General features: G+C 38.7%; 1 protein-coding gene and 1 pseudogene across 2 annotated transcripts; both read left to right on the top strand.

Annotated features, from left to right (window-relative positions):
- The first annotated feature begins 11,681 nt into the window (after positions 1–11,681).
- On the top strand, positions 11,682–70,914 carry LOC149147807 (LIM domain-containing protein HDR3-like). 2 transcript variants are annotated; one of them, XM_089445867.1, is made up of 13 exons: positions 11,682–11,819; positions 12,068–12,150; positions 14,806–14,960; positions 15,649–15,730; positions 18,141–18,276; positions 20,204–20,324; positions 20,537–20,620; positions 41,357–41,476; positions 41,970–42,182; positions 42,289–42,351; positions 42,448–42,566; positions 57,971–58,029; positions 70,056–70,914. In XM_089445867.1, the coding sequence occupies exons 2-13, from the start codon at positions 12,105–12,107 to the stop codon at positions 70,370–70,372; spliced, it is 1,515 nt and encodes a 504-aa protein (XP_089301993.1). In that variant the 5' UTR covers positions 11,682–11,819; positions 12,068–12,104; the 3' UTR covers positions 70,373–70,914. The 2 variants fall into 2 exon arrangements, with proteins under 2 accessions (XP_089301993.1, XP_089301994.1); XM_089445868.1 differs by lacking the exon at positions 12,068–12,150 and having other exon boundaries at positions 11,687–11,819.
- On the top strand, positions 34,887–37,188 carry LOC149147808 (putative methyltransferase At1g29790; annotated as a pseudogene).
- Positions 70,915–72,089: the final 1,175 nt, after the last annotated feature.

Below are 72,089 nucleotides of genomic sequence, written 5' to 3'. Positions count from 1 at the left end.
AATGTTAATGAGGCCTTGAACGTTTCTTTTTGTAGCCAGAAAATGACATTGCAAAAGCGCATAAGCTCCTGCTTAGTTGTTTATGGCGATTTCTAAATCAAAAAAAAAAAGAAAAAAAAAAAAAAAAAAAATATATTCTCATTTGAAATGATAAATTACCCCTAACTCCCATCACCTTTTTAAATTTATAATTTATTAAAAAATAAAAATAAAATATATAAATATATAAAATTTACTATTAACTTAAATACTTAATACCAACGTTATATGGAAAAAATGTATAAATACCAAACCATTTAAAAAGAACATTCTCTTTCAAACTTAGGCTTTACGAGTATCCAACATTCAAAAAAATACATCTCTTTCAAACTTGAAAGCCTAAATAAAAAATATGTAACCAATTTTTATGATGAAGACCCCACATAATATGTTTGAGAAAACACTTAGAAAGATCTAAGTACATTTTATTCACACATTTAAATCTTCATAAATCGATCATCATAATGGAGTAGACTTATTGTGGGATTGATGGTCAAGTCTTATCATTCACATTAATACTTTTAAATAACTAACTTTAAATGTGAAACCTTTCACTTATTCACATCCATACTCTTATTTAAATAACTAACATTGGATAACAAATCTTTTATTAGTGTCAAAATTGATTAAGATTTTATTGTGAGATTATTATAAAACAAATATGTGTAATAAATAATTTATTTATTTATTCATTTATTATTATTATTATTATTATTAAAGTTGTTTTTGTATTTTAATGAAATTTTTTTACATTATTTTAATAAAAGCAGTATAGATTTGTTTCAGTTCTCGATTTATTAAGGACTCAGAGAGATTATTCTTTTTTTTTCACTCTAAAAGAGGTTTGCATATCAATAGATTCCATCCCTCTCAGTGCTTGGTAGATCCGAAGTTATGATGGATCTATATTAGATCTATACTGATTTAATTCCCCTTTTAAATAGGCTATATTCCACATGAATACCATAGACTATTTTTTTTTTAGCGTTATTTTTATTTTATTTGATTTTACTTTATTTTTTTACGGAGTTAAATTTTTTACATTACATTACATTAATATTTTTATTTAATTTTATATTTTAATTTTTATGTAATTTGGCTTAGTCAAAATGTTAAACATTACATTACAACATCTCTACCATACTTGGCTCGAGAGTGCCTCTCGACGCAATTAGTCTTTGGCTTGCCACTTTGGAAACCAGATCAGAGACAATAAAGTAGAGAGTCAATAACTTAAAAATTTGGAGGAGTGTCAATGAAAAACAAAGACCAAAACCATTTGTTGCCCCACTTAGTGGGAGACCAACAACAAGAGACAAAAATTGATCATTAAGTTGTTCAAAGGCTTTTTCTTCCTTTTTTTTTGCGAATGCCAATCCATCCTAAGAAATTGTTGGGAGCAGATGACATGGAGACAATGATTACATTTCCTTGAGGCATTTCCATTTCCCTGGGATTTGCAACGATGGTTGCTTCTTTATCACTATCTGAGTGATTTGATTCGTGAAGACATTTATGTTTGCTTGTTGGCGAAACTAGGATCGTGGTTGTATCTCTCTCTTCTCCATCTGAGGGATCCAGACAAGAGTGGGGAGGTGGTGAAGGAGGATGAGGGATCACAAAGGTTATGGGGTGAGATGACACTATGGGGACCTGAGTTGAGGCCAAAGGACAACATTTCGTTGTAGTTGCTTTTTGTTGTTGCATGTTATCTTGCTTGTGAGTTGAGGAATTCCAATATTCTTTTGGGTCTTGCCATCCTTGATTCCTTTTCCTGGTATCATAGGAATGAGAATGTCTTTAAGAATAAGGGAAAGCAGAAAATGACCTGGTGTTGATATGACCTACAATAGAAAGCGATGTTTTTGTAATCCACTAGCTACAAAAAGGTTATGCCATTCCAATTGAGAAGGATCCTTCCAGGAAGCCTTTTTCTAAGATCTATTTCAAAACAAACATGTGCAAAGGTTACACTACCCCTCTCAATTATGTTTGTATCTGTCTAAATAAAACAACCTAGAGAGTTTCCTACAAAAGCTAAGACATATGGAGTTAACGAATGAATGGGCATATTAGGAAGTCTTATCCAAATTGGAGTGGCTAGAATTGTCATGGATAAAGGGTTGAATTTTGGAAACCATTGTTGAAAGGAGAGCCCAAAGTGGCCCCAAAACTAGGGTCCTTGATAAAAATTCTTTAACAATCCTCTCAATTTTTGAATAAAAATCACAAAGAATCCCTTCAAACAGAAATACATAGCCACATTTGGGGATCAAGTTTGATGCACTCATTCCTGGTGTGCCGATGCAGATAGCTTGAGCCCATTAAAACGATAAATTATGGCATTTCACTCATAGGATGAATTGAAAAGATCGGATTGGGGTCTAGTTTGGGAATATCTTATGCTTGTTCTACAATGAAGCTTAACCTTGGGAGATCTTTGGGAGTCGATTGCGAGAGCCCTGACTTTAGAGCATCCTTAAAGGATTGTGGCTAAGAGGAAGAGGTCGCACCCTAGCCTTTGACTCCCCCGTTCAATCCAAAGACTAAGAGGATTAAGACGTCCTTAGCTATACCATATTAATCTTTGAGCAAAAGCCCTTCTTGAAGCTACCTATCCCCATGTAGGAGCCACATTGAGATGGAAGGGATTCTTCTTCGATCCTGAATTTTGGCTGCAAGCGTAGAGACAAAGTTAGTGGATCCCACACGTAGACAAAGGGTACCCCTTGAGAGTGGCCTCAAAAAGACCGAAAAGCTCAAGTGATCTGAAGCGATGGCATCACCTTGAAGGAGGGAAGAACCTTGCTGCCAACAAAATTCCTCACAATGTGGGAGCTCAGGACAAGGGGAATTATCCTGAAATTGAAAATCCCCCATAGATAGCGGAATCACCAAAGGATTTAGAGTTTCCATAACGATCCTTGAAATTCCTCACATTATTTTTAATAAATAATTATTTGAACTGATCAAAATCTTATTAAATTGACTCATGTAACGATGATCTTGCAATTAAAAATTTACGACCATTTAAATAAAAAAGAAATCATAGTTATGTAATAAAATAACTAGGTTTTCAACATAATTGTTGTCTTTTTCTTTGAACTAGGTTGAGCATAGGTCAAGGCAAGCTCCAATGTTGGATGGAAGAATGATCTGCCCATCGGTAGGATGCTATCACCAGGATTGTGTGAAACTCGGTTGAGCTTGGACACTCTTGGTGATAGTTTAATTCCCCCAAAGGTGGCTCCCATCCTCAACCCCTCCCCATGAAATTTGAACCTCTAACTTGGTGGGGAATAAATCCCCACACAAACCAATTAGTCTACACCTCATGGATTCAACATATTTATCTATTTATAATGAAAATTTTAATTATACAATAAAACAACCAAATTTTCAACATATTTACCCATCTATATTTTTTTTTTTTTGACAATATCGGTTGCTATATATTGATTGAAAAAAGTGATAAGGCATGAAGCCGTACATAGATTACTTCGATAGCACTGCAAATCCAAGGATAGAGCATGAGGTTCCTATCCTTGAATTGGTTTCTGTAACTTCTGACTAATAAACAACTAGTACTACTATAAATCCGGACGTATTGATGACACAAAAGTTTGCATTTACAATACATAGTTAATCAATGGAAATATGACTGATATTTCTCGCTGTGGAGTCCTCTGGGTGCTGTTCTGCTTCCATTGGCTTTGCGCTTGAAGATGTTGATTTTTCTTTCTGCTTTGTTTCCATGATTTCCCTTAGAATTGCCAGCGATTCCTCAGCATGAATGCATCTATTGTTGAGCCCGTTGAACTGCTCCTGAAGTGAATGAACCCTGTGGAGAAACAAATTCATTTCTGTGCGGTATTTGGAGTGGAGATTTCTGAACTGTTCATCGAATTTTGCTTCCAGGCTTCGTATCTGCTCAGCGTGCCTAGCTTCCATATTTCGCACTTGATCTTCCAGAATTCGTTGTTGAGCTCTGACCTCATCAAATTCGGCTTGGAGGTCGCGGCAATGGAAGCATTGCTCAGAACGAGCCATCACAAATTGAGATTGGATTCTAAGAGGGACAGTTTCACTGTGATGGTCAGTTGACTCCTTCTGGCTGCAGGAGAAGAAGGGGAGGGGCCGGGTTATGATGCACGGGTTATCGACAGAGCTGTAAGAGATTGAAGATAAACAGAAGAACTTCGAACCCACCGATCTCACTTCCAAGGAAAAGGAGAGGTAATAAAGAAGGTTCTGATTGATAGCGCACAGAACAAAGAGGTATAAACTTGAAAATAGAGGGGATGAGCCGGTTAGAGGCGAACTGAGGAGGCAGGATGGAAGGAAGGGGGACGGCCAGCAAGGGCGCAGAGAGAGAAGCAGAAAATGGTGAAGGAGGGGCACTAAAGCTCTTAGCTTCCCTCCGAAGCTATTCCTGTAAAAAACCACGAGATTGATTAGAGAAAAGATAGACAGAGCATAAAAAGCCGATACCAGAGCAGGGGATCTCCGTCGTGACTGATCCAGGGCGCCTTCTTCGTTCCCGCGGGGCTGCTCTTGATCATAGTGATGAATGACAATAATATGCCTTCCTGAGCCCGTATTTATGGATCGGGACCAACTGCAACGGCCTGAATGCATATCAAAGATCGGATCCTCTAAAATAATTAGATATTTTTCTATATCTCTAGGACGATTCACTGTGGCAGCAGGATCATTCTTCCGTCCTTCTCTGTGGTGATGATTTTTCCTCGGGATATCAATTGATCTGAGGATCGAATCCTGAGTGTGACTGCTTGAGCACTTCGAGCTATGCCCTGAGGCTGTTTTTGCCATACCCATCACACGCTTGCTGGGATTGCGCGCCTGAGCGTTGTCAGTATCAACCTGCTTCATGGCAGAGGCTGGAAAAATGCTCTTTGACTGTGCCTCAATGCACCTTCCGCTTGTCCGACTGCTTTATTTGCATGTTTATCCGCTTCCCTATTGTATGTGCGAAGGATGTGACAGAATCGGATTTTTTCAAAATGTTCGATGAGGAGGTTGATGCGTTGGATATGCTGTTGAAGACTACTGTTTGGGGATTTCCTGTAATGGTTCATGCAGCCAATGATTATAGAGGAGTCTCCTAGAACAAGTGCATTTCTGATTCCCCTGCTTTTTAATTGCAACAATCCTTGATACAGAGCAAGAGCCTCGGCGTTATTGTTTGTTTTTTCCCCTAGACTCCATTCGTAGTTGCCTATTTCTTCTCCTGATTCGTCTATGATAATGCCTCCTGCGCCTGCTGGTCCTGGATTGGACTTGGAGGCTCCGTCAAAGAATAGGATTGGGCAGTTGTTGCTCAGTATCCATCTTTTGAATTCCTGAGATGGTAGCCTTATTTCCCAGTCTTTGGTCTTATGTTGAAGCTGCATGACATTTCTCTGAATGCTCTGGTGTTGGCCTGAGCTACCTAGGATATGCCTGATCATAAGCCTCTCTTCAATTGTATAATCAGTTGCTTTAATTGTTCTTGAACATTTGACAGCCATTGTCTCCTGCGCCAATAGATGAGCACTGCTACACGTTTTCCAGACATTGCCTTCTTTGTTTTGAAATATTTTCTTGTTTCTAGTGAGCCAGATTTTCCAAAGGAGGTTGTGGGGAATGATGTCCCAGGTTCTTGTAACTATCTTGCTCCGTTTATCTTTCCAGGGGCAATTCCTTCTCCAATCTTGGATTGTCTCAGCAATGTTTTGCTGAGGCTGCCATGTTATGTTGCCCAGATTGGCCATGATGGTCCAGCATTTCTTCGCAAAGGCGCAATCAAGAAATAGATGGTGGATGGTTTCCTCCTCGGAGCAGCAGTTAGGACAGATTGAAGGTCCATATATCCCTCTCTTTCTCAGATTTTCCGAAGTGAGGATTCTGCCCTTAAGCAGCAGCCAAATGAAGAATTTGACCTTGGGGATGGCCTCAGACTTCCATATTATTCTCCATTGGTTCCAGACCGGAGCCTGATAAGTATTGTTGCAAATGAATTGGTAGCCAGATTTAATGGTGTAACATGAGCCCGTGGGGTCCCATCTAAACCCATCTAAAGCTCCTTTTTTAATAGGGGCTCTGTTTTGAAGATTTTTAAGGAGGGCTTGGTAGCTAGAATCCAAGTATGGGGGAATAACTGGGAATTCCCAGCTAATCCAAGCACCGCTCTCAGCATCCCATTTTGAAATTTGGTCCAGCCTCTGTATGCCTTTGCTATGAAGATAAAGGATGAAGGGAATGGCTTCTTCAACAGTGTTTAAGGGTTGAAAGCCCATGATTTTGTCAGTGGCATAATTAATACTGCTCCCATCCCCCGGAATCTTTGAGGTGTTTTGAATAAGAGTGGGGATTGCTTTCTTGCAAAGATGCCAGATTTTGGTGGAGTCTCTTATAGGAATATCAGATTCAAGAAGTCTTTGTCTGTTGTCCGAAAGATATTTGCATTCAATGACCTGTTTCCACCAGGCTTTTGGTTCACTAATTAGTCTCCAAGCCATTTTAATCCCAAAGGCGAGGTTTAGAATTTTGGGGGATCTGATTCCCAATCCACCTCTGTCTGGAGATTGAATTACACTTTTCCAATTGACCAAATTGTATCTATTTTTTTCTTTTTTCCCTCCTTGCCATAAAAAATTGCGGAGAGCTATTTCAAGCTTATTGTGGAACGAAGCAGGAGCTTGGTAAAGAGTGAAACGATATAAAGGTAAGGAGGAAATGCCTGATTTGAGCAGGATTAGTCTGCCCGCTGGGTTAAGCCATTGAGTCCCCCATTGCTGTACCTTTCTTTTGACTTTGTCGATTATTTCATTCCAGGTGGAGGCTTTAAGAGAGCCCAAGGTGACCGGCATCCCAAGATAGGTGAAGTGGTCCCAGGTTTCTTTGTAGGCTACTCCAAAGATATTGGCAATATTGTGGGCTGTTTGGTTGGAGATGTTCCATCCATAGATGCAGCTTTTCTGAAAGTTGACTTCTCCTCCAGAGCACTCCATAAATTGATCGAGAAGATTTTTGAAGCGCCTTGCTATTGTGGTGGAAGCCCCACCAATAAGCAGGGTGTCATCAGCAAATTGTGAATGATTGATATTTTTTACTCCATTCCCAAACTTTATACCAGAGATGAGGCCAACTCTTCGGTTGTGATCGAGGTTGCTGCTGAAGGATTCAGCCATCAAGATGAATAGGTAGGGAGAAAGAGGACATCCTTGCCTTAGTCCTCTTGAAGATTGAAAAGCTTCACAAGGGCGGCCATTAATGAGGGGCGAGATCCAGGGTCCAGAGATGCATGCGGCAATGGTGCTAATGAAGTCAGAATTGAAGCCCATTTTTCTCATGACAGCGTACAAGAATGAATGTCTGACTCGATCGAAGGCGTTGGCTAAGTCAAGCTTGAGGACGAAGCCTTTCTCTTGCCTAGAGGTGCTAGAATGGATAGCTTCTTGAACCAAGGTGATGGAATCATGTATTTGCCTGTTGGTCATGAAGCCCCCCTGGTTTTCAGATATAAGGGAAGGAAGCAAAGGCTGAAGCCTGGCTGCTATAATTTTTGCAAAAATCTTGTAAGAAGTATTGCACAAGGAGATAGGTCTAAATCTGGAGAAGGAAGTGGGCCTGGTTTCCTTGGGAATGAGGGCGAGAAAAGTTGAGTTTGTGAAACCCCCCATTTTCTTTTTTCTTTGTATTCCTTTCATCATTTTTACAAGATCTTTTTTTATCAAATGCCAATGGTCCCTGTAAAAATTTATGGAGAAACCGTCTGGACCTGGGGACTTGTCTGGTTGAAGAGTCCAGATAGCTTTTCTTATCTCTTCCTCTGTTATTTCACTGTTTATTCTCTCATTCTCCTGAGCAGAGATTTTTTCTGGTAGGTACTTAAGGAAAGCCGTATAGTCCGTGGCTCCTTGATTTTCAGTGAGGAGGCAATTGTAATGATGGAAGGCTGCTCTTTTAATAGATTCCTGGTCATCATGCTGGCTGCCTTGACTATCTGTAATAGTGGTAACAATGTTCCTTGATTTTTTTACAGCGGCCTGCTTATGGAAATATGCCGTATTTTTATCACCTTCCTTTAGCCATATTTCTCGCGACTTGAGCCTCCATTTGATCTCTTCCGCTCTCTTAATTTGAGTTAGCTGTCCCTGTACCTCCCATTCCTTACTTTTCAGCTGATTAGTGAATCCATGATCTTCTATTTGTTTATGAATCTCTTCCAAACTCTGCTGCATTTTTTTCTTTATTTTTTCTGGCTCTTGGTAGCTGACTTTTGCCCAATCCTTGAGCGCTTTCCTTGTGTTTCGAAGTTTTGTTTCCCAAATGAAAGTTGGGGAACCTTCCACGTGATTCTTCCATGTATCTTCTATGATTGACTCGGCCTCAACGCTGTCTCTCCACAAGGGATTATACCTGAATGGGATTGGTCCCAAGTTGGCGTGGGAGTCCAACGTTAATAGAATGGGGAAGTGATCTGAGGCTGTGGCGCTAAGAATTTTGGTGTGGCCTGCTGCAAAGGAGGAAAGAAGGGAAACATTGATCAGAATTCTGTCCAACCTTTCCATAATGTTACCTGGCCCCAATCGTCTATTGTTCCAAGTGAATTTTCTATTTTTTGGAATGATGTCCATCAATTCGTGCTCAGCCATTATAATTTCCAGCTGCCTTCTGAAGGGATCGGGGGTGAAGACGCCCCCCCTTTTCTCATTCGCATGGAGAATTAAATTGAGGTCTCCAGCAAGGATAACATTTGAATTCTGCTCCTTGTCGATTTCCTCCTTCAATTCCTTCCAGCATTGTTCCTTATCCCGGAAATGGTTGGGGATATAGACATTGTAAATAATTAAGTCACAGCTCTCTTCCTTGTTGACAAGGTTGGTCCTGATCCAGTTTTGCTTGAGGACAGAGGATTTACAATTCCACTGCTGCTTATTCCACATAGTTGTGATTCCTCCAGAGGCTCCTCTGGAATTACTACTGGCCCCTGTGAAAGACTTTTGGGCTTCTATGATTAACTGCATTTCACTCTGATTTTGTTTGGTTTCCTGAATTAGAACAATTTCGGGTCTTTCTGATTGAAGGAGATCTCGAAGGGCCGCTGATTTAGAGGGGTGCCCCATACCCCTGCTGTTCCAAGATAAAAGCTTCATCATGAGACATTCGAGCGAGGAGGTGCTCGCCTCTCAAGTTCTTTAGCTGCTGTATCTTTCTCTTGTGAACCTGTAATAAAAGAGTCCATAGGAGTTTGGATCCCTAGAGCTATGTCTTTTTGCGTGCTTTCTTCCCGATGCTGCTTGGCTGATTTTCTGCCTGGTCCAGGTTTCTTGTGGATATCCCCGGATGCACCAAGGTCCTTGGAGGAACTTCTGGTAGTTCTGATGAGGGGAGGGCCAAGGACAGGCTGAGATGGGGTCGAAGAGATCAAGGGGGGCTCAGTTCGAGTCAGTAATGATTGATCAGGTTGAGGATCATCATAGGTTACCTTCGATTTGTTTTTTGATAAGGTCCTTTCCACTGAGGGAGGAGGGGAGGCTTGGAGGGGGGAAGAGGGGGAGGTTCCGGGGCCTTTGGGGGAAGGAGGGGGAGATGGGAGATCCTCTGAAGCCAGGGATCCAAAGGGGTTGGAGGACGAGGGGAAGACAGAGGGGAAGGGAGGGGTTCCGGAGTGAGGCTTCTCAGACTCAGGGGGAGGATGTGATTTCTTCTTTTTCCTTACTATTTCCCATGATTCCTCAGGGGTTTCAGCATTATTATTGATTTCTGTTTTAGATTTAGAGCACCTATTGGCAAAATGACCATACTCATGACATACCTTACACTTGAAGGGGAGTTGCTCGTAGTCGACCTGTTGAATATGCGTCCACTGATCCACTCTGAGCTTAACTGCCTCTGGAAGACCTTTGCCCAAATCTACCTCCACACAGATCCTCGCGCATGCATGCATATTTTCTTTTGGTTCAGATCTATCCACATATTTGCCTATTGCATTTCCAATCGCTCGAACAGATTCATCAGCCCAACAGTGGAGCGGTAGATGCGGAAGGCGAACCCAAACAGGGACTGCGTTGGGGACATCCATTTCAGGGTCGAAGTCCGGGGTCCAACGGTTGAGATAAAGACCTATAGTGTCCATGAAGTATGGCCCATTCCTGAAAATAAGGTTGCGATCCTCGACTGTTTCGAAAAGGAAGGTAAAGAAGCCTCTTCCACAAAACCTTATCGCAATTTTCCCCTGGACCATGGCATTCCAATTTCTTTCCACCCAACGCTGAACAGAGCGAGGGGAGGGCCATAGCCCCGTGAACTGGCCAACCAATCCTCGTTCAGCTAATGCAACAGCAGATCTCCTTGGAAGAGAAGGAGGGAGAGGGATTTCCGGAATTTCATCAAGTTTTTTGATAAATTTGGAGGCAGTAGGTCGGATCCTTTCAGAGTTATTCTCAGGAATAAGTGAAGCAAAGGCTTTCTCGAGGTCGGACTGATCTGAAGAAGGAGGATCCATCGAGCCTGGGGCGCTCGACGAAGGGCAAGGGGGGAAAGGGGGGGCAGGAGGCCCAGGAAAGCAGAGAAGCAGCAGAAGGCTGCCCTCAAAGGCAGCACGAAAAGCCAGAGACGGGCAGAAGGCCCAGGAAGTAAGCAGAAGGAAGGGCGCAGCGAGGGGAGCCCGTAGAAGGCCTGCAAGCCCGGCAGCAGGGCTGCCAAGCTCGATCGAGGGCGGTCAGGGCGTCCAGGGGCGGGAGAGCTCCATCTCCAGCGCGCGCGATAATAATCATCTTACCCATCTATATTTTAATATTAAATATAGTAATAAAACTAAATAGATTTCTAATATAAATAAATAATATCCACTAAAAAATCCTTATGCTTCGATTGAGATGTTCTATAATAAAACTAAATAGATCTATAATATAAGTAGATAATATCCACCGAGCAATCCTTATGCCTTGATTGAGATATTCTATTCTTCATAGAAAATTATAAGTGAACTTTTCTGGTTTACACTCCCTAGTGTGGTTACCCTAAAAGGTACCATGTAAAGTCTTTCAATTTTGTTTACACATTATTTTTGCTTTTTCACATCTCCATTGGTCTGGTTCTATTTACTTTACCATTCTTGACTCTTCATACGGGTTGAGGGCCAAGTCTTATCATTTATATTTATACTCTTACTTTTCCTTGAAGTTAAGGGTGAAATCTTATCTTTAAATTAAAAGCAAAACCTTATAATTTACATTATTTATTTTGAAATTTGAAAACAAAATCTTATCATTGACATTCCTTATTCTTCCTTCCGGAGAAAATTAAGACATTTTCTTGTCATCCACAGTTACTATTCTCCCCTCCCCTATGAAATTAAAGAAAGCCTTCACGTGTACAGTCATCAGTCTCAAAAGGGCACCGAAGTGTCCAATCTTGTCATTTACATAAAGAAGATGACAACCAGTCCTCTCCGAAGGGAGAGGTACCGACAAAGTCACCCTTTAGCCTTTGCTGTTTCTTTATACTTTGATCTTAAACTTTCGTTAAAAAAAAACTCATACTAAAAATTTCCAAACCCCGTTCAGACAAGCTCCCTCCAACTTGACAAAAATATTCTTTGTAATCATGCTCACGTTGACATGGTATATATACATTTGGTATATCTTCACCCAATGGCCTGTGCGCACAATATTTGCATGTATTGGCGTGCTAAAGTTGATTTGGCATCCGGTTTTCTCATCTTTTGCTTGGACGGCCTTCGTCGGTCCTACAGCATTATACCATTACAGGTAGATGCCATTCACCTTTATCTTTTGTATACACATTGTATATATCTCTCTGTAATGAATGGCATCAATGTCGATAGCTCTATGTTCTTTGCTTCTTAAAACAACTGGATTTATTCAATTTAGCCTACAAACCCTGAAGCAGATGAGTTATTGCTGGAAGGATATATTCATTGTGTACATTAATATTTGAGACAGAGGACCGTTAGGATCACCAATAATCTCTGAGTGCCACAAATTTCAAATCTTAGGGTATTGGAAGTTTCATCATCAGCTCTTGAATTTGCAATGAGGTCAACGAAGATGAAGCACATCGTGCAGCCCTGCATATTTGGTAGGCGTTTTGCAGCAAAAAAAGAAAAATCCCTTTTATGAAATAAGTTTTTGAACATTAGTTAGAATTTTGATTTCACATGGATAAACACAGCTTTTTGTTTGTTTTCGGCGAATTTGCATGCTAGGCAAACATATTTAAGATGTGTACTCCGATTCCCGAAGTCAATCCACGTTGAGCTGCATGGTCAAATCTATCTTGATCAAGCAGGAAGCCACTTCAAACTTTTGCCAAGTGCTTGCCTGAAGTCCTGAATCCCCTTCCTCCTACCAGGGAAACGCTATAATGGTGGTTTCAGCACTTTGGATGCCTTTGATGTATTCTTTGCGTAGTTTTTATCTTGTAGGTCTGATGCTATATTACCAGAAGCCTAACCAGGTGACTCGCTTCTCTTTCTTTTCCTGTTGCTATTCTTGTTTCTGTTCCCGTCTTGAAACTACATTAATATATTACTAATCACTGAATCAGTTTTATGTGCATAATATACATTGGTAGTGGGGTGGTTTCAAGCTTCTTATCCGAAAAACCCTCTAGCCTTGTTTCTTGTTTAGTTCCCCCCGTTCCCCATTCTGTCCTATTTCCTGCTTTTGGAAACACGGGTCCAGTGTGTGTTGCCATATGGTGTTATTTTCAGTCTTTGGCTGCTGCAACGAGTGTCGAGAAAGAAACTCTCTTGTAGCAAGCCATTTCAGTAATTCTAAGTAGGAACTACAAACTAATGGACATGGCTGAAGAGTGAGCAGATCCTTGCAAGTCCAACATGTTTTGCCTGTCCATGTTTAAACTTGGTATGATGTGCATCCTATTCCAGTGCTTTATTTGGTACACCGTTCTATGCATGGATTGCATGATTTCAGGCCTGACAAATATACTTTGCAATATGCGCCAAATTTGAACCTTCTTTGTATGTTATTATCCCTGCTTTTATTCATTTATTCCCTGACATATTCATCCCCTTTTGTTCTGGTTAGTAAATAAGCCAGTGTTAACAAAGTGGGCCTACCTTTGGCTAAAATGGCATGACCAAGGTGTATCTATTTCATCAAAATTATGCAGGACATTGCCTAGGACCAACCGCCTAGGCTTAGTTATCCATGAGATATCAGACGAAAACACAAATTGACAGCATTAATTCACGACATCATGTTCTTCAGGGGAGATTTCACTCGAGTCTCCGTAATGATAGCACACTTGATTTACCACTTGACCACAATCCGTTTGACAAACAAATTTTGGCAGGCCTCAAGGAGAACCCGGGGTGGCCCTGAGTCCATAACATGTACATGAGTGCAGTCACTTCCTGATGCCGTAAGTTCAATGACTACCTCCAGGTGCTAGGTAAAAGGCGTGTGAATGGAACTTGGTCAGCAGTGTTTGCCTTAAGGAGAATGAGGGTAGGCTCAGGTTTGTAATATATGCACATGGGTCATCACCCCCCAATGCCATAAGTTCAATCCCTACCTATCCCCATGTCTATCTTGAAGTGCTGGGTGAAGCCTGTGAGAATGAAATCTTGACCAAAGGTGTGAAACTCCTCGCTACTAACTGTTAGTCTGGAGCCCTTTTTGGGAAATGGTGTATTCTTCCCATATCTGGATGCTGATTTTGCAGTTTTGTGCAAACTTATTTAATTATTTGGCCTTTTTTACCAAGGGAGTCACTGTGTTGGGGGGTGCTCAAGCTGATATGACATGGTAGGATTTCAGGGCGGTTAATGAATTGTATTCATCTAGCTTCAAAACATGTTTCTCTTAGAATATTTTGATAAGAATGACTCTCCTTTGTTCATGAGGTGTCACATTTGGAATTTCATTGCAAGGGAGCATTTGTCCCAGCTTTGTTCTTGCTAGTTACGTCCTCCCCGTTCTGGACTTCAAGGATAATTGTGTTTACAGGTTGTGTGGCTACCATGATACATGTCTGGTGCACTCATCACATGCAAGGACTTATGGTCAGTTGTGGGAAAAAGCTGTTCAATTCACCACAACAGACTATTCAGCTACATCTTCTGTGGCTTAGGATATGTGGACAATTCAACCTAAAAGGGTAGTGTGATGGGTGCAGTTGCAGTGGTTGTAAAGCCTCAGGAGTTGTCTGTGGGTTGCCATGACTCACGAGGGATGAATTCACATTTTGTACCCATTTATTTCCAGAAGTCCCTCATTAAGTACTAGTTTAAGACTCAAGACTATGTTCTCTAGTGATAAACCTCAACTCAGAAAGTTGTATATGATATCTCCTTGTCATTGACACAAATATTTTAACTGTGAACTTTGTACTTGTTCCCTGACTCAAAATTTGTCTATTATGATCTAAAATGTTAAGTCATGTTGAAGATGGATTTTATTACTATAATTTTTAAAATTTAGAATAATATCTTCATAGTTGCAATCTGATTTTTCTGCAAGATTTTTTGTTGAAATATGACCTTGGTAATTTTAATGTCTTTTCATATGCTTGAGAGAATAAGTAAAATGATTTAACTTCTGGAACATCCAATCAACAATTCTGCCATGTCTGTAAATATAATAGCTTGTTAAGGAGAACCTTATCGTTTTCTTTCTTGGATTCATGTATTTCGTCTTTTCAAGGATTAAATTAGTAAGGCATTAATTATCGTTTTCTTTGTCTACTCATGTTATTTGCGACATGCAGGTCACATTGTACCATCATACTCTCACAAAAAATCTCGAATGATGAAGTGGCTGAGCAAGCTTTTTAAAGGTTCAAGTCACAAAGTGTCAGATGGACACTACCCAGGTGCATTTGGAGATGATAATGTAATTTGGCATGTACCCTCTAATGCCATGGTAATCCCTAATTCATCAGAGTGTATTGTCGTTTACACTTCAATCTTCTATCTGTTAGCTCTAATAAAGTTAGGGTCATGCTAGTGATTAATTTGGAACTGTATTTTAGTGGAAAAATGCAATGATTTTTGGTGGAATAGTTTACAATTTGTTCTGATCATTTTTTGCAAGTGTACTAGTCACGATGATATATGTGTGGTTTACTTTAGAGGGTTCTCAGTCCTTTCTAGATACGCTTTGTATCATTTGATTTGAACACATGTCTAGTGCTTTACCTTCATATTTTATCCCCTGCACAATTGCTCCTGAGGTCCATGTTGTTATGTTTATTGGCTGTTTCTGTGGAAACTTTTTCCTGAGATTCTGCAAGGTAAAACCAAATGCAAAAAATGCTGTTTTACATATTTGTTCAAGACATTGTTGTGTGATACTTGAATTTCATAAATCTAGATTTCTGTTTCTTTATCTATATCAATATAGAAGAACAAGCCCATGGATTGTTTATATTTCTCAAACTGTGGAGTTGTTCCTTTCCTGTTGCATGTTCTTTTATATTGTTATGTTGTGATTCAAATTTCTAGTTGTGCTTTCCAGTTATACTCCTATGTAGTACACGCTTTATTTGATTATATCAAAAGTCTTACCAATACCATAACATTTATTGTTGTATGTGGACATTTTTGTTCAGGATGGTCCATTACGGAACGAAGATGAGGAGCTGGATCATGCAATTGCACTTTCTCTTTCTGAAGAACTAACCAAACCAGATGGTATATGATAGCAATTTCATTTTTTTACAGTTACTTTTAGTTTAGTTATGTCATTTAGCTCGATGGTTTTCATATATTCAACTAAAATTTTGTTGCTTAACAAGAATTTGTCATTTCCATGTTTTAGTGAACTGTTTATGATTTGATACTCTTATATGGCCTTTATCAAGTTACATGCACCCTTATTGGAAGAAACAAGAAAACTTTGCTTGCCATGACTATCTTTCTTTGTCATTGTTGACTTAGCAAAGTCTTTTAGCTAAGAAACTAGTTTCAAGGTTATGGCATAACTTGTCATATAAATTGAACAGAAGTTATATCCAAATGTTAACTTGTAAACTTCTTAGCCGGTTTTAGGCTTTCCATTTTAAAGTGACTTCAGTTTGAACTTTGAACGAGCTATTCCTTAGACTTGAGTATTAAGAGATTTTGGTATAAGTATTAAAAATTTGCCCATAAGACCTCTCAGTTATTTATTTATTTATTTTATCTGAATATAGCATTTACTATTAACTTAGAACCACTTGGCACAAATACGTCATAGATCAAGATCATACTTTGTAGAGTGTTGTAGAATAAAAATAGGAGCAAGGACACTGAATTCTAACTTCAATTTTCCTGGTTCTGACTGCCACCCCCTGTAGTACCTCCACAAGTTTCAAATGGAAGTTCCAAAGTATCTGATATCTATTATCATCATGGCATTTATGGTATCCTGTCTCCATGTTTATGGGAAATGCCTTGGCTGTTGGCTGTTGGGATTTGTTTTGGTATAGTTTTGTTATTTCGAGTTCCATTTTGTTCTTGAATATTGTGCTCAATATTTATAAGATCAAATCATGAAAGTGAAATTTGTGAATTACCCATTTCTTGTGATGATTACTTGACTCTAAAAACTGATAGTAGGTGCTGATACAAAATATTATGCAGAGGAATAGTGTTAAATTTTACAAAACACATGGTTTATCCCTGTGTATATTCATAATTACATATTTATTGAAAGAAGAAAGCATACTTAGTTGTGGAAAATAGGAAATGCTTGTGACTCATTCATCAAATTTAGAAATTATATTTAAGCTTCCCCTACGAGTTCTTATGTTGTGTTTGGTGTTCAGTTCTGGAAGATGAATAAGGTGTTGGCAAGGTCATTGAGAAGAGACAGTGCATTAAAGGATGAGAATCCTTGCCATGTTTAGAAGCTTCCAATATTTCCATTGTTGGAAGGATTAGGTGTTATGTAGCCAAGAGTGTGGAATATATTGCATGTAGTTCTTTACAGCGTAAAATTAAAGAACCTTGCGAACTTTACGTCTCAAATTGCAATATTCCATTTAAGGGAAGATTATGTCATGAGGGTGAGAGGAAAGAATTTATTGCCACTTAGGAAGAAACACTAAAGTCAGGAGGCCAAGAGTGTTGAATGTCTTAATATGTCAGTTACAGATCAGGCTTTGTCTAGAAATTTGCAAATTACCCATTTCTTGTGATGATTACTTGACTCTAAAAACTGATAGTAGGTGCTGATACAAAATATCATGCAGAGGAATAGTGTTAAATTTTACAAAACACATGGTTTATCCCTGTGCATATTCATAATTACATATTTATTGAAAGAAGAAAGCATACTTAGTTGTGGAAAATAGGAAATGCTTGTGAGTCTGTGACTCATTCATCAAATTGAGAAGTTATATTTAAGCTTCCCCTACCAGTTCTTGTGTTTGGTATTCAGTTCTGGAAGATGAATAAGGTGTTGGCAAGGTCATTGAGAAGAGACGGTGCATAAAAGGATGGGAATCCTTGCCATGTTTAGAGGCTTCCAATATTTCTATTGTTGGAAGGATTAGGTCTGCAGCCAAAGAGTGTTGGAATATATTGCATGTAGTTCTATACAGGGTAAAATTAAATAACCTTGCGAACTTTAGGTCCTAAATTCCAATATTCCATTTAAGGGAAGATTATGTCATGAGGGTGAGAGGAAGGAATTTATTGCCACTTAGGAAGAAACACTAAAGTCAGGAGGCAAGAGTGTTGAATGTCTTAATCTGTTAGTTACAGATCGGGCTTTGTCTTTTGTCTCATCAAGGAATACTCTGTTGCAGGTGTCCAGGATTACTTGGTATTTTGGGTTTGTGATTTTCTTTGGTTTTAAGACTCAATGTTACATGTTAAATGGTGGGGAATTACAAGTTTACATTACAATAAACATACTGATTATTAGATAGTAAACTGTAAGATTTAGAACTAGTGGGATGGTTAATTGTTGAACATATGGAATTCAATTAACTGTTTCACAATTAGCTGTCACTCTAGCATTCATAAAATTCACACTTGAATTTTGAGAACCCAACCTTATGGTGATTTTTATGTTTCAAGATAATATCTTGCCATTGACTCCTTGTCTTTGTTTCAGCCTCAGGTAGCAGTTTACAAGAGCCTGAGGAGAATGATGAAGAACTTGCTCAAGCTCTTGAAGCAAGTTTGAAAATGGGTTCACAGCAAAATCCTCCCAGTCAGCCTCCATCATACTCTTACCCTAGAGGATACAGGTATGTAGCGTAAAAATGATACATCTTTTACTCTTTGTATTCTTTCTTTCACTACAACTGATTTTTTTTTTCTCTATGCGTTTGACGAGAAGTATGTTGTATTTATTATCTATCTACTAAAGATACTTACAAATATACATATACATATAACTTTGTGATCTAGCTGCTGCATTAATTTAAATATTAGTCATCAAGTTACATGAGAATTATACCATCATTCAAATAGTTGGAAATAAAACATATGTCTACTATCGTTTTAAGTCCCACAAATTTAGCTGTGATAGAGGCATTTAGCTGACACCTCATATGGCATGGAATTGAAATTTCTACATTTTGACATTTTTGCAATACACTACACTACCATTTCAGGAAGCCATCAAATAACAGAATGGGCTGAAAATTATAATACATAGTCAATATATAATACAATTAGGAAAATTTATAAAGGCCATGGCTCATTAATGGCCAAAAACAGTCGGTGATGCATTTTGAGAAGAACATAGGGGGAAGTGCATAAGGCATCTATCACCTCGGTCTTCCAGTACATATTGAAACAAAATGAGCTAAATCCTAAAGCTAACTAAATACTTTAGAAACAGCCTTACACCGTAATAGGTACTGTGAACAAGATTTGAAGTACAGGGTGGTGTCTGCAAAACTAGGCATGTCAATGAGGATACTGGTAGTGTAGCTGACTATGTTGTCTGGCAACCATCAATCACTAAGCAATAAGAAGTTGTCTATGGCCTGCCTGGTGGTGCTGTCTATAGATATATTGCTATGGAGTTCTAGAACAGTTCTGTGAAATTCTGCACTTTGCATAGATTGGAATGGGATAGTAAGAAACTTTTTTTAATATCCAAAGGTGATAAAAAAAAGTACATTCTATTGACAAGCAATCTAAAGATGAGTGCCTGTTATGAATAAATACTGGTAAAGTGCACTCTTAGAAATTAGAATAAACAGTATACTTGTTAGCACTGGAAAGCTGAATCATGCAAGTTTATTTTAGAAATTAGACCTTTGCCATCTGTTCCAGTATTTCCATGAGATAATGATTAGTTGGGATGTGGCAAGGTTGTCGTTATAGCCTACATATGCTAATCTGTACACATTTTGGACTTCAAATTTCAATATAGTGTGGCCAACCTTAACACAGTTTCATACCCTATTTCACTATAAATTTCACTCCAGATTTATTGCTCATCTTATGTTATTAACTAATTTCCTTAGTGATGTAAACCTACTTCATTGAAGTCAATAGATGTTAGGAGCTTCATTAGTTAGATCCTGTACATTTCAGCATTTGAGGTTGGCCAACGTTATTGATTTCTGTTGTCTCAAGCTTCCCTCAGATTGGAGTTATGATAGATTCAAAATATTCATGACTTCTTCCTTATATTTAAAGCTTATAGCGTTGAACATTTTGTGCCTAAATCAATCTAAGAAATGGACAAGCTAAAATAATTGGGCAAATTATTCACTTCTTTTCTAAATCCTTCCTTTTGAAGTTTGAACTAAATTATTGGGAGCATATAAATTTTTCTGGAGAAATAGTTGCTCACCTGCCCACATATTAGGCATTCCAAGTGAGGATGCTGGTACCTTGCCAGCACCCCCACAGATTGCCCCTTTATCCCTGATTTTCTGGATGGAGAATGGTAGACCAGCAGCCAAAATACCGGCTGGTAACCCCAAAGGACTCGATGAGACTTGGTCCTGAGACCTCTGAACTTTTGCACAAGAGGATCTAACGATCGAACTAACCCTTGGGGTTATGATTGACATCATATTTATGTATTTTGGTGTTTATGATTTTGTAGATGGGGCTAACCAGTAATATTTGTTTTATAAATTCATTAAAGGATAGCTAGTTTAACTTTATTGTGCCAAATTGATTAATAATTTGCATGTATCAATCTGACAGGATCTGTGCTGGTTGCAATCATGAGATAGGCTATGGGCGGTTTTTAAGTTGTATGGGGACCTTATGGCATCCAGATTGTTTTTGTTGTGTTGCATGTAGTCTACCCATACGTGAACACGAGGTATTACATCTTCATATAACCTGCTGTTCATTTTTTCCATGGAAATGTCAGATGATCATTTACATTAATCTCTGATATTTGATATATTGGAAGAAAGTTGGAACATAATTTAACTTTTGTAGGTTGAGCTTATTAGAAAATGAATGGAATGGCCAGATAAATTTGAGGTCATTCTGTCATTCTGAGCATACTCTTATCTGGTTATTCTGCAGTTTTCCATGTCAGGGAATGATCCATACCACAAATCCTGTTACAAGGAACTCCACCATCCAAAATGTGATGTTTGCCACCAGTTTGTAAGTTCATTTATCTATCTATCTTTGAATGATGATATCATTGTGGAAATAGTTTTGATTTTTATGTAGTTTTCTAGGGTTTCTTTTTATGTATCAAAAACATAAATTTGAATAAGTTACAGTAAGTCATAATTGAAATTGACAGTAAATCACTGAATTACGACCACTCGTTGATCCCTTTTTTTGGGTTAAATATTGGATTCAAATCCAATGGGTTTAAGGAACTCAGGCATTATAAAGCAAATTTCCTTTTGTTTTCCCCTTCCAAGTGGCAGTTTTGTAAGGAATTCTCTAACTATTCTACTTTTTGGACCCATTTGACCTTTTTTGGTCATTATTTGTCTGATTTTGATCATATATGGTCCAAAAGATAGAACAGTTAGACTGCTTCATTTTATAACATTCTAAAACAACTTTATCTGTCTTGAATTTTTCCTAGCACTTTAAAGCATAGATGAAATAGTCTCTGACTAATTGAATGAATTAATCCTGACTAACCTGATGCCATCAATGAAACTTTGGAAATGATTATTTCGTTTAACACTACATGTGCACCAAGATTGGCCTCGTTTCCCAATTATTGGTGATTTATTCTTTTCAGGATCCCACTGATTAATTGCCAATTTGCGATTACTTCATCTCTGCTTTTGATATTTAATTTCTAGATCTAAAGTTGTGATTTCAGGTGTCTTAACTGACATTTTGTCCATGACTCTAGTTGTCTTGGATACCCTTACTAAATACTTTCCCTCTGATCGCTATTTGCATAGCTTCCTAAACACTGGAATGGCAGCTCTGAAAAGAAAATGTTTAAATTTCTTACATATCTTCATTACTGTTCGGAAGATCCACAGTATGATGAATTTCTGTCGATGTTTTGGAGCCCAAAGCCAGTCCATATTCAGGATATAAAACTATCTGTGGTAAATTTCATTTTAATTATTTCGTTTAACACTACAGGTGCACCAAGATTGGCTTTATTTCCCGATTATCGGTGATTTATTCTTTTCAGGATCCCACTGATTAATTGCCAATTTGCGATTACTTCATCTCTGCTTTTGATATTTAGTTTCTAGATCTAAAGTTGTGGTTTCAGGTGTCTTAACTGACTTTTGGTTCATGACTCTAGTTGTCTTGGATACCCTTACTAAATACTTTCCCTCTGATCGCTATTTGCATAGCTTCCTAAACACTGGAATGGCAGCTCTGAAAAGAAAATGTTTAAATTCCTCACGTATCTTCATTACTGTTTGGAAGATCCACAGTATGATGAATTTCTGTCGATGTTTTGGAGCCCAAAGCCAGTCCATATTCGTCCATATTCAGGATATAAAACAATCTGTAGTAAATTTCATTTTAATTATTTTGTTTAACACTGCAGGTGCACCAAGATTGGCTTTATTTCCCGATTATTGTTGATTTAATATAATCAGGATCCTGCTGATTAATTGCCAATATGATTATTTCATCTCTGCCTTAGATATTTAGTTTCTAGTTCTTAAGTTGTGTTTTCAGGTGTCTTAGCTGGCTCTTTGTTCATGGCTCTAGGTGTCTTGGACACCCTTAATATTTTCCCTAAGATCACTATTTGCATAGCTTCCTAAACACTGGAATGGCTACTCTAAAATGTTGGAATATCCATGCACCCTAGGTCTGGTCTATGGCATATGCCCTAGCTAAGCACATAAATACACTAGAGATGCCCAACTTTAAACAACTTTGCTCAGCAGAATATAACAGCAGTCAGATCAAAAACTGTACACAAGATTTTGGCACAATGCACCCTAGGTCTGGTCTATGGCATATGCCCTAGCTAAGCACATAAATACACTAGAGATGCCCAACTTTAAACAACTTTGCTCAGCAGAATATAACAGCAGTCAGATCAAAAACTGTACACAAGATTTTGGCACAAATCACGTTCCTTATTAGTCCATCAATAAGAAAACCTTAGGGCTCCCGTACCAGGGATCATGGCCCTTTACAAACCTTGATACAATGCTAATATACAAGTCTCTCTCCTTCGACCAATAAAGGGTGATTTCATCAACCAAAAGGTGTCTCTCTCCTTCGACCAATGAAATCACATCCCTTGTCATTCCTTTGGATTTTAACATTTGGCTCATGCTCTTTCTTTTCTTACAACTACATTGGCCTCGGGTATATTCAACCCCTTCTTTTCACGGGCCAAGGCCAACAAGGAATCAATATGAACGATTGACAACAACTAATGAAAATATGGGATAACAACACCTGGGAATGATGACAAGTGTTAAGTATGAATAAAATGGAGCGCTACCATCATAAGAGCCTCCTATTTGTGCCCCTCCTAGACAGTGAAAGAAAATCCCTAAAAAATGTCACACTGGACTAGGGACACATGATAAGCACCAAGGTGAAGTAAGGGAACAAGCACACAACCAAAAGTGGTTGATAATCCAATTTCAACCTTTAATCCATATTAGATTGCCTTAAACATTAAATGAAAACACTTGAATGCAAAAATGGTTAAAGTAGCTCATGATAGATGACCTGCCTTCATCAATGAGTATGCTAGATCAATGAGTGCACTGATCGGAATGGATGAGAGGCATCTTAGGCTCGCTATCTGTGGATCATGGTAGGGTTGTTTGCTGGCGAGTTGCAATGTAGGAGAAAATTTTTCTCCTAGGGTTACCCATGTTTTTGGGTGGGTAGTAGGTAATACAAATAATAGCAGGGGGAAAAGATCACCAAAACCATTTGAAACAATTCAAATCTCTTATTTACTTTGTGAAGCCAAAAGGACTTGATTGTTGGGACACTTCTTTATCATAGAACCAACCTAAAATGACACTGGTTAGTTACACACAATAGGTGAGAAATTGAATAGCTTACTACTAAATGCAAGTGAGTAACTAGAGCCAATAAGTACTTGCGAATAGTCTACAAAATATTTAAAATCTCCCTACTTCAAGTTGGATTAGGCAAAAGATAAGTGAGGCATGAATAAGTGGCTGCTGAAAGCTCTCTTGATATTTTCCTCCGCTGGCCTTGACCTCAATGAAAGTCCTTCACCTTTTGTTGAGATCTTTCACTTGAGAAAATGCTCTTCTCAAATTTGTGTCTTCTTCTCTCTTTAAGCTGCCTTTTATAATTCTTCATTGAACTAAATCCATAACCCTAATCTCCAAAGTGATTGACAGTTGAGATTAAATCTCACCTCACTTGAGGGAAGTGGTTGAGATTAAATCTAAGTCACTAATTTAATTCAATTACATTTCCTTAGGTTTTCCTAGCTTAATAGCCAACATTAATTAACTTAATTAATATGCTTTTCCTAAGTTAGACTTAGGAAGATCATAAAAAACAACTTACTCAATAAATTAAGAAAGTTCCCTAAGTGAGACTTTGGACAACTCCTGCATGCTTGACACCAAGCCTATGCAGAAGCATTTGTCTACTGCTAAACTTCAACATCAAACATCTATATCCTCAGCTCCAGTGGGTCTCCATAAAGTTATCATTGATCATTCCAAAGTATTTGGAGAGATTCCTAAGGGTCTTTCATCTGTTCGAGATCATGACCATGCTATTCATTTGCAACTTAGAAGTGTACCACCTAATATTAGGCCTTACAAGTATCCTTATGCATAGAAGAGTGAGATCGAGCATCTTATTCAAGAAATGCTAGAGGTTGTCATCATTCAACTTAGCCAGAGCGCTTTCTCTTCACTAGTGATGATGGTAACAAACAAGGATGGTTCATGGTGTATGTATCTAGATATTTAACGCTGAGTTGTTATGGTTCCTATAAGGTGTTGTAGAGGATTCAGAGTATGGCTTACAAATTGGAGTTGTCTCCATTTTCATGTGTACATCTTGTCTTCCGTGTTTCTTGCTTAAAGAAGGTAATTGGTGACAAGATCCCAGTCCAAACTATTTTACCAAATATTAATGGAGGGGGGGAAATTATAGTAGAACCAGAAACAATCCTTGAAACAAGGATTAAGCAGTTGAGAAATCGAGCAATTATTGAGTACCTCATCAAATGGAAGAACCTACCAGTGGAAGAGGCGACCTTGGAAGATGAGTTAGTCATGTAGAAACACTTGCAGATAGTCAAGTGTTTAGGACAACACTTGTTTGGAGGGGAGGGGCATGTTATGCCTTAGACAAGCCCAATGCTAACCTTAAAACCCCTTATTAAACAATAGACAAGCTGCATGCTAACCCTAAAACTCCTTATTTAGCCCTAGATATTGAATTATTACATTTTTATTGTTACATTGTTATGTAGGCCGTAACCTTTGCTTGTACCCTTTCATTATAACTCTACCCTTTGTCTCCAATATATATACCAAGGGTACCTAGTCTCAGGGCCATCATATCTTGTCTTGTATTGTATTTATAATTTATTGTAAAAGGAGTTTCTACCCTCGAAGTGGATTGTATGCATTGACTTCTTATCATTCTTAAGTTGCATGGTTCATAGCATTGTCACACCTAAAGCATTGGATATGACTCAAGTCTTGCTTTTGCAAAAATAAACAATCTAATTCTTCCTCCTTGCTTGTCTATCCTTTCCCAAGTCCTTTCCTACCTCCTCTCTGCACCTTCCCAATGAAGGCTAGGTCTGGCATGTCATCCTTGTTCTTGTAACTAGTTGTGAATTGTAGTCTTGCCTCCTCTCCAATGCAAGCTTTCAACAACTACTCGAAGTCAAGTAACTTCTCTTGACCTCAGATAACTTGGACAAATTTGTGCCATGGTCTGAACTAGTTCATTATCCTTAATTGTGTCCCCAATTGCATCTATCTGATTTCTCAGCATTGCTATCTTTATAGATAGCCTATCACTGTATCTGTCTTGTTCATGCAGGTGGTACTGAGCTTGTTTTTTAAGAACATCTTCCTGAATATGCTTGCACTCTGGTAAAAGGTTCCCAAGGCATTGTACATCTCTTTAGCGGTCTTCTTCCCAATGACATGAGGGATTAGGTGATTTTTGATGGAGTCCAATAAGATTTGTTTTGCTGACACTGCCTTCTTTTTGTGTTCTCCCAAATCTTTGGGACTTATAGGTGACACAACCACCTTCTCCACAGGGTGCCATACGTTTGCCATTTCCGAGATGTTCTTCAATTCCAAATTCCATGTCACAAAGTTGGAGGCTTCCTCCAACAATTGACTCTTTGACATACTGGGAATGGCCATTACTGCATCTCCACCAAACAAGTTTTAATCTCCACTCAATAGGTCAACTAGGGTTTCACACCCCACAACCTTAGGTCCACGTGCCGATCACTGGTGCAGATCTGCTTCAGTCATTGAAGCCTGGACATACTGCCTGCTGAAGCCCTCTGACAGCTCTCTACCCCAGACAATTTGCCTCTCCATATAGGGAATCTGGAAGATTTAAAAAACTTGGTTCTGATTCCATGTTAAGTTTTCTCAAACCATGGTAGACAGATTCTGCACTCTAAAAGATATCTTATGAGAAATTAAACAGTGAATACTTAAAGCTACTAAAAACTGAGCTCTGTAATCAGTGCTAGAATCTGTAAATACAAACTGTAGAAACTTTATAATGGAAACAAAATAAATTCACTGTCAAAACCTGTTACTGCTTTTCATTACTTCTGAAAATGAAAATTGGCTACAAGAAAACAGAAAACTGCTAATTTCTGAACTGGGAACTGAATTAATAAAGCCTATACCTCTGCCTTCTTTATAGAATATAAGGTACAATGAATCTGGACACATGCACAACAGCACCTTAATTGGAAATGTTAAACCCTAACACTAAAGAGCCTCCCTTTCATGGATAGATGAGCCTAAGTGAAGTGAGCCTCTACTGTAGATGAACTGAGGCATGCAAACATACATTGTTCTAGAGATATGTACCCTAACTCAGACTTGAATTCACATGCATGAGTGCCTTGCTTAACTAGGAAAGGAAACTGTGTCCTCTAATTGTGCATGCAAATACCAAGTTCCGACTAAAGCAAAACCAGAAACATAACTGAACTGATAAATATAAAAGGCATCCAAACTGGAACTAAACTGAGGATGGCACATGCATGCTTGAACTCTATATATATATCTCTCTCTCTCCATAAATGCCCTTGTGCCTTCACTACTGCTGTATGGAATTGCTGAAGGAGGGCTGTATGGAGCTGCTGTACAGGATTCTGCTAGAGAAGGGTTTCCTTTCTGTACAAACCTGCACACATGTCACACATGCCTTGTCTGTATGCACCCAGGTCTCCTCTACCTACAGCTGCCATTAATGGCACTCTGCTGTACACTTTTTGAGCTGATAAAAATTCAGCAAGAAGACACAATACAAAAGGTTAAATCAATCAACTTATGTAAGTAAGCGAGTCACTGCACTATGCAGTGATATATAAATTTTGAAATATGCTTATGTTTTATTAATATAAGAATATGCTCATCAAGCACATTACCAAAAACTGGGTGACAGAAAAAGGTCACTGCCAATCTGTCAGATAAGGGATTAAAAGCAAAATTCGTACCCAAATATCAAAATGGAGTATTAACATTTAGAATCAAATCCCCATTCATACCAATCCTCAACTAACTAATCATTAGTGTTCGGGCATAAAAAGATACAGCATGCAAATATTAAAGTCTCTCCTGAAGTGTGCAACCATATCATTGCTGAAAACATTAAAACTGAAGAACGTGCAGCCTCTGTTGAGGGTCATTGTCATTGTGCTTCAAGGGTTAGCATGGAGCCTCAGGGGGTTTATCTAGTTCTGGGGGTCCCCAGCTGTTATTTACCTCTTCCTAAGCCTTTACCATGGGAATGCATGATATCTTGTTGGCTGCTAAGGGTTGTTGCATATCACCCTGACGACTATGTGGCCAACTGTGTCTTTGTTCTCACTGATCTCAGATTTGCTAGCAAGGAATCGGGGCCAATGATGGCCTGATCCTTGACATCTGACATTTTGGAAGGCACAAGAGATCTAGAGTGGAGTGCTCTAGTGATACTAGGTTCATAGTACAGGGAGCTCTACTTCAATATTCTAGAAGCTGTTGAAGGTGCCCCAGAGTGAGCATTTTCCAGTTTGAGCCTGAATCTACATAGACAGTAACTATAACAGCCCTGTTTGATCACTAAAAGATTTGGTTTTTCTATACGCCGAGGAAAGAGGAAATTGGGGATGCTTGAACTATGCCTCCCATGCATGGCATTCTCACCCCAACTCTGGAGTGTTAGTTTTGAGTTTTTGAGTTCTCAGCAGTGCTTGCATCTACATTTTCACTCCACTTCTCAGTTTCATGGTCCTAGATAATTGTTCTGATCTCATGTAGACTTGCTTCATGATCTGATCTAGCATAGTTTAGACCTGCTTCATGCTTTTATAGGAGTGGCCTTCACATTGCCACTTGAATCCCACACTGTTCTACTTAACAGTTCCTTTGACCTATTTGTGGTTAGTAGTTGGACATTAATAAAATTATGTTGTCTTATCTACATAGTTGAAATTGATTTCGTCACAAGTCTTCTATGAATGAAAAAGAATTTTGAACCTGAGTAGATGCCAGACCCAATTGAAGGCATCATGATGGACAGCATGATCCGAGTTCAGTTGTCACCCATAGAATCACTTCCCAAGTAAAGCCAAGTTTGAGCTAAATGTCTGGACTCTGCATAGATCATTTAACCAATTGTAGGTCACCTTGGCCTTGAACCTAAATATATGCTTAAGGGATTTGGCCTTTCCCCAAAAAGCTTAGGACAAAAGGGTGAGGTTAAAATGGAACATGAACTGACCAAAAACAAGGCCACCATTAAGGACCATGGTCAAATGGCCTTCTTGGGATCCAGATGCGATTTTGAAATTGACTGATGCTGGAAAAGCTAAGTGTTGCTTTAGGTCTTCTTGGGATCCAGATGCGATTCCAAATCAACTGAAGCTGGAAAAGCTAATTGTCACTTTAGGATTAAGTTGCCAGATTTTCTTCAGTTCTGCATCCCATGGAGTTTGGCTGAGCCACTTATTATCCATCAACAAGCTTTTGTTTAATAAAAGATTCCTGGAATTCCATCCCCAGTCTTTCCACTAGTTCTGTGGAGGCTTAACACCAATTTTGAAAGACAAACTAGTAGGACTTAGCAACCAAACTCTGAAGTCTCTCAAAATTAAACTAATGTAAGTGATGGGTTTTTATTCTTGCAGTTTTGTTTCATTTGTCCCAATGATTCCAATCCCTTCTCTCTGAGGAGAAGATATCTTGGAGAGATCTAATGCCTTTGCAGAGAAAGTGGAAAGCCAAGAGGCACGCGTTCTCTGTGAGGGTTTTGGTCCTCATTAAGCAAAACTGGAGGCCACCTGGTGGAGTGAATAATCAAAAGCCCATTCCTATATTGGTTCCCTCTCCAATGCAAGGAAGACTTGATGGCTTCCCAATCTTTCCAAATGCTCTTGACAACATGAGCCTTGTATCTTAACTGGGAACGGGTGATATATGGAGGGTCTGCAAGTTGAGGCCACATCAACCTTGTTTTGCGCCGGGCACTCCAGAAGTAATACAATTGTAAAGAAAGAATTTCCAGGCTTCATCTTGATTCTCCTTCTATTGACCTGATTATTTAGTTGCACAGAAGGCCAACCTTTTTTGTGCATGTTGATGATGCCCAACCCAACCTAATCTTTTGGAGTGCAACATAGGCTCTAGTTGATATCTTGGAAGCCTTTCTTACATTCCAAATTTCAATTAGCCCGAAGAAAATATTACAGGACCTTCTCAACTCTGACATATGCAGCTACTGAAGGGTCGAAAGCAGGAAGCAAGACTAACAGCACTTTAGTGCAGGTTTGTTAGTGGCCTGAGAATGAAAGTCATCTGGTAATCCATTTAGCCACCTTTTGCTCATTCCTATTCACCACTGATTGCTAAAATGCCTTAGGGGAGGCTGAGAGAATCTCTAAGAAGTTTAAAATTTGATCTTGTTTAATCTAGGTCCTTTCTGTATCTGTTAACCACTTAGGTAGATGGTCAACACTCTGGTGATATGTCAATGTTTTCTTCCACTGGATTTTGGAACCTGAAGTAGGTCAAAGTTGTCCAAGCATTCAATTATACTTAAAGTATGAGACTTCATCTTCCTGAATGGTTAGGAGTTGGCAGTAAAATTTCCTTTTGATCAACTGCAAGTCTTGTTTGTCCCCTAGATCCACTTTTGAAGATAGCCCAGAACTTGTGCTACCATGACATATAGTGCAGGTGCGAATGGGCAACCTGGCCTAATTTATCAGCACAGACCAATCTTCTCAAATTTAATTCCATTTGAAGGCAACATGATGAACAACTTGATCCAAGTTCGTTTGTCACCCAATGGATCACTTTCCAAGTAAAGCTGAGTTTGAGCAAAATGTCGACATAGAGCATTGGACCAATTGTAGATCACCTTGGTCTTGAACCTAAATAGTAGCTCAAGGGATTTGAACTTTTCACAAAAAGTATAGAACGAAACGTTGAGGTCAGAATGGAACATGATTCGACCAACAACAAGGCCACCATACGTTAAGGACCATGCACAAATGGCCTTCTTGGGATCCAGATGTGATTTCCAAATCGACTGAAGCTGGGAAAGCTAAGTGTCTCTTTAGAATTAAGTTGCCAGATTTTTTTAGTTCTGCATCCCATAAAGTTTGGCTGAGCCACTTTTTTGTTTGTTTGCTAGTTTATGTGAGTCCTGAGATGACTGACATGACTAACCTATGGCTTGAGTAGTCGCGACCCAGGGGCATCTAAGCGTCGAAATCACTTGGGGATTGCACCCGGCTTGGGCCACACTGGCCCTTAGCATGGCTGGATTTTTGCCCACGGAGTTTCAATCTGGTGACCTTTACACCATGGAGAGCCTAAACAAAACATCCTGTCACCGCTTGCTTTACTCCCCGTGGGCTGGCTGAGACACTAATTATACATCAACAATCTTGTATTTAACAATGGGATTTCTGCGATTCTAGACTGAATCTTTCTACTTATTTTGTGGAGGCTTAAACACCAATTTTGAATGACAAATTATTAGGATCCAGGAGCTAAACTCTGAAGTTTCTCAAAAGTAACTTACATGAGCATGTGTTTTTAATCTTGAAGTTTTGATTCAATTTGTCCCAAGGATTACAATCCCATCTTTCTTAGAAGAAGATATGCTGGAGAGACCTAATTCCTTTGTGGAGAAAGTGGAAGGCCGAGAGCCATGAGTTTTTTGTGAGGGCTTTGTCCTTATTGAGCAAAACTAGAGTTCACCTGAGGGAATGAATAATCAAAAGTCCACTCCTAAATTGGTTCCCTCTTTAATTCAAGGAAGCCTTGATGGCTTCCCAATCTTTTCCAGTTACTATTGTGAACATATGAGCTTTCTATCTGAAGTACACAGGGGTGATAAAAAGGGTCTGCTAGTTGAGACCATGTCAACCGTGTTTTGGACAAGACACTCCGAAGTAATACAATTGTAAAGAAAGAATTTCCCGGTTTCATCTCTTTCAATTGACCTGATTATTCAGTTGCATATAAGGCCAACCTTTTTTGTGTACATTGCTGATGCCTAACCCAACATAATCTTTTGGAGCATGACACAGGCTCTAGTCAATATGTTGGAAGCTCCTCAGGTAGACAGTCAAGGCTCTGGTGATGGCACAACGTTTTCTTCTTCTTAATTTTGGAACTTGAGGCAGGTCAAAGTTGTCCAAGATTTCAATGACACCTCAAGTTGGAGATTACATCTTCCTGAATGGTTAGGAATCGGCATTAATATGCCCATTGATAAACTGCAAGTCTTGTCTGCCCCCTAGATTCACTTTTGGAGATGGTCCACACTTGTGCTACCATGACATATAATGCATGTGCCAATGAGCAACCTGGCCTAATTGATAATCACATATCAATCTTCTCAAATTTAATGCCATAGATGGCAAGGAAGGCTGAAGCATTGACATATAATATTGACAATTGGCAAAATGTTGGGGTCAGTTGCTGCCTGATTCCACAGCTAAGGTTACGTGGAGAAAGTCTCTAACTCCACTTGGTGTGGCCTTGGGGCAAGCTAAGAGTTGGGGTTGTCACCCAAATCCCAACTCCACCATTTGCGCTCTCTCCCAGATGAAGCCAAGGTGTTGAAATTTTGAAGTTCTATGCTGCAACAATTGCTTATTCCCAAACCTCTTTCTTCTGCAATATTAGTTAAGAAATTGTAGATAGAACACACACCATATAAACCATATGCAAAATAGAAGACAACCAAAACACGAGGAGACACAAAGAATTTAGGTCCAATGACAAAGGCAAAACCCACAAGGGAAAAACCCAACAGGATTCTTCTATTAGAAATCAAATGTTCAACAGAGATACATAATACAATGAGAGAAAGAAGAAGTTCACCCAAATCTAAAGAAGATCTTTGATAGCTGTAGTTGATGCAAACATCAAATTATTTTGGTTCATCAAGATCTGCTCTTACTATTCAAGACTCTCTCTCTCTCTCACAATTCTTCTCTATTCTCTCTAACTCTCTCTTTCTCAAGTTCGTACTTCTCCTTTCACAATGCACAAGTGAGTAATAGAGAGGATGAGAGGCACAAATATATAGGAAGAGCAAGGAGGTCGAATTCATGAAGGAGTAACTCCCATGCCTTGAGGAGGAGTTACATATGCCAAAATAAGAGTGTAACTTATGCCATAAAGGAGGTACGCTTGCATTAGTAACTCATGCCATCAAGAGGGAGTACACATGCCTTAGTAACTTATGCCATCAAGAGGGAGTATGCATGCCTTAGTAATTCAAGCCATTAAGGAGAAGTGTAACATATGCATTAAAGAGGTGTAAGAGGAATCTTTTTATGACGAGCCATTAAAGTGTGTAAGAGAGAGTAAGAGGTGCGTAAGAGCATTAAAGAGAGAGAGGAAGAGAGAGTAACATATCATTGAATGAGAGAGAGTTCGATTTGCCATCAAGGAGAGAGAGAGATGTGAAGTGGCATGATTGAGTGCCAAGTAGGAGAGGGTGACATGGAATTTCATTTTAATAATAATATTATAGTATCACAAGGATAATAATAATATTAAATATATATATTGATGATTAAATTAAAAATTAAACAATTGAAATTGAATAATGGTAAGTTAAGTGATTTTCCATCATCTATATATGATTACCAATGGTAGTCATGGTTTCAATGATAGACACGACTTTCTATTTTTAGAAATTCACTCTAGAATAGTTAGAAATGAAATTTCATTTAAGGAAATTCATTCCATAACAACCAATTTTCAATACAAGGGGGGTAGCTCCTAAAGGAAATCTAAAGCTTAGTTGTGCTAAACAAGGTTCTAGGAGATTAAAAGATTAGTTAATTATGAGACACATCAACCATCAAATTAACCATGCAAGTACCTTAGCAAGTAAAGGACATGACCATGAGCATATGAATCAAATAGATAATGATATCAACAAGATATATCCATTGCAAGACTTGAAATAAATAGACTAGTGCTCAATAAGTAAAACTTGCAAAGAAGTAAATGTTCAAGGAAGAATAGATTACTTGTAAAGTAAAAGCAAGTACTTGACATGTAAAGATAACAATTAAGATATAATTGCACTTGGAAAGTAAAGATTGTTCACATGAGAAAACTTGAAAGAAAGTTGGACCATTGAAAGATACTTCAAGATAATTAACAAGATCCAATATAAGCAATAAACCCTAAGTGCTTCAAGATACACAAGTGAACTTAAATGAATTGCTCCAAGTTCAAGAAAGTAAATACTTGCGAGAGTTAATCCACAATGCTTGCAAAATAAGAAATGCTACTTGAAAAGTAAATGGTATTTGCAAATAAAACTCAATAAACTCAAGGTAGCATAAGCATGAGAATTGTATTGCAAGTAAAGTAAAATGTGACGTAGAGAGTGCTCTTGGTTAATTTTATTAGACCTACTCTAGCCTATTCTAAGGCGAGAATTTCTTTTCTAAGGTTTTGCCCTTATAGGGATAGGGATGGTAGCAAGGGGCCTCAAGTGGAGAAGCTTCGCTTCATTACCAAAGATCCACCTAGTCCCTCAAGTCTACCCACGTGCAATTGTTTCGACGCAAGACTCAATCATACCCTAAGTTCTAACTGCATGGTCATGTGTTTACCTTCTCACAAACTTGGGAAAATAAAATCAAGGAAGGGGTCATAGTCTCTGTTCAACCAACTTATGTTGGAGGTTAGTTTTAGAGAGTAAAATGATGAATTGCAATTGCTAAAGGATGTTCAAAGTAAAGTGACAAGTTGCAAAACCACTTGTAAATTGCTCCAAATGTAAAGTTGTGAATGAAATGTAAGTTGATAGATAAACTAAATTAAGGAGAACTATGTAAGCAAATAGAAAAATAGATTGTTGTGAACTAGATTGTGGGTGAAAGAAATTAAACTAACAAACTAGATGGAACTTGCAATTTGCTCTAAGTGTAAAGATTGCTCAAAGCAACTTTCAAATGATACAAATTGCAAATGAGGTAAATCAAATGAGCATGGTGCTACCAAAGCATGAATCTTGAGATTAGTAAATGTTACAATGTAAATGAAAACTATACTAACATGGAAATTGAAACTAGATTGTTGATGGCATTAAAGTGTAATGAAAGGTAAATGAGATGAAATGGAAAACTTGTAAAATGAATAATTAGCATGAAATCAAAGCATGTAAGTAAGCATGAAAATTTACTTGACAATGAAGTGAGAAAGAGAAAGCATAAGCATATGGAATAAGCAAGTTAGCATGAAATGAAAGTGTGAGAGATTAACAAACTAAATCTAACTCCAAGAAAGAGATGGAGAGCAAATCAAACACCATGCAAGCAGTGTTTTAAAAACCGTTCTTAAAAACCGGTTACCGGTCTAACCGGCCGGTTAGCAAGCCTGCCGGTCTAAACCGGCCAAAAAACCCGGTTTGAATGCTGATTTATCCATTTTTGTGCCCTAACCGGTGAAAACCGGCCGGTTTAGGACGGAACCGGCCGGTTTGTAACAAACCGGCCGGTTTTAGGCCACCTGCTTGTTTGTTCCCTATTTCTACAGTAAGTTTTGGTCCTACTTCATGCAAAGTCCTTCCATGACAATGTCTACAGTGGGGTTTTGAAGAATTGCTGCAAAATGGATTGTTATATTCCAACCAGCATGATGTTCTGCTATGTGGATAAAAGATTTGTTCGGTGCCTCTACGGTAGAAAAGGCCTCATTAATCTTTCTGCAGACGTTTAATTGACAGCAATATCATAAGGAGAATTGAGAAGGTCCATTGAATTCCTCTGTGTGTGGATCAATATTTAACCCGGAGAAAAAATGCAGAGATTAACTTGTTTTCAAAGAGGGAAATTGACCAAGGTGGTATCTGGTGACTGGTAAAATTTTCCTAGATCAAATAAGACTTCCTGGGGTGCATTTGGTACCTGAAAACGCAGATATCAATACTCAGCTTAAAGATCCAATGGAAGTAGCTGGAACTTCCACTGATGAGAAAGCCAATCCATTGGCAGATTTCTTCTTTATAGAAGAAGTTCGCAAGTATATTACAAATTTACAGTAAAGGAAAACAGATTGGGTAAGAAGAATTTTCTTGGAGCAAATGGAACGTTCCCAAGCATTGGTCATGCTTGCTTTTCCATGAAAGAAGAACTTGAAGAATACATGGGCTATGATATTGGTGACTACTGTAAAGATGACTGGAATATAGCTCAAAAATTAATGGTTCATGGATGTGATCCTTTACCAAGAAGAAGATGTTTTGCAAGAGCTCCTAAGTATTACCAGAAACCATTTCCCATCAATGAATCCCTTTGGAAGCTCCCGGATGATAGGAATGTTCGTTGGAGTCATTACCAGTGCAAGAATTTCACATGTTTAGCAAACAATAGGTCTCGCAAAGGATTTTTCAAATGTTCTGAATGCTTTAACTTGTTACCTTACTAGTCATGAATTTCCCAGATGGATGCAAGTTCAAAACTCTTCCAACAATCCAGGTTTTCTTATTGCTGATGTTCTGAGCATTAAACCTGGGGATATACGTATTGGGTTGGATTTCAGTATCGGAACTGGGACATTTGCAGCTAGAATGAGAGAGTTTAATGTAACAATTGTTTCAGCTACTATCAATCTTGGTGCTCCTTTCAGTGAGACAATTGCTCTTAGAGGACTTGTTCCTCTTTATCTAGCAATCAATCAGAGGTTACCCTTCTTTGACAACACATTGGATATCATCCATACTACGCAGTTTCTGGATGGTTGGATAGATCTACAATTCTTGGACTATGTCATCTTCGACTGGGATAGAGTTTTGAGGCCTGGAGGATTTCTATGGATCGACAGCTTTTTCTGCACTAGAAGTGATTTGGATGGTTATCATGGTTTTACATCTTAAAAATAGTTTTGTTTCATTAAAAATTAATTAGTTAATGTATTTTTTAAAAACCGGTTCGGTTAGACCAAACCAGTCCCGGTTAGACCGGTTCCGGTCGGTAAACCGGTTCATTAGGTGGACCGGTCCGGTCACCGGTTCCGGTTTTAAAAACATTGCATGCAAGAGGGACCTTTTCTCAAAGAGAGAAAGAGTGGGATGCCAAGGGGATGATCCCCAAGCTCTCCAAAAAAAGGTTACTCAAAGAGAGAAAGAGTGGGTTGCCAAGGGGATGATCCACAAGCTCTCCAAAAAAAGGTTACTCAAAGAGAGAGTGGGATGCCAAGGGGATGATTCCCAAGCCCTCCAAAAAAAGATTACCTTTATTAGTTGTTAGTGATGTGATGCCTCTCTTATAGGAATGAGAGCTTAAACTTAGGAAGAGTTACAACATAAGCTTGAAATCCAAATCACTCTCTCCCAATAAGTTACAAATAAATGATTACAAATCTACTTTGATAAATTTGTTACAACAAAAAAGGCTTGAAAGCCTTGAGTGAATAATGAGATACAAGAAGTTTATAATCCCTCAAGCAAATGAGGTTCTAGAAGAAGTGATGAGTGATGAGGTTGGGTTATTGACAATTCAAAGGTGAGGTGACTCCAAGGCAATGCACTTTGAATATTTTTCCCAAACTTGAATTGCCTCTAATCCTTTTCCAATCGAACTCACCTCCAATCCAGGTGAGGTTATTGAAGGTTCAAAGGTGAGGTTACTCGAAGGAAATGCACTTTGAATCTTTTTTCCAAACTTGAATTGCCTCTAATCCTTTCCCAATTGAACTCACCTCCAATCCCTATGCACAACAGATAGAACAAGTTAGTGTACATGAGATATAGAGAGCTGAAATATGTGAGAAGAAATCACATGCATGAGATGGAAAGAGGTTAAGAATCCAATGCAACTATAAAGTACACTTATATTACAAATTTCCTCACTAAAATCAGCTTGAAAGAGATTTAATGAGTGAGAGTTGGGATTTAAACCCAACAACTTAGCCTCAAATGCTAGATAAAATCAATACTTGTGGAAATAGGAAAGGAAAATATTTAATTTTTTACAGATGGAAAATAAACATATGGCTCATGAAACCCCCTTTTCAATAAGTCTCTTGATATCCTTGGAGAATTCCTTGCTTGAGTGGTTTGTGGGCTCCTTGAGATCTTTGGAGTTGGATGGTCCAACCAAAGACTTCCCCAAACGCCAAAGGAACTTGGTAACCTGTCCTTTGAAGACACTAATGCTTGCAAACCAATTGTTGGTGCAAAAGAGTCTTGGCATATAGAAGCCAAGTTGATTTTGTTATTCAACCGAGAATAACAAGCTACAACAAGAGCACAAGATATACCAAGCGCAAAAGAGATTGTAGATAGCTACAAATCTCTTCTCCCTATATAATAGTGCCCTTAGGCAAATGCACAAAATCAACTAGATAGAAATGTAAACTCAATGGAAGATAATCACATAAATGAATAACAACATCAAATGAAACAAGTATACCTCATCCACAAACATTAGCACCACAACACCAAGAAGTATCCCCCAAAAACTTTATTATTAGCTCAATGGCAATTCCAGCGTAGTAACAATAAGCACAAGCTTCCAACCATGGGCAAATGGGAGCTCTCAATGTGGATTTATACAAGAATGGGAGAAAATTCCAATGAAGAAACCAATGACAAGTGGAGGAGGAAATCCCAAAGTAGGAAGTCTCATTCCAAGTGTATGAGATCCCAGCCAAGTGTGAGGTCAAAATCTGAGATGTGGCAGCGTTTTTCTCCTTATCCCATGTGCCAAATTTGAGCTCTTTGTTTGGGCTGCCATGTGTGAGGTTGGGTGGTTAAAGGGGGAGAAATCTCCCAACAAATTCCCCAACCAAATGCCACGCGTTTCCTGTGATATGACACCTCTATAACCCAGCCAACAAACTGCCCTGCGTTAGCTTCAAACTGCTGCTAAGGATCTGCGTGGGTGCTGAAGAGAGTGGGCTATGTGTACAAGTGTAGAGGTGTTGGTTTGAGTGGAGAACAACCTCCACATATTTCTCAAATCAAGTCTTTGATAACTCCTTACCTATGCGTTGACCTCCAAGGAAAAATCTAGCAGCCACATAACCAATCGATCCCTTAATTTCTGGCCCACCAAATCGATTTTATGTGTGCATTAATTCTTGAGTTGATGTAATGTGCCGAATCGTCTATTGACTCCCCTTTGACTTGCCTTGATTTTCCACTTCATTTCCACATCATTTGGCATGCGGAAAAAATTATTATTTTCTCCACTTTATTATTTTTGACAATTTATTTCTAATTTACCCACTAGACATGGGAAAAGTGGGTTTTGAGGGTCAATAAGTGTTTTTTTATCCCTTAGAGTATGCCTTACAAGAATGTTGAGGTTGAGAGGTCTAATTTTGATTACTCACATCCCCCAACTTTTTTTGGCATCACATTATTACATTTTACATAAAAAATAATTAAAAAATCCTGTCCTGCAGGAAATTTTTAATTATTAAAAATTCCTATCTAGACTTAGTCAAATTTTGTGAAATTTCAGAGATAACCTAGCATGATAATATACATTGACTCTAGACACTAAGATGGACTTGGGGCTCAACCTTCAAGCCATCACCCCCGGCTCTAGGGGTATGCAATGAGTGAAAAAACTCAATTAATCATTCATCGTTAAAAAATGAGAATAATTAATTAAGTGAAAAAAAACACTCCAAAGTGTACTCGCTTGCTGATCAAGTCCCAATTCACCTAGGCCTGTTACATGGCTTTATTCATCATGCTAGTGGCATTTACACAATATCCCTTTAGGGTTGTGGAATCTGATGACTGAAAGAATGATGAAAGGGGAGAGAGAAGGGCCTGTAATGCCCTGCTGACTTCTGAACTCTGAAAAAAATTGAAGTATACACTGTGTCATGGGCATGGAGTCTTCACAGTATATGCCAGTTGCAACTTAGCAATCAACAGGGTCGAAACCCAAAGCTTGAAACATGTATGATGTGGCTAAGATGAATGGCCTCTCCACATGGTCATAGGCCTTTTTGAAATAAATCTTTAGAAAAAGAGTATTAGTACCAATTTCTTTGGCCTATTCCATACCTTCCCAGACCACAATTATATGGTCCAAACTATTGCAGTTTATAACCTGCTCTTTAATTTCAGTCAAGTCTCTTTTTCCTATTAAAGGTTGGACAGGACTGAGTTGCATGTAAACGTAAAGTATTATGTAAATCTTCTTGTTACATAAACTCGATATTGGCATCCTACACTTGAGTTACTGCTGGACTTACACTTTTAAAATTTGCCAAGAAGGGAACTCTAATTTTTTTTAACTTATTATTACCAACAATTTGACTGGTGATCCATTTAGTTCAGGTGTCCATTCCCAGCATTTCTTGGTTAATCATTTCTTCCTTTTAACTGATGGGTTCTTGTCATTGACCTTTTGCTGATCTGCTGGGAAAGAGACACCTGAACAAGATAGATCTCTTTATAACTGATGGGTTCTTGTCATTCATTTTTTGCTGATCTGCTGTTCCCAAATAAGTGATCTGATATTTTTAGATGTGTGCTTCATTTGGAATCTGGATAGAACTTTTGATAAGCATGTAAAAGTTTGTTGTTGTTTTTCTTGCTAGAGAGTCGAGACGTTTAAGATAGAGGAAAACTGGCATCTACTTTTCTCAACCTGCTCTTGGAACCACTTTGTATTTTTGAAATGTTTTATGGAGTTTATGGAGAAAATGGATGTAGTATACTTCCTTTTATGATTCTTATCCATGCAATAAATTGTTTGTCTGTTGAAGAATCATATCGAAGGCTTTAATATTTTTTTGGTGGAGGAAATATACCAGAACTATCGATCTGAAATTGCTCCTAAGAAATAGCCTTCTTATTTGGGTCATACACATGGTTGTATGTTTTGCACGTTTTTACGTCTGCTTTAAGTTGTCCTTAGATGACCCAGATGTTTTTTCAATTACTAGGCCACTTTACAACTTGACTGGAATGCTAAACACACTGGTCAAGTCAATACCATGTCAAGTAAACTGCCAGGAATGCGAAATGTGTTTCTTCCTGCCAAAACATTTCTTCTTTGCTGATGCCTTGTGATTTTCCTTATAAAGAGATCACTAGATTACCAATATGTATCCCTTTAACATCCACAACACTAATTCCAAAGTTTAGGATTTTGCACATTTCTGCCTGGAACCCTGTACCTATGAAACTGAACTTTATATTTTGTAGAATGTTAGGAATTGTGATTTCCGTTAAATCAAAACCTGCAGGTGTTAGTCAATGATCGCATCGCCAAAGATAAGGATCCACAAGAGGTGGTTAGTCCATGTTGCGAAACACACGGGGGAGTGCTGGTTTATCCAACGTCAAACAGTCTCCCCCCAGCACGAGCCGGGTGTGTATCAAACTCATGACCTACACTCTGATATGACTTGTTGGGAATCATGATTGCTGTTAGACCAAAGCCCGTAGGTGTTAGTCAACGAACGCATCACTAGAGATAAGAATCCAGGAGAGGCAGTTAGTCCATGTTGCGAAACACACAGACAGCGCTGGTTTATCCAATGTCCAACATAGAATTCAGAACTTGATTGATCATTATTGCCTTAAAATAACAGTTCGTTGCATCCTCAACATTTGTTCAGCCTACCTGTAAATCCTTCACATATCATTGTTCTCCTCTTCCTTCCAATGTTTGTGAGTTGAGCACTCATGTATCATAACATGCACTTGCTGGTGTTGTATCTAGTCTTTTTTTTTCCAAGGAAAATCTTATGGGGAAACCCAATGGATGCTTACCTACACTTGTGGATGGCATTTCCAGTAAACCTGTCGGCATGGACTAGTGCACCTCACCTAGGGGGATTTGAAACAGGGCATGAGCTGGCATGGAACTAGTGAAATGCCCAGCAACATTGGTGACAAACAATTAAGCTAACCCCTTTGGCTATGTAGTATCTAAGCTTCCAACCTATGCATGCACAATTTAGTTACCCTCTTTACTTGTTTGTATTAAATTGGACAATGCTAAATCAGTGCATATTTTATGGTGGTATAAAATAAGTCTATCGAACTACTCTGGTATTTTCTTGCATCTGTAGCTACTTTCATGATTCTACTTGTTGGAGCATTTTGTGCATGGAGACTTAGAAAAACAAACTAATATGATTGCATTACTGTTATTTAATGATTGGTCTTTCTAGTGTTAATGGAGAATATGATGGAGATTATCCATGCCTGCAGATCCCTACAAATAGAGCTGGGTTGATTGAATACAGAGCCCATCCATTCTGGGGGCAGCGGTATTGTCCTTCACATGAACATGATGACACTCCTCGGTGCTGTAGTTGCGAGCGTATGGAGGTAAGTGTTAGGTACCTTTGTACTACTGAGTAATATATCAGTTATTCACAAATAATGATCAAATGAATTTAAATAATAATAACAATAAATTATAAGAGCTATGACTAGAGTAAAAATGTTCTGGATGGTGGCATGACTAACAATAAATGTTTTCCTCATGTTATATGTGACCTCATCCTTCTCACTATATCAGTTATATATCTATTTATTACACATGTATCTATTATTTGTGTTGTCATCTTCTATTAAATGCTTTAGCAATTAAGAGGCCTGCTACAGTAAGGAATCACTGTAAAAGTTCGGGCCTATATGCTACCTTGACTACAGATCCCAAAATACAATTTCCAATTTTAAGTAGTAACTGTAGCTGGAAATTACATAGAATTATAAAATCTAGAATCCTACTGAGATAATTCATTAGTTGTTTATTGTACATGTTTCTATGGAGTTAAGGTTCTGTATAACATTCTAACATTTCTGTTTTTGGATTTAGCCAAGAGATGTACAATATATTTCCTTGGATGATGGGCGTAAACTATGCCTGGAGTGCCTGGACTCATCAATAATGGATACAGGAGAATGTCAACCTCTTTACCATGAAATTAGGGACTATTACGAAGGCATGATTATGAAATTAGACCAGCAAATACCTATGTTGTTGGTTGAAAGACAAGCATTAAATGAAGCAATGGAGGGTGAAAAGGATGTAAGTATTACTGTAGTGTTACTATCGTTTTTGTTTTCTAATCTCTTTCATCATGCCTCAAGGCTCAAACATGTGCCTGGTTCAACAATTTTTACTTTGTTTGCAGGGACACCATCATATGCCAGAAACTCGAGGACTGTGCCTTTCAGAAGAACAAACAGTCAGCAGTGTAAGAGTTCACTACTTTGTTCCAGTCAATACCTTATCCAGTTCTATGATTGGTAGTCTGTTCTGTAACATTATTGTGCCTTTCTTTTGTGACCAGATACTTAGAAGGCCAAAGATTGGAGCAGGAAATCGAATTACAGGCATGAGGACTGGGTCTCAGAAACTAACTCGGAGATGTGAAGTCACAGCCATTCTCATCCTTTATGGCCTTCCTAGGTACATAATTTGCACAAATGCATTTTTATCTGTTATTTTCACATTTGATTTGAATAATGTTACTAGCACGCGTTGGGACTTTAGTCCATCTAAGTTACATCTGATGCTTACACGTTGATTATTGAAACTTGTTCTTCATGATATTTGAACAACTAATTAAACTGTAAGATGATTCTATGGATACATGTTTAGAGTTGAGACTTGAGCCATGCAAATTTTTTTTTTTTTATCTTCGTTGAACAACTACTTTTGCCTGGTTAGTAAAATTTTCACATTTTCCAAAATAACGCTCTCTAGATTTCATTTTCTTCTTACCTTTTAAAGTTCATGTACCCATACTATTATGTATTCTCCAAGTTTCATTTCTTTAAGTGATATAAAGTTTGTTCTCTCCATATGTCCTTTGAGCTTTTTAGCAACGTTGATTCCTGAGGGTTCAGGTTACAGTGGAGAGAATAACTGTCGCTTTCACAGAAATCATGTTTACATGCATTGCATAATATTGTGGAGATAACTAAATTTGATGTGCGGAATAACACATTTATGATTCTATTAATTGAATAAATCTAAGATGTACGTATCTTATAGCATGGAATTGAGAGAAATGTGGCTACCTTTAATAGGTGAGAACCTATTGAACAACCTCTAGTAAATGCAGAGTTTTGCTGTGTTGAGGTGGAGGCATACAATTGACTAGTTGCCAGATGCACATAAGACTTTCTAACCCTCTTGTGTTAGCCAACTACTTCCTTTGATAAAAAATAATAATAAGAATCTAATTTTAAGGTCACGGCCAAGCCAGATACCAAATTGGTCTATGAGACCCCCTTGTTTTGTTAATTATACAAACCCTAACTTCTGGCAAGTTACTTCTCCGTAATTCACATGCTGTCAATTTAATTACTGCATATTACTGAATAAATGCACTGCTGGAATTTTAACAGGTAAATAAATAATTAAAATAGCAGAAGCAATGTAGCCAATCTCATACACATGCACGCAGAAAATTTTACCCTTGGAAATATGCTGTCCATTAACATTAGTTTTACAGCATGCAAGGGCTTAAGTTTCCACGCTGAGAAATTAGATGCCCACTGAGGAAAACCTGAATTTTTCCAGCTGAGAAAGACCCACTTCAGCCTCATCCGTATTGCCTGCAAACCTCCTGCTTGTGCTCCTGTCCTTGCTGCTCACCACACGTGCGAACTGCATGCAGCCTGTATGGGCTGTTAGTGCTGTACAGACCTGCCGGCACGCATGTCAGCTACCTGAGTACTGTGCACTGCTGTACGGGTCGATTTGCTTGCTGCCTGTTGCATATGTAGCAGCCTGTTGCTTTCTGTAACCTGCCAGCTGCTGTATGGTTGTCCTGTGGCCCTGTATGTTCTCTTTACTTGCAAATCTGCCCAGAAAACAGTCCTTCGCTTCTTGGCTGCTAGATCATTCTCTATTGCTGCACTTTGCTCTCTTCCTCTGGAATCTGGATACTTGGATAAATGTCCTCTCCACCCAATCAGTGAGATCCTTACTATCTCACTTTCTTGTGCTGACTTGATATGTCTTTTCCCTTAGCCTAGCCTCCTTTTATAAGTTTGAGTTATTGATTGAATCCACAACCCTAATCTCCAAAGTGATTGACAGTTGAGATTAGATCTCAACTTCACTTGAGATCAATGGTTGAGATTCATCTAATTCACTAATGCAAATAACCATTGCATTTCATTAGAGTTAACTTATTCTTATTAAAGGAAATTACTTTAATTAAAGTAATTTGCTAAGGTTAAAGGTCATGTGGATGACTTCCACATGTCTAGACACTTAGAACTGTGTGGAAGTACTTGTTTGATGCTACTATCATCAACATGTTTGTGGCATAAGAGACCCACCTCCGTGCAGCAATTTTACTACTAAAGTCTACGGAGGTGTACATACTCTACCCTCCTTTGTATTTGAACCTGGAGCCTCTTAGGAGGAAGCACATGTTCTTAATCATCAGGTACATTGGCACAAAAGTCTTTGTATACATGCACAAAGACATGCCTTTTTTTATTATGACAATGATATTCCAACCAATTCTGTTACTATAATTGTGCTTTGTTGTCAATTCAGTTTCCTTGGGTTTGCATTCAGTGAAAATTTATTCTTTGTAAGGAGCTTTTCCTTGCATTCTCTCTTTGTGGGTATTGCCACCTTTATAACATGCTAGAGGGTTTAGCCATTTCACTTTTTGAGATTCAGTTACCCTTACATAGTTCCCCTCAAATGTCAGAACTACGTAAAGTTGTTGATGCAAATCTGCAAAGAGGCTTGCAAGACTTGCAAAGCTTGTTGGTCTGGTGGAAAGTGGAACCCACTCACAAAAATATTGTTTGAATAAGCTAAATTCACTAGATGTTATTAACAAACTGTGGAACTTGCATAGGCCATTAACGAAGGCAAACTCTACAATTGTTTTTGGTAGGAGGAAGCCAGATTGTAGTTTCTTTGAACATCATCTTGTTCATAGCCATACGAGGACATTGCATTAAGACCAACATTAGTCAACCATATCAATATATGCTATGTTTGGTGCATTTAAAATAAATGAATACACGAGTGACTGCAACACAATCCACAGTTGTCCCCTAAAAGGGCAAAGAACGTTGAAATGATGAAGTTCATTACCAAATATGGTTTTGTTCATCAACCCCTTTTTTTTTCTAAATCCAATTTCGGTTCCATTTGGTACCACCGGTTACATGTGAACGTGTGAGAGAAGTAGTTTGAGATATCTTTGAAAAACGTTTTTAAATTTGTAATTCTATTTTTGGAAAAATAATTCTATTTTTTATTTCACTTTAGTTAAAAAAGTGAAAAATTTATATTTAGCATTGAGGTTACAATTGTATCTCATGCATGACTTGGAGTAATCTTAACAATACATTCTCCGCTAAAAGTATAAAGATGGGGCAAGTTAGAGGCTTTGAACACACTCGAGGAGTTTAGCAGGTTGAGTGACAGAGAGGGAGAGAGGGCAGGCAGCCAGGAAAAAGACATGGCAAGTTAGAGGCTTTGAACACACTTGAGGAGTTTAGCAGGTTGAGTGACAGAGAGGGAGAGAGGGCAGCAGGAAAGAAACATTTCTAGCAACATGCAGTTCCATACAATTAGTTTCGTATAGTCATATCAACACCACCATATGGGTGTTCGTACATCTTGTACAGACAGAATGTCCATTTGTACAGAGGTCACATCACTATTTCAAGGTGTTTTTGGTAAGTGTGCAGTGTTGTTTTTTGGATAGCATGTGGAGGTTTCCTTGTTAAGTTTGTCTAAAGAATGCAAAGCTGATTTGAAGGAATAATTACATGTTTACGTGTGAAATCAATTTTTATGCTTATGCCATTTAATTTTTAGCTGTTGTGTGATTGATTCTACGCTCTGAAATCTAATTTTCAGCATTAAATAAATTCAATTACTTGTTTTATTGAGATCATAAGGACATTACTCACCTAGGGCTTGAAATTTTCACATGGTATCATACTATCAAAGCTTGATCTCTGATTAAGATTCTCAGGGATTTGCAACAATGAATCTATTGTTGGGAAGAAGGACTATCAATAAGAGAATTTCAAAGTTTTATTTTTTGATATGAGAGTTTGTGTAGTAGATTTAGATCTCAGAGATGAGATCAACTAGCCTCGGGTTTAAGAATAGATTGGATGGTGCTTCAAATTTATTAGCATGGAAGGTGAGGGTTACACTCAATAAAAGAGAATGAGCTTTGGGATATTGCCAAGGATGTTGTGACTCTGCCTACAGATTTGTAGCAATTGGCAGCTCACAATAAAAAGGAAGTGAAGGCCAAGCAGATGATCTTTGATTCTATAAAGGACCATTTGATCCCTCATGTATTTGAGAAGGAGATGACAAAGGATATGTTTGATGCCTTGGGTAGTCTTTACTAGAGTTAGAAAATAAATAGGAAGATGATAATATGGAACAAACTTAGATCCATAGAGATGACTAGAATCAAACACAGTTACCAGTTTATAAGATTACACAGATTCATTATTAGCTTATAGTGGTTGGGGAGAATGTTGCAGAGGCAGAACTAGTGAACATGGCACTAAATGGTTTTCAAGCTTCACGGGAACCATTGGTCAAAGGTATTTTCTCTTGGGAAACCATTCCCAACTTTGAGAGGTTTTGGGATGATTGTATCTAGGAGGAGACCTGAATGGAGTCAAAGGTTGGCAAGGAGGGTGGTGATGATAGCCTAGCTCTGTTTGGTTAGTCAAATAAGGACAGAGGTAAAGACTTAACAAGGGTAAGGTAAAGAGTGAGGAGTCGAATCCACAGCCAGGAAAAGACCTGATTAAAATCAAGTTGCTTCGTTTATCATAAGCACGATCATTATGCCTCATAGTGTCTAGAGAAGAAGGGTAAAGGAATGCAGGTAGCAATCATTGGAAAAACTCAAATGAATGAGTTTGTTGCTAATTTCGAAAAGGATTTCTCCATGATACCTTGCCTTTCTACGAACGTGATTCCTAGTGATGTGTGCTATGTGGATAGTGGGGCATCTTGACATATGGCATCAGCTTGGTAGTTGTTTTCTCGCTGAATAAGCAAGAGTCAAGAATACAGATTGAGTTTAGCGATGATGCTAAGTACCTAGTAGTAGGAGTTGGTACTATTCCCTTTTGGCGTGAATCAGGTAATTCCTTAGGCTTTAACGATGTCTTGTTCATTCCAGTTCACAAGAAGAATTTGCTTCAGTTTCGGTTATGGAGGATAATAGCTTTCTAGTAGAGTTCAAAAACTTGGAAGACATCATCAGGTCGAAGGTTTCTAGCCCAAATATAGCTCAGGTATAGGGGTTAGAGAAGGTCAGGTATTGCGATCCAAACACAACTACCCATTAGGGATTGGGATCCAAACACAACTGAAACAAGACCTTTGAATCAAGAAGATAATTAGGCTTCACACCGAACATGATAAGGATTGAGATGTTGTAACTTGTGGACTTGTGGTTGATGAAGACTATAACTACTAGATGACTGATTTTATATGGTTTAATCCATGTTTTAATGCTTTTTATAACTAATTCATCATTCTATCTGCTTTTGTTGACATATATGCATAAAAATATATATTATATAAAAAATGCTCCCAAAATCACTCCCGATCCGAAAGCTTTTGAAAATTGTCGCTCCCTGCTCCCACTTCTTGCTTCCGCTCTCGCTTCCAAGCAGCCTTGAGTAGGACAATAGCCTTCAAGTGAAGAGGGGGAGACAAGAGCGCCTTCTACTTTTGTCAGGAGATCTTGATGCTTCACTAAGACATTAAGGGATGCTTAGGAGCATGTTGGGACTCCTAGGAGTACTTTCAAAGAAAGTAGACCTTCAAAGAAAGTAGACTTTCAAAGAAGTTTCTAGACTATATGGTATTAATGAGCAACAACCTAGATTCAAAGCATTCAGTGTTTAGGAGGCAATATATGAGCGAGTATGGTGGGATGCCATGTTGGAGGAGTATGCCTCGATCATGAATAATGATGTTTGGAACATAGTGCCAAGATTGGAGGATAGCAGTTGTGAGTTTCAAGTGGCTCCTCAAGATTAAGTGTGTTGTGGATGGCAAAATTGAGAAGTTCAAAGCATGGTTTGTGGTGAGAAGATTCCCTTAGAGAGAGGGCTTGGACTATGAGGAGACTTTTGTTCTATTTTCCAGGTACTCTAAAGCAATTATGTCTTAAGTTTCACTTACGGGATTTAGGACACATTAAATTGATGTGAAGACAACTTTCCTCAAGTTACTCCTTATATATCCTAAATACATTAGTTTAATGTGAAGGCAAATTTCCTTAATAAGATCAACAGGGAAGACGTGTGCACAAAGTAACCTTAGGGCTTTGAAGTAAGTGGGAGGAGTCCCATGTTTGTTTTGGAGTGAACACCTTGAGTAAGTTCATGGTGGAGCTAATGTATGGAGCATTGGGTAGTAATAAAACATGTGCTTGGATATTTTAGGGGCACAATGGAGTATGGTTTGAGATATTTTAGTGATAGTGAAGTGAAAATGTAGAGGCATTCTAACTCAGATTGGGTAGGTGATGTAGTTGATGATGGTAAGATGAAATTGTTCAAAAACCCCATCTTCTTGTAGTGTTTGGTTCGCTAGATCTTACTCTGGGCTCGCAAACACTGCAATGGCTGGTGATTAATGTGGATGATGGTTTCCTGCCAATCAAATAGTGCTTCATTTCTCAATAGCTAGAACCAAAACATAGAGTTCCTTGTCATATGTAGGGTAGCTTAGAACTCTGTCATGGAACATTTCAAAATGATAGCATACCAGCTCACCTCCTTGCATCAATATTGTTTCCATAGCAAATCAACCTGCATTCATCTTCACTTTGGAAGGCTTTTGCAAGTTGGGCAATGCAAAAACTAGTGCTTGACTAATCTTTCGTTTCAACTCTCCAAAAGCTTTATGTGTGTTCTTTTCCCATTGGAAACTCTTGTCATTGGTGGTTATGGCATGGATGTTATAAAATTTCATTGGTATTGTGCTACACCCATAAAGTTCCTTATGTCAATGACAATAGTAGGATTAGGCCACTTGATGATGACCTACATATTTGTGAGATCTATCTTGAGTTCCCCTCCACCAATCACATGCCCCAAATACACTAATCTCTATTGAGAAAATTCACATTTTCTAAAGTTTGCTAATAGTTGATGCTTTTGGGCCTCTAGCATCTATGTGAGATGTGAAATACACTCTTCCTAGGTAGAGCTATAAACCAATATATCATCTAAGTACACTAGTACAAATGAAGCTAGAAATGGACACAATACATTATCCATCAAACACATAAATGTTGCTAGTGCATTACATAAACCAAAAGGCATTACCAACCATTCCATTCCTATTTGGTCTTTCAGGTGTCTTTTTCTTTAACTTGTGCCCAATGGTATCTCGATTTGAGATCCAACTTGTTGAACTACTTGGCATGCTGCAATTGATATAGTAAGTTATTGATCCTAGGTAGAGGGTGTTGACTCATGAGAGTGATTTTATTGAAAATCTTGATAGTTGATACACATTCTTCAAGTCACATCCTTCTTGGGTACTACGATGGTAGGTGACTTGGATGGTGAGGTGCTTGGTTGAATTATTGCCTGCTACAGTAGTTGTTGCAACTGTTTCTTCACTTCATTTGCTTCCAGGATGGATTTCATACACAACCCAATCTTTGGAAATGGGGAGTTAAGCAACAATTCTATCTTGTGCTTCACTTCCCTCTTAGGTGGTAACCCTTTAGGCTTCTAGAGGCTAGAACACTTCTCTCTGTACGCCAACAAAAGCTCCTCTAACCGATGTTTTTTCTCTTTAGTACATTCCTCTAGAGATGCCTTTACTTTCACTGATTTATTTCTTGGTTAGTTCTCTTACAAAGAGTAATATAAAATTCCTACTTGAATTGATCATATTTTTGGCCTAATTAGCACTTACCAGGGAGATTGGATTATTGTATGAATTGATAATGAAGTACTTCCATCCTTGATTAGATGGTATTGACTTTCTCTCCTTGTGATGATTGCATCCCTCATGTACATTTAAGAGCTTTCAGACACTTCACCAGGCACATCAAGTGGTATTACATCTACATCCACATCATCAATATAGTTACGCACTTATAGCAAATTTGACCATACATTGCTTGTTACCCTAAGCTTTACATCCTTATTTACTTATCCCAATGACATCAATGAGGATGGTCATGAACTTTCATTCTAGGCTTGTTGATCAAATCATCTCTGATGGTGTTAGCTTGTGAATCATAATCAAATGCAACATTTGCCTATGCCTTCTTGACCTAGATCTTAATATGAAAGAGTTAGGCCATCTCCTCCTCTTCCTTGCGATTGAGGTTACTTAAATTCACTATATTTTGCATTGTATTGTAGACAATCTTTTCATCTGCATCCAAGTTTCTCTCTATTTGGTTGTGTAATTCCATGACTAGCATGTTGTTCTTGTTGGCATCCTTCTCCTGTTTCTTTGGATTCAACTTTGGAAGTAGCTTCCACCACTTATCTTTTTGTGTAACTGTTAGGATTCCAGGAAACTCTCCTAGGTTGTAGCTCGGAGATGCTTGGTAACATATAAATTCAACTATTGTTGCAAGTTATAATGGAAGGAATGATGGTTTGGTTCAAGCCAGATAACCACTTCTACTCTGTTTCACTTTAGACATGCATGAACACCCTCAGACTACAAGGCTTTAGACCACCAATGCTCACAGTTTAGATATTTAGGTGAATATAGAGAATACTAACCACACCAGCAGATACACAAGACCATGTGATGGCCGACTGCAACTAGTACAAAAACCTGCGAATCTAATCTATTAATGCAAAGACAGGATGACAACTCTCTTGCATTAGATAGAAAGAAACCTGAGTAACCTATTCAGTGATGCATTCAATATTTCAACACAGAGATAAGATGACAGTTATCTAGTGCTAAACATTAAGAGATCAAGAACACAACACATCAGGTACAAGCTTAGAACAAAGGAAATGGATAGTGAGCAGTTAATAGCAAAAGAAGCTTGTATTGTTGAAAATGAAGATGAGACGCTGCAAGCGACAAAATGTCTACAATCTCCAGAAGTTGAACCTTACATCAAATGCCAACCTTGATTACATCTTGCTCCTGGATATTTATAAGTGTTTGTTACAATGGCACTTGGCCGTTTAGGTATGGAGGGGTCATAATTGACCACCAACTGCATTTAATTGCCTGATGGAGTCTTTGGACAAGGTTGCTTGGTTCACTGGTGAATTTGATCTGTTCAGGTGCTGTGTTGTCCTTTAGGTGGTTGGAGTGCTCGTACCAGTGGAGTCCAACACTGACAAATATAGTTACAGAGTCGTGCTATGTCCTTTTCTCCTTTGGCTATGCTTTATGTTAAATATGGTTGTTGGGGGTTCGACTGTTGTCAGTCAAGCAGAGCGGGCTATCTCCTTCCTCGGTCAACAGAATGGACGTGGGACGTAGAGTGCATGGGTAGGTGGAAAATTTGGGTGAGCGAGAAGGATGACCGTCGGATCGGGAGATGAATGGCGGAGATGGTTCGGCAAAAGCTATAGACCGAGGTGGGAACAGGGTGTGTCAATGTCGTTGGATCTTCAGCGGACAGATTGGATGGTCATCGGGCGACAGAGTTGCACATGCATTTAAGGGGCAAGGGCAGTTTGGTCGGGCGGTAACGGTTTTCGTCGCATTGCTTTTGGGGGCTAAGTGGTAATGGCTCAGGGTCGTGCGATTCCACTCAATGAGTGACACGTAGCAGTGGATGAGAGAGAAAAACCGCCCTCATCACGCGCTATCGCTCGATCAAGTTGTCTGCACGATGTATGCGAAGATCGTCAGATCTGGCGGAGATGATCTGACGGTGAGAAGTGGTCGAGCGAGTCAACTTTATCGGGTGCGATGTGAGCCGTTAGATTGTCGGGGAATGATCAACGACGGGAAAACGATGAGGGGTTTATGAGCGCGTGAGGGTGTATGGGTAAGGTTTTATGGTTGGTTTGACTTTGCACTTAGAGCTGGGGCCAAAGGGGACTTTGTTGGATTTTAGAAGGTTTATTTAGGGAATGGGAAAGGTTTAGAGGTGAGTGGGGTGAAGGAAGAAAGGGAAAGTGACCAATGTGAGCCCCCTTTGGACACAAGCAAACAGACCATGCTTCTTTCTGACCCTAAAAGTCAGCGCTGCATAGAAAAGCTAACATTAACCGCTGATTTAACAATGGTTACAATGGTTGTTTGGATCCTTGCATTGATGTGCAATGGTTGTTGTATTCTTGTCCTTTTCCTTTCCACTTCTTGTCTTCCTCCTTGAAAGCATCTTGGTTGTCCTTTATTTTGACCCATATTTTTTCAGATACTATGCTTGCACACAATGCTCATCAATTGTGCTAGCTTTAAAGAGCATCACCTACCTCCTTAAACTACCATGTAAACATCCTCGATACTTGAGGTGTACATTCGGGTTCTTGGGAGCTATACCTAACATAATGTCATGTTTTCTAGCCTCGGTTGTGTACTCTTTCACACTCTACCCTTGTTTCTTCTAAATCTAATGCTTATTGTCAAAAGGAAAATAAAGCCAATAGATCCACTGGTCCTCTTTGTATATAGTAAGTTAAAATTGGAATTTAATGACGGTTTCAAACACCTCCCACTTGGTTATTGGGGGATCATCCTCCAACCTAAACATTTCTGTGTGAATTCTCCACTTAAGTTTGGGCATGGCTTTCTAACTTTAGTCTAGCAAATGAAATCTTTTGCTCTTCTCCTATGTTATGAGCACTGAAATAAACTTCTAACTATTGCAATCATTGATTCAATTTAACATCAATTTTACGCTGGTAAGGTTTGATGTCCACTTTCACATCCATTTTAAATAGAGATTGGGAAGAAGTGATGGCATTGGAATTTGGTCTCTCTTTCTTTGGATCTTTTTTCGACTCTTGGGCTTTGTTTTCTCCAAATTTCCTGTTCAAGCTAGCTTCTGAGTTAGAGCTACCAAGCTCCCCGAAACGTCCAAATTTGTGCTCTAGCATTGCGATGAGAATGGTCATGTTGTGAGAGATGTTGGCGAATTGTGCTTTTAGCTTTGAAAATCTATCCTTTGACTCATCCATTGGATTGTTACTTCACTCATTTGCCAAGGCCAGGGTTTAGAAATTTGTTTCTTACGACAATTCCTGGATCTTGTAACCTCCCACAAAAGCCTCAAACCCCATAGAAAGTTGCTTTCATACCAATATGATTTGTAAACTGTCATGGATATTCCACTAGAATAGTTTATCACAATAAATATTTTAGTATTTTGCAATCCCTTATTATTCAATGTTTTACTTTAAATTTCATATTGAATATTACTAACATGGCACACAAAATATTGAAATAAAAGAAGCTACGCAAATAACTCACCATCCACATAATAAACACAAGATGTACCTCGGGAAAACCCAATATGGAAAAAACTCAGTTAGAAGGTGAGGAATATGCCTCTCTCTTTTTTTCTTGGTTATGAAATGCAAATACAAGTAAAGTTGACTCACTACTGAGTTGGCATAGACAGTATAGCCTGTATAACCTGTATAGTGTCTTCTACTTACTCTATTATGCTTCAATATCCCACTCTCAATGCTCTGCTTTACTGTGGATCAATTCTCAATACAATAAGAATGAAACTCCTTCCTTTCCTAGTGCCCTAGTGTTTAACATAGCCTAATAGTCATTTAGGGTCAGGGTTAGAGTTTTTGAATTCCTTAATTCCCAATCAGGGTTAGGGTTTTGGACCTTATAGATTCTTTTTGAATTTCCATACATGACTAGCTCCACATGTTTGAGTAATGAAAGTTGAGTTAGCATTCAGTATATCATGGTGTTCAATAGGATTGGTCAACTTGTGGAAGGCATCACTTCCTCACATGAATTTTGATTGATATGATTTTCATGACACTAAAAAGTTCTTGATGTGTAGGACAACATTGAGAGGTTAGGAACTTTGTTCGTGATGTTTGACTGTCCTATCTCTGTTTGACAAGCCCTGAGGTTGTGCATCTAGACTAACGTGATGTGACTGAAGGGAGATTAGTCCAAAGCAAAATAGCCTTCTAACGACACAAAAGTAGCCCAATCCGTGACATATCTAGTGGGTAGGCATATGTAAATACTGACGTGCAAAATCTATACACTACACTACCTATGTTCTGATCAAAATCAATCGGGTTCATCTGTAGATATCTATCTTTTCTATATATTGAACAATTTACATATACTAGTTAACATGAAACTTATCATCTCTTAAGTTACACAGACTGGCATGCTGTGCTGGAATTTGAGGGGTCTTCTGAAGTCTTCACCTCTGCAGCTGGAGGTGCTTTCTCTTCCATAAACACTGGAGGTTGCCATTTGAACACAACATCCATGCAATTATAAATTTTCTTCTAACCTCTTACTCTTCCTGTTTTTTCTAACTGCTCTAGAATGCAGTTGAGCATAATTTCTCAAGCAGAGCAATAGCTTTTTCTTCAAACCTGGCCTGATGGCAATGGTTTCGCCCTTCATGATACCTAAGCCACTGGCCAAATTGACACAGAGCATAACATATGTTCATTCAATACCTGATTGCATTTTGGTGTCTGAATATCCATCTTGGAGGAGCTTGCTCCTGGGTCCTTTGCAATGGAATTTCGATACCACTCTCCGGTATCAAAGGGATTATTCTGCTGCTCCTTGCCAGCCTTTTATTGTGTTGATTTTCTAGTGCTAATTAGATCAAGCACAAATTTTCTGCCAGATAATTACTTCCAATGATACAATTACTTTTTTAGCACATTTCAGATCATAAAACAATTATACTTAAGAAAATTTCAACCATTAATACAGTAGGGCAGTAGAGATCACAGTAAAAAATGGTGCACAAGAGACACAAAAATTTATCCTGGGAAAACCCAAACCAGGGAACAGCTCAACAAACCTTTTGTTAGGAGAAATTGTCCAATTCAATCAAAATGTACATCTGATTTTCCAGTCAAAACATCATCACATTGACTATACCATATTCCAAATCAAACCAAGTCAAAAGAGAGAGAGAATCAAACTTTTGCTCACAAGTCAAATCTGGTTGAAGAGGCCAAAATTTGGCCTTTTGCTGCTCCTGGTCAACTGAGGTCAAGGGGCTGAACTTCGGCCCTGCTGCTCCACAGAATAATGTGGTCAAACTGACTAGTTTGACCTGTGGTCAAAGCCAGTCAACAAGTGTGGTCAACATCCAGTCTTTTGCTTCAAGGATTTGGTCAACATTAGGTCAAAGATGCCTAGAATATGCTCATAATATTCTTCCAACAATCAGTCAAAGATTCCAAGTCAAAGCAGCCAGAATATGCCAAGGTCGAGGCTTGTCAAACAGAGATAGGACAGTCAAACTTCTCTAGTCAAAGAGTTTTCTTCCTCCTTCGCATGTGTGAACAGAAATCTTCTTGTTGTTGTAATCCGAGTTGTTGAAGTGATGATGAAATGAGGAGGACGAGCTCTCGATATATATAAGTTCAATCAAGTGGAATTAGCCCAAGGGTCAAACCCTCTTAAAGTTGTGCGGCCGACCTGTCCAACATGGAGCCTACATGAATCTTAAAATATATATAATTTTTTCTTTTGACTTGTTGACTTAAGTACCGACCACAGCTACTAAATTTCAACATGCTGCTGCCATGGATCCATATTTCATGTTTCTACTAGGCTCTCCCATGCTGATGGATTCTGGGCAGGATTGACAGCGTGTAGTAAGACAATGGAGTGAGACAAAGGTGACAAGCCTTACTTTTCTCCCTGCCTAAGAAGTGAGGGAGCATTTACTATGGTTGAGGGGTTGGTTTTATGGTAAATGTTTGAGGCAAGGACCATAATTATAGCAGAATCATGTCCAACCTATCAATATAATTCATGATGTTGATGGGGTCTCAACTGGGGTGGAGAGTATCCCTTGAGCAATACACCTGGCCAAAACAACTTTCCATTCCCCTTTTTCGACCATGGAGGGTCTCTGAAAGATAGATTTTGCACAACCCTTGTGTTAATTGCTTGGTTTGCTAGCCAATCCACCACCTGATTGGCTGTTCTTCTAACATGCTTAAACATCCAGCCCCTGAAACTTCCCATAGCATTCCTAATCCAAACAGTTTGGCTGCATATTTTCAAGGATGGCTCGAGGGATTTGTCACTGAGATAATCAATGGCAATTTCAGAGTTACCCTCAGAGATAACTTTCTTTATTCCATATTTTAGTGCTTCTGAAATGCCAATGACTAGGGCTTCAAGTTCAGCATGGTTACTGGTTCTTCTTCCCAAGAATTCGATTGTCACAGTGACAGTTCCCATGGTGATTCTAAAGAGTCCTGACTCTGCCAGACCAGGTTTGCCTTTGGATGCACTGTTGAACCTTATCATCCTTTCAAGTGGAGGACTCCAATCCTCTTGGCAATCTTTCTTGCCTAACTTCTGTCCTTTAACAGAGGGTGTACTCTCTTATTCTTGAATCTGCACTTTTGTTTCTTTCATCCCATTGTGCTTTATTATAAGTAAATTCTCACAAGAGAAGTAAAAATTGAATTCTAAATAAATATGTACTATTTATGTTTGTTTTTTCTCAAATTCTAGCATCTGTTTCCTTGTATATCTGTAAGGCTTCATATATCTCTCTTGAGCTGTTTGCCATTCATTTTGGCTGAAGTTTCTTTTACCTATCTTATTCTTGTGTTTGCTGGAGCTGCAAATTTTATTTCTTCCCAGGAATCTTTTTCCTGCTTGAGGCTTCAACCATCTTTCTTTGAGCTCTCTCTCTATCCTTTTTTGCTGGTCTTATCTAAATTAGACATCAAAACGTTTTTTCATAAATAATTTGAATATCTTGTGTTCTAACATTTGTGCTTAAAAAATTGTGTTTTTTAATTTTTATTTTTAATCGTTGAAAATGCAAGGGATTGTTCCTTCCTAGTATTATTGCTTTGAGCACTTTTTGTTCATTTGTTTACATTCACCTGTTGTGTGTCTTCAGGTCGTTCAGCCAGTGAGAATATATTTGCATGCTTTGGTAGAGCTATTGGGTAGCCATTATCTGGCATTTGTTATCAAGTTGGTTATAACTTATAATTCATCGTAGTCATAAAATACTCCTGAAGTTCCAACGAAATTATTACTTATTTTTTATGTGCTTTGTATAAAATACAACTGTGTGAGTCAATGTATCAACTATGAAGATATACGCAAACAGTCACATGTCTAATGTTTTAATTTCTAGTAGACTTTTTCTTGAAATTATTGAATCCTAATTCAAAATGTTCCTTATTCTGGTTTCTTATTGTACTTTTTTTGAAGTGTATGAATTTGTTTTGAAGTTTACATTTTTTATTAGGCATGTTACCATGTGTTTCGTCTACTTTCTGTACATCATTGGGTTTCCATGTTTTGGTTATCTGGATCTAGGTTCACTTTCCTAACATGCTCCATGGCAACCATTCAATACAGAAGAAACCATGTGAGATTTGTATGAACAATAAAAGCTACTGTATTTATACACCTCTAGGCTATATGTGTGTGTGTGTGTTATCTTGTTGCTCATATAATTTTTTTTTCTTACTGTTAAATCAAGGCATTCTAAATGTATTGATCTTGGTAACAGATTGATTTCAACAACTAAATTCTGTGCCCATATAGGAAAATGGTGTCTTTGAATTATTAGTATTTGAAACAAGAGAACCAATGTTTTAACTGATACAGTATCATTTGGATATTTAATATATTCTAATGATGGCGGCCCTCTTTGTGGGATGCAGATTACTAACAGGATCTATTCTTGCCCATGAGTTGATGCATGGATGGCTGCGCCTGAATGGTAACATTTCTCTTTCACTTTTTGATTTTTCAATTTTATCTATGCAATGATCTGTGTGGCCTTGTAAACCTATTTTCTCCTTATACTAAAATCCCTGTTTGTGGATTTAAAATTTGGTACTCTTGTCTTATTTGTTAAATTTCCAAGCTCCAGTAAACTGGCAAATTATTTCCTAGTAATTTCCTTGCCATTAATTAATTTAAATCACAGGTTACTAAATAAAATGCACTACTAGGATTTTCTCTGGTAAATAAAATAACTAGTGGAAGCAAATGAAACCAATCTCACAACAACACAAAAAATTTCTGCCCTTCAAATCTGCTGTTCATTAAAATAATATCTCGGGGCTCCCTTCCTTGGAAAATAGCCCAAAGAGATACTGTAAAATTACAGCAATTTAGAACCTGGCAAATTTGCCCCTGATGATATCCAATCTGCTCTTTTGGTTCTCCATATGGCCCTTGTATGGCCTGGTAGGAATCCTCAGCACACCTGTTGCCTGCGTACGGTCTCCTCAGCACGTATATGGCCTGGAATGGCCCACGTGTGGCCTGCCTTTCTGCTGTTTATGTGAGCTGATACTTGTATGGCTGAGTACAGCCTCCACTGCTGTAACCTTCAGCTCCTGTGATCGGTGCCCAGAAATATGGTATGTCCTCCACTTGTGTTGTATTACATCTCTTGATGAAGATAACAATCATTCCAGGGACATCTTCAATGATCAGAGGAATGATAAGTAATGCAGGCCATCAAGGAAATGGTCGACTCTTCAAAAAAAGCAAGGAACCCTAGAATCTCTTTTATGTACTTGATCGCAAGAAGAACCTGGTGTCCATCTCGGAAATGGAAGTTTAAGGTTTTAGGGTGGCAGTCATTGATGGAAAGGTACGTGTTTGAAAATAGATTTTTCAAAGATGTTTTAGAGTTCAGGGTTGTATCAAGTCAACTAGGGACCATGTCCATTGACTCAACACTGGAGGTCTGTGAGTCGGATGGTGGCCGGGATGCTTGAATTCAAAAAGAGCATGAAGGTACATGTCTGAGATGTACTGAAGGAAAATCTTACAAGGGGACCATTCCCCTCATGTCGCAAGTCCGCAGGCTTGGAACAACCCATGGAGTTTGAGATTCATGAATTGGAATTTCATGTATACAGGTGGAAGAAAGCCCTTTATGGCTTGAAGCAAAAAACCATGGGAGTAGTATGAGAGGATTGATAGCTGTTTGATGAAGTTGTGATTCACTAGGAGTGAAACCGATCCAAACATTACCCGAAGGTTGTGGATGATAGACCTCTCATACTGTCACCTCATAAGGACGACCTATTTCTGACAGGTGCTAACCCTCTCATTTGAAGAAGTAAGAGGGAGTTGGATTCTGAATGTGGAATGATAAACTGCAAGCTTGTGACTACCTCGAGGATATTAAATTTAAGAAGTTATATGGTAGTGATGTCGGACCAGATTTGGGAAATGCCTCTAAGTTTCATAAACTCAATCGCGTTGATGCTCTTGGTGAACTTCCGTCCGGACATATGTTTTGCAGTTAGCATGGTGAGCTCATATTTGGTTGAGCCTCACTGGATTGGTGCTAGAATCCTCTGAGATATCTTCGGGGCACAATCTCTCATGGATTGAGATACACTGCCGGAAATATGAAAATTGCATGATTATTCGAATGCTAACTGGGCAGTCAGTGTGGAGGATCACTAGAGCACTTCTCAGTGCTGGTTCTCTTTGGATTCTGCTTCGATATCATGGATGAGCAGGGAGCAGAAATCGGTTGTTATAAGTACCGCCGAGACTGGATACATAACTACGAGTATGACCTCGTATGAAGTTCCCTGGTTGTGGAGACTCTTCAATGAGTACACATGATGAATACCACTGTGAGGTGGGATTCGATTATTGAGGAAACCTGTATTCAGTGATTGCTCCAGTAGATAGACATCAGATACTGCCTTATCTAGGATATGGTAAGTCGATGAGCAAGGAGGCTCCATCGCACTGAGATGATGTATAGGTCGCTACACTTTGTCAGAGCCCCGGGGAAAGATCAAATTTGTGATTTCTCGAACGACTTGGAGTCGTTGAGGGACCCTTGTAAAAGGGTCCTGCATGTTGCATACATTGAGCTCTGGGAGCTCTAGGGGCTTGAGATTCTTACTGGAGCAACATACGACCACAGGGTAACTCACCCTCCCTTGGTGGTGCACACTGGGACAGGATGATTCGCTCTCCTGTGGACAGGATGATTCACTCTCCTATGGACAAGATGATTCGATTTCTTGTGGAAAAAATGATTTGTTCTCCTGTGGACAGGATGATTCACTCTCCGGTGAACAAGATGATTCGCTCTCTTGTGGGACAAGATGATTCGCTCTCCTGTGAGGTCTGGATGATGTGTTTTCCATGATTGTGTAGTAGGATGATTAATTCTCCTGTGAGGTCTGGATGATGTGTTCTCCATGATGATTGTGTAGCAGGATGTTTAGTTTTCTTGTGAGGTCTGGAGGATGTGTTCTCCATGATGATTGTGTAGCAGGATGATTAGTTCTCGTGTGAGGCTTGGATGATGTGTTCTCCATGGCGATTGCATAGCAGGATGATCAGTTCTCCTGCGAGGATAGGATTGATTAAGTTCTCTTGTCGAGGCATCCTACCCATGCAGTCTGGGACTCATGGGAAGTACCTCTCATCTGATCAATGAGTAGGGAAATGAGGATAGGGACCATAGTAGTACCGATGGACGCATCGCTATATCTACCATACTCCCTATGCTAGGATGACCTTCATTGATCTGGGATCAATGAGTACTGGTCTGGGACCAGTAGTAGGAGTTGTACCCACTATGACACTGACTTTGGGTCGGTTGAGGACTAGCCTGGGACCAACGGTAGGAGTTGTATCTACTATGACACTAACTTCGGGTCAGTTGAGGACTAGTTTGGGACCAGTGGTACACACTCTGAGACTGACTTCGGGTCAGTGGAGAATGGTATGACACATTCTCGATCAATTCTTCTTCTTCATGGTTCAGCAGAGCTAAGTTGAGCAGAGTAGAGCCAGCAGAGCCAACAGAGCAAAGCCAGCAGAGCCAACAGAGCTGAGCAGAGCCAACTAAGCCAACAGAGCAGGCTAGAGCTAGCAGAGTTGAGCAGAAGAGCTAGCAGAGCTGAGCAGAGCAGTGCAGGGCATTGATGGCAAAGATAGCACAGTTGGACATATGGATTAGCGGATGGAGTTCTCCCTAGTTGAGAGGGAGTGTTAAAATTGGCAACTAGGGCCAAACTCCATGTGGGTCATATTATTTATGGTAGTTGATATTTTTATTGGACCCCTCTCATTGAGAGGTGTAGGATTGATCTAAAGATCATCTGATTCTGATAAGTATTTATGAAGTTATGAATTTATTTATGTTATGGACAAATTGTTAAGTCGGCCAACAACTTATGTAGGCTCAGAAGCCCAATAGTCATGTCTATTCAACCTCTACGTTTTAGTATAAATAGAAGAGGACTTCAAGTCATTTCTACACACACCTGGATCTCTTCCTCTCTCTACTTGTCTTTGGGTTTTATTAGGAGGAGAGATCCTAAGGAAAAGCCAGAAAAGCCGGAAAAGCCAGAACTGCCGGAAAAGTTGGAAAGCTGGAACTGCCAGAAAAGTCGGAAAAGCTGGAATTGTCGGAAAAGTCGGAACTGTCGGAAAAGTCAGAAACGCCAGAAAAGCCGGAAATACCGGAAAAGCCAAAAAAGCCAGAAAAGCCGGAAATGCCGGAACTTTCGAAACTGTCGGAAAAGCCGGAATTGCCGAAAAAGCCGGAACTACCGGGAATTGCCGTAACAGCCGAAGGAAGACAGCATGAGGTATGAGATAATGGGCAACATAATAAGCAGCATGATGATATGAGCATGGGCAGCATAATAGGCAACATGATGTATGAGATAATGGGCATCATAATAAGCAACATGATGATATGAGCATGGGCAACATAATGATGAATGAGATCATGAGCATGGGCAACTTGATGATGTAAGACCATGGAAGATGCAACATGATGAGCAACATGAAGATGAGAGCAACTCAACATCAAGGTCCAACACATGTGACAGTACAGCAAGGTGTCACATGGTAATGTGCAGTAAATAGACGAGATGCAACACTATGATAGGTGAACGAGTCACCTTAGAGAATCAGTTGAAGCAATATGTCTTCAACTGATCTCATGTCGATATCAAAAGTCAAAGTGATTGACTTCTATTGTAAATGTACTATCTCTCTCACTTTCTCTGCTGAACTTTGAAGAACATAAAAGAAGAATTGATCAAGGGTTTCCCCACATTGTGGGGTTTGTCCCTGGCTAGCACCACATCTTGTGTCCTCTTGTCTTGGCTTGTCTTCTGCGATTTATATTTATGTTCTATCTACAGTTTACTTTATGCTGATGTGATTGCTAATGTGGAAAAGAAATTGAAATAAATTGCTCTAGCATAGAACATACCTAAAATTAACACTGCTGGAATTATATTCGCTGGTTCCCTGATTCCTTTCCTCCCTTAGCCTGAACATTGGATGAAGATCCTTTATTGCCCCGCTGTGTTCTCGACGCTTGTCGAATCACCATCCTTTGTGATTCAATCATTCAATGTATCTTATTATTTTCTCATTCACCTAGTCTTGCTTTTATAATTTTGAGTTATTGACCGAATCCATTAATGCTAATCTCCAAATTGATTGGCTATTGAGATTAGTTCTCACCTCACTTGAGATCAACAGTTAAGATTCATCTAATTCACTAACATAAAAATCTTTGCATTTCATTAGATTCTTTTATAAACAACACTTAAATAGTTCCTTTAATTAAAATGAATTACTAAGGTTAAGGTTTAGGATGACCTTTGCGCATCTTCACACCTAGACCGGTGTGAAGTTCTTGTCCAATGCTACAAAATATCAACACTCCCTCTTAGTGAGGAAGGAACATCTTGAAGAGCCACCTGGAATTGGCTTTCCCCCCGGTCTTGGCACAATGTCCCAAATATCTTCCTCCATCATGTCCTTCCTCCAAACTTGCTGGTTTCTGTGATGGTACTTATCGTGCCATATAGTTTGGAAACTTCTTCAAAGCCCTGCTCACCCTGAATGTGCTCCTAGGAGCCTCAACATGCTCTTAAGTGTCCTTCAATGTCTGCATAAACCACCTGGATCTCTTGATAGAGCTAGGAGGAGCTACAAAATCCTCCTCCCCACATGAAGTCTGACCCCCTGAATTGGAAGCTGTTGAACACTTTTCATCCTTCAGAGCCTCCTCTTCCTCATCCTCTACCATTGTTAGTGGGTCATGTGACATCCTAGATGCCATGTTCTCCTCGAACTTCACATCTCTACTCACAACTGTCTTCCTCTTCACTGAAATGAAGATCCCATAAGTTTTTGAAGTTTTTCTGTACCCCACAAATATGTCCTTCTCTCTTGAAGGCTCCAACTTTGCCCTCTTCTCCATAGGCACATGGATGTACACTAGACAATCAAAGATCCTAAAGTGTTCTATCTCTAGTTTCACCCTAGTGAAAGTTTCCTTTGGAGTCTTGTCCCCTAATATCTTGTGAGGATCCTTGTTTTGAATATAAACTGTCATATTACATGCCCATACCCAAAGAGACATAGGCAAATCCTGGTCATGTATCATAACGTTGGTAGCTTTGATGATGGGTTGATTCTCTCTCTGCAACCCAATTCTGCTGTGGGTTGTATGAGACTATCAAGTTATCAACTCCCTCTTGATCCCTTCCTCCTTGCGAGGGTCCTTGAAGTTATTGGAAGGGTACTCACCCCCATTATCGGACCTTAAGACCTTGATCTTACTTCATGTTTGGTTCTCCATGAGAGCTTTGAACTCCCGAAACCGACTAAATACCTCATCTTTTGTCTTCATGAAGTAAATCCATGTCTTCCTAGAGTAAGCATCAATGAATGTCACATAGTATGACACTCCCTGTATTGATGTTATTGACATTGACCCACTCACATTTGCATGAATGAGATCCAAGATGCCTTTGGACCTACTCTCACTGGTTAGAGTCAATGATGCATTCTTGCCAAGTGCACACCCTCTACACATGCCTTGTTTCTCAATACTGAATTTTGGGAGATCAGTGACACTCTCCCTTAGAATTGACAGCGCCCTGTCATGCAGGTGCCCCATTCTCTTGTGCCATAACTCACACAGGTTGTCATTGCCATTGTCATGTACCAGGGCTTGAATTGGATTACCTTGCAGCGTGAATAAATTGCCCTCTCTATCCCCAATGACCACTATCGTGTCTGGGCCAGATCCCTCGGGATCAATGAGTACTCGCCCTTTCTTAAACATGATGACAAAACCCCTGTCCCCCGTAGCCGAGACTGAGAGCAAATTCTTTTTCAATTTTGGGACATATAGCACGTCTTGGGCCTCCAGTGAACCACGTGACGCGTGTTGGAATAAGATTGTTCCCTCTCCCTTCATTACATACTTGGCATCATCACCAAGCTCCTCATAAACATTTGAGTCCTTCCCATTAGATTGTTAATTAGCTCCGATGCTTTTGTCATGTGATGTGGTGCACTAGTGTCTAGGTACCATGCACTCTTGGTGATTGTGCTGGTAGAATGGCAAGAAATTATGAGAAGTTCTTTTCAAACTTCGTAGCAAACTCATCTAATTGAGTTTTTGCTGATGCTGCTACCTGCTGCGTTTTCCCCTTACCCTTCTTCTCTGGACATTGAGATGCATAATGTATATTCTTGTGGCATATTGCTCAAGTCTTTATTATTCCTTGGTTGAGGATAATTCCTTAGCTTTAAGTCTCTTGTTCGAATCCTTTCCTTTGCCCTTTCTTTCCTCACTGACAAGGGCCAGGTATTCTTCTCCTCCTCCTTGCTTGCTGGCTTTAGATTCCTCCCGAGCTTCTTCTTGGATGTAGTCATCCCAAAGCCTCTCAAAATTGGGAAGGTGTTCCCGAGCGCAGATACCCTTGACAAATGGTTCCAACTTCCCAAAGCTTTGGAGAACTATTCAGTGCTGTATTAACTAGTTTTTCATCTACGTTCTCCTCAATTGCTGCAAGCTCTGTGTGATCCTCACGTGGTCTCTGGTAACATTGTCAGATCTTGACATATGCATGCATCTAAGCTTATTTGTCAAAATCATCTTCCTTTTCATGTTATCACTCTAGAGTAAGTTCACTAGAGCCTTGAACATTTCTCTGGTTGACTACTTCTTAGACAAGTGAGGGATCAAATGATCATTCATTGCATCCATGATTACCCACTAGGCTCTGATGCCCTTTCTTCTCATGAACTGCAAATTGCACTGTGTCTTTCAGTGAAGGAATTACCTTGTTAACAATCTTCCAAAGGTCATTTTCTTTCAAAAGTAAGGTGACTCTTGCCTTCCAAAACAGGAAGTTTGAATCTCCATCCAACTTGTCTTCAAACCTTAGGCTTGCTGCTGCCATGTTTAGATATGAACAAAAAACTACCCTGTTCTTATTACTTCAAGCACCTATAAGAATTTTATTGCTGGTTTATAGATCTGCTAAGATCTCCTTGCAGATTTAACAGATCTGCTGCAAACTGCTGAATCCTCAGCCGATCGATTTGCCTGGTATGGCCTTCCTGGAGCGTATGGCCTCCAGCAATCTCACTGCTGGCTGATTTGCTGTAAAAACTTGAAATTGGGCTCCTTCTCAGAGTGAAAGCTTTGATACCATGTTAAATTTCCAAACCCCAGTAAACTGACAAATTACTTCATGGCAATTTCCTTGTTAATTAATTTAAATTACGACTTACCGATTAAAATGCACTACTGGAATTTTAAACTACTAAATAAAATAACCAGAGGAAGAAAATGAAATCAATTTCACAATAACATAGAAAATATTTCTGCCCTTCAAATCTGATGATCATTAAAATATTATTTTAGCATACAAGGGCTTCCTTCCTAGAAAAATGGCCCAAAGAGAAATATTGGAAAATTACAGCAATTTAGAACCTGGCAAATCTGCTCCTGAAGATATCCAATCTGCACTTGTGCTGTTCTGTATGACCCTCATACAGCTTGGTAGAAACCCTCGGCACCGCCGATAGCCTGCATATGTTCTCAGCACGCATATGGCCTGCTTTACTGCTCTTTCTGTGAGCTGCTACTTGTACGACTGAGTACAGCCTCTACTGCTGTACCCCTCAGCTGCTGTGATTGGTCCCATAAATATAGTATGGCCTTGACTTGTGCTTTACAATGACCACCTTTTTTTCTGCCGCTGGAATTATCCTCACTGCTGCGCTGTCTCCTTTCCTGCCATAGCCTGAACACTGGATGAAGATCCTTTATCACCCCTGCTGTGTTCTCCTTGAATTAGTCCTTTGTGACTCAATCTCTCATTGTCTCTAATTGCTTTGTCCTTCACCTAGCCTTGCTTTTATAATTTTGAGTTATTGACCAAATCCATTAATCTTAATCTCCAAAGTGATTGATGGTTGATATCAGATCTTCATCTCACCTCACTTAAGATCAATGTTAAAATTCATCTAATTCATTAATGTAGAAATATTTACATTTCATCAGATTAAATTCATTTTGATAAAAAACGCTTCCTTTAATAATTCGTTTAATTAAAGTAAATTACTAAGGTTGAAGGGTTTGGATGACTTCCACATGTCTTGACACCTAGACCTGTGCAGAAGTTCCTGTCCTATGTTACAAACATCAACATTTATTTCATTCTAGACAAAATAAATCTGCTCCCAAATTCTCGGGGTTGTTCTTTTCACAGGATTCTCAATTGTCTGACAACTATTTAGTGGATGCCTTCCATGTTGTGTTCACAATCAATCTCATGCCTAAACCTTTATCGCTAATCTTGAACATCCATGTGGTATGTTTCTACCTGTTCATGTTGATGCTAATTTCTTTGTTCTGTTGTTGAATGAATTTATAGTGGCAGAATATCAACCCAACAATTCTTATATGGAATTGAGATAAATATATGTTCTAATTTTCTCACCCATTTACAAGCCTGGGGTGCTAGTGCATTTTTTGTATAGAGGAAGGTGGAATATACTAAATATAGTAATTTACTAAATGTAACTGAATGTGTAAAAATCTAAAAACTCAGCGGTTGATCCAATGCGACACCATGGGTACAAAATCTGCACAGTAGGTTGCCACAGTTTAAGATAGGGTCAGGAAAGTCACTTTTGATTGCACATTAGCATATACAACAGATAATTTCAAGCTTCTTGTTGGCCCTTGAATGTATATTGTAATACTGAATGGAATAACTGTTTTCTTTTGATATTAGGCTACTGTTTTCAGCCTGGTAACAAGAAAGTAACAGGGCAATCTTATGAGAAGATTTCAACCCACAATAAGTTAAGCTGAAATTGTGATGAGACTTGGTCTAATGAACATGTGAACTATATACTAAAATTGTACTTTTTATGTACTTTTGTAGGCCTTTAAATTGATCTGTCACCCACTTCATTGTATCTTATTGTAAGACGCTGTCAACTTTGATCACACTCCACACACTTTTGTAGCCTAGATGTAGTAATGCAAACGAGTGCAAACTATGTATACAGTTCTGGCAATCTGCTTTTAAGCTTGCCTTGTGCTTTGTTTGTGTGAGTATCTCCTTGCATTGTGATATTGTGCTCCTATCCAAATTATATCTCTAAATATGTTAGCTTGATTAGTAAAATGATTGACTATGGAGTTTAGGCATGGTGTGCCAGATTTCACTGCCCTGTTTCTCTAACATGAAGGTCACTCGAGTTTCTCACCTTGTACTGATCTCTTTAACTCTCTAAGTAAGCAAAACGTATATTTTGTATAGTCACATTGTAACTATGTCCAGTTAACTGTCAGAATAGCCAGGGTCGTTGGCTCTTGTGCTGGAGACTCTGACTCGCACAAACCAACTTATGTAAATACCTCCTTTTTATAGTAATACAACTTAAATCTTATTTACAAAAAAAAACAAAAAACAAAAAAAATGCTCATGCGCAGGAGTTGAAGGCTCTGTTTTGTTTATCTCCAAGTGCGAGTTTATATTTGAAAAATGATGAGTTAGTGAGCTTCAGTTTCTAATTGAGGCAGGACGAGTTAGAAGAGTCAGTATGACTCAGTTAACAAATCAATCACAAGTCCGAAGTCTGAGCTTCCCAGTTTGTGTTCACTCTCGTTCAAGCAAGACGAGCAATACAATTGTATTTTCAACTTATACTCTTCACATTCATGCAAAAGTGATTGCCCATGATAGTGTACCCATCCTTAGCTCGTTAAAGCAAATTCACTTACAGAACACATAGCAACTCTATTTAACAATTGAAGAACATTCTATCCAAGTACAACACATCACATGGAACACCGAGAATCAGTGCAAATATGCATTTCAATATTTCATTGATGGCAAGTACGCAACGCAATCATATTGGTTCTTACATATTCACTATCAAAAGCTTTTCTATAAATACACTGCAATTACATATCAAATACAAATTACATCTGTTACATATATATTTTCAGCTTCCCTCTTGATCTCTTCCACTTCATTTTCCTGTTGATCTGTTTTTTCTTCCACTCTCTTCAATCTTCACAAACCCTGTGATGCATCCTTTAACCTGCAACACAACCTTATGGGGTGTTTAGTCTTCTGCAGCCTGTCAGTCTGCAACCTAATCTTGTGGTACAACATGGGGGCCTCCAACTAACTAATCCCTGTCTGCTTTTATGTATGCAGCCTGATGGCCTAAAATCTAACGTTGTAGTGTTTCCACAGGCTTATAACCCTTTGGAACTTGCAGAGGACAGAAACCTAACCTTGCCATTCTCAAGTGTAATCCCACAACTTCCTCAGGTCTGGAACGAATCCTTAAGGGGCACAATATACCCACAAGATGCTCAAAGAATGTAGAATTTTTATTGCACACATATCTCTGTGCTACACAATCTTGTTACATCCTGTGTTACTGGAGTGCATATTTTTTCATGTGGTCCAAATGTGCCCAATTTTATCATGTGCATTGGCAGTTTGGCTCTTAAGCAATAAATTGTGTGAAGTTTAGCTAGGGTCATAATTCCAATATGTCCACAAAAGGGAGTTTATATATATGCTATAGATGACAGGGAAGAATTATTATTACTAGTGTTTTGCTTTCTTGAAGCATATTGTGTATGGTCCTCTTTGGTTGAGATACAATGTTTGGAATCCAGGGACAGTTTGACCAGGTTTCACCTGAATATTTCATAATTCAGATGTTGTGTATCTATTAAGATGCCACATGTTATTTTTCAGGAATATGAAATAAAGAATCTGACATTCAGTTATCTTTTAAAGGTGAGTATTTTGTTGAAAACTCTGCCATAAACTTTTAGAGTTTTAGGGCTTCTGCTAATCATTATGAGTATTTACGTTGTGGTACAATAGATATTGAATGCATCCAATAATACTCATCTACATTTCTGTATGTAGCTATAAAGTAAAACTGTATCAAATAGCAAATATTGATTATTGCCATTCATCAAAGTCTGCATCCCACTACAACCCAACTCTTAGTCAAAGAAGCAGATATTGTCACTTGCATTCTATTATGTAAGTGACCAGCCAAAATTGCAAAAAGACACATCATCAATCATATAACCACCCTTTTGTGATCTCCTTGGTCATGGTCCACTATATTAAGAGGTCAAACACATGCAATATCCATATGCTGATATGGACCACAAATAGTTTGTATGCATGTTCTCGTTTTAACTTTTGGAGTAGGCAGAGTGTTTTCTGTCACCTACATCTTCCCTTCACCACATTATACAATTGTTGTTTCTTTGGTTTGTGGTAACGTTATCTTTATATGTTCCTGGAATTCTATTTGTTTTCCTGTTGAAGCAAAATAAGAACTGTAATCTATTTGACATTTCTTAAGATTGATATTATTGCTGCTTCAAAGAATTTTACTTGCTATAACATGTTTCATTTACAGGCTTTCGTAATCTCAGCCCTGAGGTTGAGGAGGGAATCTGTCAAGTGCTTTCTCATATGTGGCTAGAGTCAGAGGTCATGGCAGGATCAAGCAGCAATGTAGCTTCAACATCAACGGGAGCTTCTTCCTCTTCATCAAAAAAGGCAAATAGGTCTCAATTTGAAAAGAAACTTGGGGAGTTCTTCATGCACCAGATTTCAGCGGACACATCACCGGCATATGGAGAAGGTTTTAGATTGGGTAATGCAGCTGTAGTTCAGTATGGTCTACGCCGAACATTGGATCATATTCGTTTGACAGGAAACTTTCCTCTATAAGTTCTGAGGCATGTAAAGATGGTGTAACTTAAAAGGAGATGATATTCATCATCTCCATGTTTGCATTCAGTGGGCAAAAGTTTCCACCCTATTCGATGTATCTTATCAAATAATTTTGAACATTGATTGCAAGTATTCAAAGCGTACTTGTATCAGCAATTCAAGATTACTTTGGAAATCATATTCAAGACAATTTGCTATGTCAAAATATATTTACCATGATTTAAGATGCAAAAGGCGCTTCAAGAGAATTCGGAGTGATACAAGCATCAAAGCATCTTCTGCCAGCAGTGTATCAAAATCCTGTATGTAATTCAGTTTTTTCAACAAGAATAAATTCTCAGACTGCCAAAGTTTCAGGTGTCACGGAGTCCGTTTTGATCCTATGGAGATATGGTTCTCAATAATATATACAGTAATCTCAGATCATTTGAAATATAAGTGAAATGTATAGCTGCGACGCAAACTCGTTTTTCTCTATGGATTTATTATTAGTTCACTGTCTCAGTGAAATTATTAATATTGAAGTAAATTAGTATCAAGAGGTATAAGTGTTGAATGTACGTGTTCACAGTGTTGATGTTATCCAGGTTCAGCACTTGAGTCGGGCAAGGCATGAAGTTTGAACTTTGTTTATGACAACCTTACAAGTCCCTGTGATTTACACAGTGAAAATATAATCTAAATAATAAAAGATTGTTTTTGTTTGCGAGATATAAAGCTTGGTCTATTGTCTGATAAGACGTAATATAGCATGTTTTGAAATATAGTTACAAGGCATGTCAAATTCTCCCCCTTAGCATGCTAGGCATACCAAAAAAATACAGTTCAGTGAAAGTTTTGATTGCAGGTTTTGAAAGCCAAAGAAACATTTTTCTCGAGTCTTTGCACTCAGGTTTTAAAAGTTGGACCTAGTATTGAAACTCGCATTATGGACTGAACCTGTTTTTTCGCACATGTTTAACTTTGAAATTTATCATTTTTGAATATTGGAATTTAGATATTTTTGAGGAACGCTCGAGTTTAGTTTCTCTTTTATCATGTATCTTGGTCCGGTCTTTGTATTCTATTTTCAGTTTTTATAAAACCTGTACGTCTTGTACCTTGCGACTATGCTTAGACTGTAAAGGATCATTTTTGGCTAGAATATCGAATATGCAAGTGTCGAGACCTCAAGCTTTGATTTTCAGAAGTAATTTCAGTCTATAGACATTACTTCATTTATTTCAAAATGTTCAAAAACAGAAGACCTCTCTTTTGAAGGTCATGGACAGTACAGTTGGAAATGCGTGGTCTGAATAGCATCGTTGCATATAGTGAAAACTTCAATGATAATGTGAAGAATTGTATATCTATTTTGTCAGGGAAAAACATCGTAATCTGAGATTGCTAGAGAGGTTTTTAGACGTTATCACTGGGCACTTATATTTTCCAGTTTTTGTCCTAGAAGATAATCAATTCAAAATGACTATTCACCAAAATTTGTGTTAGAGCAAGTTGTTTTCGGTGATTTTTTTTCCAACTCTTCTAATAAGTTCATTTATTCAGCAAGTTTCTTTGAATAGTTGATACTTCAACCAGATAAACATGGGGCTTTATTTTTTTCCATCTATTTGAATGTAAGTTAACATGATTAAACTAACCAGATAAACACGGGGCTTTAATTGGATGGGTAGTGACTTTAAACACTTTTAACATGCAAAAATTACAGAAAAGT

This window comes from Pinus tabuliformis, chromosome 9 (genome assembly GCF_031772625.1).
Source record: "Pinus tabuliformis cultivar Carrire ecotype Pingquan chromosome 9, CPIR1, whole genome shotgun sequence".
Lineage (NCBI taxonomy): Eukaryota > Viridiplantae > Streptophyta > Pinopsida > Pinales > Pinaceae > Pinus > Pinus tabuliformis.
The sequence above is the reverse complement of the archived record's forward strand: the minus strand, read 5'-3'. Positions and strand labels throughout refer to the sequence as shown.

Coding starts and splice junctions, on each gene's coding strand:
- LOC149147807 (XM_089445867.1), top strand. CDS start 12,105: ATGAGGTCAACGAAGATGAAGCACATCGTGCAGCCCTGCATATTTG. Junction 20,325..20,536: donor TACCCATACGTGAACACGAG/GTATTACATCTT, acceptor GTTATTCTGCAG/TTTTCCATGTCAGGGAATGA. Junction 42,567..57,970: donor ATCCTTTATGGCCTTCCTAG/GTACATAATTTG, acceptor TGTGGGATGCAG/ATTACTAACAGGATCTATTC.